We start from the raw sequence: 72,089 nt of genomic DNA on the forward strand, positions 1-72,089 counted from the left end.
TAAACCGGCCGGCTCTTCCAGGCTGCATATTCATCGGATGGTGTGGTGCCAACGGAGGAATTCTATAATAGGTGTCCTCAGGTCACTTGAAACGTGAAGCCTTGCATCCAGTCGACATGCGCCACCATCGCGTTTTCAATTGGGCTGAATGGCGACCGCGTTATTGAGCTCATGAGTTTGGCCAACTCATGGCGCTTTGGTTCTCCGTTCGGGAATCTTACGAATAAGCACTTCTCGGAAAGTAGCTTTGAGTTTTTCAAAGGCCTCGGTAGAGTTTAAGCCGCTACAGTTGATTTCAAAGGTCTTGGGAAAGTTCTTTGGCGGCCAATGAATCAGAATAGAGTCACCGACCGGCTCCACATGCGTCTTTTGTAATCCGGCTATAAGGGCCTCATACTGCCTCATTGTTGGTGGCCTTGTAGTCCAGCAGGACGGATAGGTGCATCTTTTCTTCTTGCGGTGAGATAAGCAATATCCCAATCCCTAGTCAGTGGAAGACCCATCCACATATATCCTCCACAGAGCTTCCGGCCCTCTGCACTCCGGTCACAAAATCAGCCAAGGATTGGGCTTTAATCCGAGCGGGGCTGGTCTTGGATGTCAAACTCACTTAATTCTGCCGTCCACTTGATAAGCCGTCCGGACGATTCTGGATTCAACATTCCGAGTGGACTGTTCGTCAGGACAATGATTGTGTGAGCCAAGAAATATGGTCGAAGGCGTCGAGCGGCTAGAACCAAGCAAAGGCCAACTTCTCGAGCCGGTGTAGCGAGATTCGACATCTTTCAAAATATGGCTCGGAAAATACACGGTTGCTCTTCACGTTCGCCCTCACAAGTCTTGAGCCTACAGCATGCTCAGTTGACGATAGATACATATAAAGTGACTCACCCCCGATCGGCTTGACAAGTATAGGCAGAGAATTCAGATATGTTTTCAACTCTTCAAATGCTCGGTCACACTCTTCGTTCCACTGGAACTTAGTAGCCTTGCGCAGGATCTTGAAGAATGGCAGGCTCCGGTCGGCAGTTTTGGAGATGAATCTGGACAAAGCAGTTATCCGACCGGTCAACCGTTGCACTTCCCTTGTGTTTCTGGGAGGAAGCATGTCTTGCAGAGCTTTCACCTTGCCGGGGTTGGCTTCGATTCCCCGCTCGGTCACTACGTATCCCAAGAAACGTCCTCCCTTTGCTCCGAACAGGCACTTCTGGGGATTCAGCTTGACTCCGTATTTGCGCAGCGTTCGGAATGTCTCTTCCATGTCTTTAAAGAGATCTGCCGCTAGGACGGATTTAATAAGAATGTCGTCCACATAAACTTCCAGATTCCGCCCTATCTGCTCCCTGAACACTTTGTTCATCAAGCGTTGATAGGTGGCCCCGGCATTCTTCAATCCGAACGGCATCACGTTGTAACAGTAAGTGCCGTTGGCAGTCACGAAGCTAACCTTTTCCTGATCTTCGCGGGCGAGCGGTACCTGGTGATAGCCCTGGTAGGCGTCGAGCATGCAAATTAATTCACAGCCGGCCGTAGAGTCCACCAGCTGATCTATCCGGGGCAGAGGATAAAAATCTTTGGGACATGCTTTGTTTAAGTCCCGAAAGTCAATGCAACTCTCCACTTTGCCCGGCTTGGAGACCAATACCACGTTAGCTAGCCAGCTGGAGCTGCACCTCGCGTATGTGGCGGCCTCGAGTTTCTCTACTTCCGCGGGATTATGGCATTACGCTCGGCTAAAATCTCTTTTTACGCTTCCTTTGGTAGGCGTCGGTCGGACATGCAACTCATGTTGCGCTAGGCTCGGCGAAATTCGGGCAACTCGTGTGTCGACCAAACAAAGACATCATGATTTTCTTTGGAGGCATTGGATCAGCTTCTTCTTCTGTTTTTCCTCTAGATCCGAGGCGATGAAAGTGGTGGCCTCCGATCGGGTCGGATGGATCTGCACTTCCTCCTTTTCATCATAAATTAAAGCAGGAGGTTTCTCGGTTATGGCGTGTACCTCGATTCGGGGGGCCTTCCGAGTGAAAGAAGCTTCTGCTCGGATCATCTCTATATAGCATCGCCGAGCTGCTAGTTGATCTCCACGCACTTCTCCTACTTTGTCTTCCACGGGGAACTTTATCTTCTGGTGGAAGGTTGAAACAACCGCTCGGAATTCGCCGAGCAATGACATTGTAGGACGATGGAGAGTCGACCACCACGAAGTTTATTGTCTGGTCCTCTGAGCGACTCTTCCCCGGTGAGGTGGCCAGTAGGATCTGTCAAGCCGGTGAACCGTTGCCGTAAACCCGTAGGCGGGGTAGTCATGGGCGGCGGCTCGGCTCGATCAATTTGCAGGTGATCAAACGCCTTCTTGAATATGATGTTGACCGAGCTCCCTGTGTCAACGAATATGCGATGAATAGTGTAATTTGCTATTACCGCTTTAATGAGCAGCGTCGTCATGGGGCACTTCTACTCCTTCCAAGTCTCCGGGCCGAAAGTGATTTCCGGTCCACTTGCCCGCTCTTGGCTACAGCCGACTGCGTGGCTGCCATGCCTGCCTTTCGGGCTCGGTTGGAATCTCCTCGGTCGGTCCACCAGCAATAACTGATCTCGCCCCGGGAAGTATTGCTCCTATTTTCCTCCTCCGGCGGACGGTGGGACCGTTCTCTGGACGTCCGGACTCTCTGTCTTGGGGATCTATCCGATCAGGCGTCGGTGATGTCGCCTCTCTATGCGGGTCCGGTCAGCTTCCAGGTTGCCCTCTGTCGAGGGAGGAGACCGTCGTTCGGCTCTCGAACAGGATTGGACACAAAGGGAAGGCTTGGCAATCCCTCGTGTTGTGCGTATCCGTTTGGTGGAATTTGCGACATAGGGGTCCACCTCTTCTTAGGCTTGGGCCGAGCGGCAGCTTCACGTGCGACATGGCATGGGGGGATCGAATTGCTTTGACCCTCGGTCCTCTGGGTGGGTGGCAGCGGTGTCTTGTTTCCGCTCGGCATGAACATGTGCGCGCTCGGCTGGTTTCCTTTTTTCGAGCGGCTTGCGCTTCTTCCACATTTATATATTCGTTGGCCGATGTAGCATGTGATCATAATCTCGGGCGGCTTTCGGATGAGCGACCGGAAGAAATCCCCATCCACAAGGCCTTGCGTGAAGGCATTCATCATCGTCTCCGATGTGGCCGTTGGGATGTCCATCGTCACTTGGTTGAATCGCTGGATGTAAGCTCGAGCGATTCTTTTGGTTCTTGCTTGATGGCGAACAAGCTAACACTTGTTTTCCGATAACTACTGGCGAAGTGGTGGAGGAAGGCCGTTCGAAGTCTTTGAAGCTTGTGATGGATCCGTCCGCAACCTCTGGAACCACCGTTGAGCCGATCCAGAGAGTGGTGGAAGACGCGGCACTTCACTCCATCGGTGTATTGATGGAGCGTGGTTGTATTATCAAACTTACCCAATGATCATCCGGTCCGTTGTTCCATCATTCGCTGATCGTCGGAGGCACGTAGTGCTGGCAGAGGGTCTCGTAAAATATCTTCGAGAATTGGCGATTGGTCCGCTCGGGAGATGAGTGCGCGGGGCTTTCCCTTTCATCATCGCCTTGGCATTTCATACGAAGAGCCTCTATCTCTTGAGTGGTGCGGCTTGAGTGCGAAACAAGGCTCGGTGGAATGCGACGGTGGCTCGGCTACCAGACGCAGATGTCGCTTGTTGCTCCCTCCGCTCGGCGGATGCTTTTTATTTTTGCTCCATGAGTTTGGCGGCCCTTATCTCGACCGGGCGTCGAGTTCCTCTGTTGAAAGCGTCACGTGTGTTGTCGTCCGGCCTCGTCCATTGTGCCGATCGGATGCGGGAGGCGTTCCCAGGCGGCGCCAATTTGATCTGTCAGAACAGTCAGCGAGGCGGGCGCGTGGCGCTCAAGGCTCGTGATGTAGATCTCAACTAGTGTCGAGATGCTCGGCTATCACGCAGTCGGTAGGGAAGGGATTCAGTGACGACCCTCAACGCTCAAGTCGGGTAAATCACGATGAACAAGGTGGCTCCGAAGTCTCGAGTACGTTGAATCCCCTGTCGATGAAACACGAGGTTCTTTATATAGAGCTGTGAAAGGTTTGGGCACGCGTGCCAAGGTGCATAAGTGTCCTCTGTCCTATCCTAGGTATGCGGCTGTCAGAAAGCTTACCTGTCCTTTCCTAGGTACGCGGCTGTCAGAAAGTTTACCTGACCCATATCGCTACAGTCAAAGCATGCCCTCGATGGGACAGCAGAATCCCCTGTCACAAGATTTGGAGCATGACACACACGTGAAACCTACAGGTTGTCAAAGAAAGAAATCCTCTGGCCTTTTCCTTTGCTCCAAACTTGTAGTCCGAGCGGACAGATACCTAAACATCCGACCGGACATCCGCAGTGGTTTACTTGTGCTTTGTGGAGACTAACAAACAGGGGTGCTTTATGACTGCGGTCGGTCAAAAGGTCAGCTCGGTCCATGACCTTTTTAACTGAACGTCGGAACCCCGATTTGACAGGGTGCCTCCCAACTATAAGTGCGAGCCGGCCGGACCCCTCAGGGTACTCGATTCCATCGACCGGCCGGCAGTCCAATCGGACCGGCCGTCTACGGCCGTCCGTCCGGGCGGACCACACTCTCCTCTGGGTGGGCGGCTGTTCCGGTGACTTCCCCTTGGCGTTGACTTTGCAAGAAAAGGGGGGGGGCCCACTCTTACTACCGGATCATATATATATATATATATATATATATATATATATAAACATAGAAAGAAAACAAAAACAAAAACTTTTATCTTACTTAAACACATATAAGCAAATACTTCTAAGGATTTCTCTATACTGCAATTAATAAGGAAATGCATAATAAAAAAAAAAGTACTTTCTTACTTGAAGACGGCAAGGCTGATGCTGATGTGTGTGTGATGCTGAAGAATGGGGACTGCTCTGATACCAACCTGTGGCTTCGGGCTGTACTAGTCAAAATTTCAGACTGAGAGCTATATGTTAATTTAGTAGTCCTTGCGATGCAGGATTTTGATGTTATTCTGGGTATGGATTTCCTCAGCAAGTACAGTGCTTCGGTGGACTGCCGCAGAAGGAAAGTGATCTTCAGCCCAGAAGGCGAACCACCCTTTGAATTCACGGGAGTCCCAAAGAGGAGGACTAAGAAGTTCCTATCTTCTTTAACAGCTCACCAAATGTTAGCTAAAGGGTGTGCTGGCTTTCTTGCATACATTGTGAATACAGAAGGACAAAAAGGACCCAAATAGGAAGATGTTCGGGTTATCTGTGAGTATCCAGAGGTATTTCCAGAAGAGCTACCTGGACTACCACCCAACGGAGAAGTGGAGTTTGAAATTGAGTTGGTTCTTGGCACCGGTCCAATTTCAAAAGCTCCGTACCAAATGTCTCCAGCAGAGCTAAAAGAGTTACAAGAACAACTTCAGGAGCTACTTGACAAGAGTTTCATCTGCCCTAGTCATTCACCCTGGGGAGCTCCAGTGTTGTTTGTTAAGAAGAAAGGCAGATCTATGCGGATGTGCATAGATTATAGAGCGCTGAACAAAGTAACAGTTAAGAACAAGTACCCTCTTCCCATAATAGATGCTCTATTTGATCAGTTAAAGGGGACAACAGTGTTCTCTAAGATAGACCTGCGCTCTAGATACCATCAGTTGAAAGTGAAAGAAAGTGATATACCCAGAACAGCTTTCAGGACCAGATATGGACACTACGAGTTTGTAGTCATGTCTTTTGGTGTGACTAATGCACCTACGGTCTTCATAGACTTAATGAACAGAGTATTCGGAGAATACCTCGACAAATTCGTCATTGTTTTCATCGACGACATTCTAATTTATTCAAGAACCCTAGAGGAGCATGACACGCACTTGAGAATCGTACTGCAGACCCTTCAGCAAAAATAACTTTATGCCAAATTCTCAAAGTGTGAGTTTTGATTTAAGCAGGTGGCGTTTCTAGGTCACATCATTTCTAAAGAAGGTATCCAGGTGGATCCTACCAAAATAAAGGCGGTCAACCACTGGTGTAGACCCAAGAACGCCAGGGAGATAAGAAGCTTCCTTGGTTTAGCTGGGTATTACAGGAAATTTGTGGAGGACTTTTCCAAGATAGCCTCTCCACTAACAGCCCTAACTAGGAAGAACAAGAAGTTTGAATGGTCAGACAAATGTGAGCAAAGTTTCTAAGCATTGAAGAAAAGACTGACCAGTGTTGGTGCGGGAAGCATCTGACAATCGAACTCGTGTTTTGATAATGGCAAAGAATTCAAAGTTAAGGTGTTTTGTATTCTAACAAGTCTACTTGAGGATTTCAGGAAAGTCCTAGCTGCGGTTAGGCAAAGGGATAAACCCTAGGGGGTGGTAACCCTAGGTCATAGGGGGCGGTAACCCTATGGGAAAGTCTTGGCAGGTTGATGGCTTCAGGCAAAAGTCCTAGGGGGTGGTAACCCTAGGTGGAAAGTCCTGGTGTCGCGAACCAGGTGAAAGACTGGACTGGCCGGGAAGCAGATGTCCAGCAGAAAGTCCGGAAGCGTCGAGTGCTGAGCAAAAGTCCAGTTGATCTGGAGGATCGCACTGGCAGCAGGTAAATCTCCTGAGTGGAGTAGGTGAGGACGCGTTCCCCGTAGAGGGAGCAGTAGGCGTCGGGTCGACCTAGGGTTTCCGGTCGAAAATCCGAAGTCAGATCCGGACAGTCCAGAGACTGTCTTAAACATTCTTTATTATCCATATTGTTATTTTGTGCTAACCTTGTGTTGCAGGATGTTGTTTGGGACTAACATATCTTGCAGGTACAAAATAACGAAGATTTACCTCGGATGAACAGTATCCGAGGCGCCTCCATGGGACTTGGAGGCGCCTCGGGTTCAAAATCCTGAGCTGGCGCGAAGAGCGGGCTTAAGGCGCCTTGGATGGGTTGAAGGCGCCTTAGACAGCTTGGAGGCGCCTTGAAAGGGTTTAAGGCGCCTTCAGGTCGCGGCAGTCAAAGGATTATCCCAGCGAGCAGATCGGGATAAAATTCTCATTTAAGGCGCCTTGGAGCTTGTTTAAGGCGTCTTGAACACTGTTTATAAAGAGGATTCGACCAGCAGCTCAAGATAACAAGATTCAAGTCTTCCCTCTGCATTTAGCTGCTAACGAACTCGTCCCGAAGTGTGGTGTTTACCATTTTCGTGTCACGTGACACATCAAATTAATAAGAGTTAAGGACTCAATTAACTTTAGTAATCTCGTGTAATATGGAGTCCCAAGTCGAATCTCACAAGGAAACTAATAGTAGAATGTTTGATCTTAGTCTAGAGTTATTCTTCTTTTTGAGGTTTTCTTCTGATAAAATGAAAATGTTTTGGTTTTGTTCATAACCTAAATTACGAATTGAATTGCAACTAAGCAAACTGATCTAATTACAATGATTAAAACCTAGCTAAAGACACTAACTTACCCTTTGCTTTATTAACCAAAATGAATACATGGAACTTAAGTTGCAGAATATAACATGTGCAAAGACTTGATACGAAGCTGGAATCTCAGCAAGGAAAAGAAAACTGAAAACAAAATGTAGAACTCTAGCTATTGGAACAAGAAGGAGAGAAAATGGAATTGAATTGCACAAAAGCACTCGAAGGTAACAAAAATAGAACTAAACAATTCAGAATTCGAGAACAAAGAAATTTAATAGCATGAGCTAAAGAAACAAGGATGCAGAAATTCATTCATTTGCAAAAAATTGATTCTAAACCATTTCTAATCAAAGAACAGATGCAACAGAATTTTATTGCAGAAATAAAACCTAGAGGAGCACAATTATAACTACTCGGTTCAAATTCAAAGAGCAGGAATCCAAAAACGAAAACAACATCTAAAGGAAACAAAATTGTAGAAACAATAGACTGTAAAATCAAAATCTAAATCATCTCTATCCAAATCTACTCTTCTAACAAGCCTTCTCTTGCTACGACACAAGCTAATTGAATGAAACTTCAATTCAATCCAATCTGTTCCAGCACCAAAGAAGACTTTCCTGGAAAAGCTGGAAAAGAATGGAACTGCCCAGCTCGAAATTCCGCAGATCTGGAATCAGAATTCTCTGTCCCGATGCTCTCTGACGGAGAACAAGCCAATATCACCGAAGAAATCCTCCGACGATGGCTGAAACAGAGGATTCGATCGCACAAATCTGAGCTCCGGAGGTGGAGATCGCCGACGCGTGCGGAAGATCCGAGCCTAGAAGCAAAAGAATGGAAGCTCCAACGCCAATTAGACTCGTTGAGAAGTAGATCTGAAGGAGGATGGGGCCGAAATCCTGAAGAAAACTCGCCGCGGGACGTGAAGCACAGTGCGGAGGAATCGACGAAGAAGAACACTGTAGCTTCTCAGATTTAAATCAGATCTGGATCTGAACGGACGGCTATGATTAATTCGGAGCTAAATCAACGGTGAAAGTTTGCCTAAAATATGATCTGAATGTGCTGATGTTGATCTAGGGTCTGGATCTACTCTCCTGTTGGTCGGATCGATCAGATCACCACTGGATGGCCCAGATCCGCCCAGTCTTAAATGAACGGTCCAAATTTATTCGGCTGGATCAATGGCTGGATGAACTCAGATCTGGATCAAAACTTCTGGATCTTCATAAATGGCTCAGATCTGCTTCCCATTAAGTTGGATCGGCCAGATCTTCAATGGATGGCTCAGATCTGCTCAATCTTGGATGAACGGCCCATAATGCTCCGAGGCTTGATCGACTTGATTTGTCTTTAATTTGAGCCCAAGTGTGGTCCAATCTGATCGGGTCCATACCCCTTTTGATGCCTACAAAATAAGAGTCAAATATTAGCACCAAATACCATGAAAACTAGCTAATTTGTAATTAAGTTCAAAATCAAATGCAATATTGAGATATGATGCTAATGAGAGATTAAGCTATGAATAAACTAATAAAAACATGCATTATGATTCACAATAATATAGCCAAAATCATGGCTATCATATCCCCCACACTTAATCTTGGACGTCCCGTTCAAGTCAAGAAAACTAAAAATCCTACTTAAATGGCACCCCCTAAACAAATTTCTAAACATGATTAGAAATAAAAGAAAGTAAACCATCTAAGATTATCACATTCCAAAAATCTCAAGCATTCATGGACTTCAAACTTTACTCTTGGTTAACCACATAATAATTTCCATCCATCATGAATAAATAGGAATTGATTTCACACTAAAACCCCACAAGATAGAATTTTTGTGACCCTCATCCTATCTCACATGTAATCACAAAAATGGAGGGCACTCATGCTACTTGTGCTTCTTGCACTACCATATGCTTGCTTATCTTCTACTCTCCACCATGATCATGGATATCAATCACATTATAAAGGTTAATCATGAACAAGAAAATGTAAGAATATGAATTAAGTGCAAATCAAACATTAATTGCAAGAAAAGATAAGTAAAGAAAGAATTAACAACAAAGAAAAGATAAGAAAGAAAGATTGAATTTTAGTTCTAGTGGAAGACATGGATACAAAAGAATGCTATCTAATGAATACTTGACCATACTCCCTTCTTTAACTTCTTCCTTAACTCTCTTCTAATCGCTTCACCATTAATCAAAACTTTCAATTCCTCATTCTTTAATTTTAATAAATGCATCTCTACAAATTAACCCTTGAAAACCATTTCATTCATTCAAAATTCCAGCAATCTTCATTTACTCAGCTTCAATTCTTAGCCTTTCACAATTCCGGCACAAACAAATACCAGCTCCACTAGCACTATTCAGTATCAATTTCTGAAAAGTTTCCTCTGTAAACTTGAAGACTTCCTGCACAGCATTCCAATTGATAGACTTCAACAGCTTCCATCAGTTCACCTTTGATATCCAGCTGTTCCCTCACTGTTTCAATTCAGTTACTAGATTTCCTTGCAATGTTTCAGCAATTCTATGCACATTCTTGCTTTGTTCCTAGTTCATTTCAGAAAGCAGTTCACAATCAAATTTCAGCTGCATTTCACTTACAATACACAGGACACAAAACTCAATCAATTTGTGAAAAGAAAATCCAAAACTTCCCCCACACTTAAGTCCTTGCTCGTCTCGAGCAATGAAACTCCATTCCTTTCCTGCTGTAGCTTCTGTTCTCTGTATCTGCTATTAACAACTTCTGTTTTATCTAGCTTAGGTTCAATTCATTTCTGATAATCAATTAGCTTGAACTTTTAAGCACGAACTTGCTCAATTCCTGAATATTTCCTCACTGCAGCAACTTACAGCATACTTCATGCACTTAAAGATTACTTGGATCAAATCGGCATCAGCTGTTAGCTTCTCCATTCCAACAGCAACTAAACCATAACTAAATGATCTCCCAAAGGTTTACTTGATAAAAGCATTATAATGCAGCTGGCACAGAATTTTCAAGTAGCTGTCTCTGCAACCCACTACAATCAGAATCTCCTCAAATCTGTTCCTCTCTGCCATTCTGCAATCCTCTAGCATTTCTACAACAATTCAGCATTCAGCAACTTCATTTCAGTTCAATGAAATAGTCAGATTTCCAATTTCAGTTCCCTGAACTTTTCAGTTTCAACAGCTCCCAACTCACATTTTCAAAATCGGCTTACAACTGCTCCTCATTTACAACAGCAAATACACAAAATCAGAAGCTTACATATATCACTGACCTTGATTCAATTTCCCGGATTGAGTATCAAGATTTGGAATTCCAAGTCATACAAGCATGATAATTGAATAATTGAACTTATCAATGTCCCACATTTAGCATTCACTCAATAAAAATTTGAATTCAATCCTCTAAATGATCATAACATCAATTAAAAAAAATTGGTACAGCTGTAAGTTTCCAATAGTTTGATCACAGAATTGTAGCTCAATTTCATAGTTCTGAAATTCCCATGTTTCACCTCCTTCATTTACAAAATTATGATAATATCTTGAAGTACTATATAAATAGAAATTGAAGGTTCTCCATGAGAGGAATGATGCTCAACAAAAGAATTCCGAACTTGGATCCATTTAATCAAATATCAGTAGCTATAAAAACTCCACAGTTTCAGCAACTTCTTAAGCTTAATTTCATATTGACAAGCTCCACACCACAATAGAATTACTAATAGCAACCAAGCTCATTACTGATTTCTTCACAATGATTAGTTACAATTCCGTAGCTAAGTTTAGCTATTGAATTCAGCAATTCAATCAACACTTCAGTTATCAAATTCTGCTAGCTGCAATTCCCTGAAACAGAAAACAATTCCAGAACAGATTCTTGCAGTTTCAGTTTGTATCACTGTTTTGTATCAAAGTCTCACTCTAAAATTCCTTCTTTTCAATTTAAATGAGATATCTTCTAGTGCTCCATAAATGAAATGTTGTCCACTAACTTAATTCCAAATTCTGCTCTCCAAAACAGATATCCATTAGAATCTGCAATTGTAAAATGCTCACTGCTTTTCCCTGCAATTTAGAAAACTGATGACACTAATTGGTACAAACTTAGTCTTCGGATCAAACTTCCTTTGAATGCTCATAACTCTCTCTGAAATTCACAGTTTTCCAACCTAAGCTTTGCAACTGCATATCTGTTTGCGGAGACTCCAGCTCTCAATTTCAATCAATAATATATTGATCCATTTCGTTACAAATCAAAACAGCACAAAGATTGTTCTCAAGGGATCACCATGGTACTAGTTTCCATAATTCAAAGCTAATTAAGCTTGCTCTATACATGAATAAACTCAAAGAATGATTCTATTTGGCAATGCAATATTAAAAGCTTGAATTTAAACCATGCTATCTAAAATCAGAAATATCAATTGGCACAAGAAATTTTTTTTCCAAAAAATAACCCTTTAACACTTGCTCTCCTAAATCATGCACCATTCCAATTACTTCATACATCCCATTATTCCAAAAACTCTTTCCCCCACACTTCAACTTAATCTACCTTAGCCAAAATATCCATCATATAGCATGCAATATATCCATATCCACAAATGAAAAGACATCAAATGATATGATGATTATCAAGAAAAATTAGCAAGATTTGTGTAGAAGAAAGAAGCAAATAGAATTACCTTCATAAACATGATTCAATCCATTGAATTGTGGTTTTGAAAGAATCAAAGCAAGTTTTAGAGTGCAATAACACAAGTGCATCATTCAAATAAGGCTTATCCTCACTAGGCATGAAAATGTATCAATCCAATTTACCAATCAAGTGTCCATCATTAAGTAGAAACCTTAAGAAAATTAAAAGTCCATTATTGACATTAAGCCCCAAAATAGATTCTCAAATCTAGCTCACATTCCTTACTTCTAACATGTTATAGAAAAATTGTCAAGGGGGTACCATTTTTTTATTCCAAATTCAAACTTTATTCTATAAGGGAATTGTAAACAGTAAAGAATTTATTCCCTTATACTAAACTTATTATTTGAAAACAAAGAATTTATTAAGCAACTAAGCAAGCTAAAAGAAACAAACTAAAAACTAAGTTGTGAAAGCAAAGACTTATTATTTGTGAAAACAAAAATAAAAGCTAAGTTGGAACGAACTCCCCTTTGATTTTGGTGAATTGCATCATTATTGTCCACATTGTCCACTCTACATCATTTCCTCCCCCGAAGGAATTTCTTAAGTTGGTTGCTATACACTTTGAAGGGTTGACCAGTAGACACCTCCTGCATCTCAATAACACCATTAGAAAAAATATTGGTAACACAAAAAGAGTTCAATGGGTTAGTCAGTTCCTTTGGTTGTCTCACTGGCTCCACAACTTCCTCTGCAATGTCCTTTGAAATTTCCTGTGATTCAATATCTAGTTCTGATGAAGGTACAATAATTGGTAGTGATTCTTGGGTGCTTGGCTCCATAGCACAAGTCCCTACACTATCTTCACTTATATCCAATTTAGGTGATTCTTGGGGTAATGCTTCCATGCAATCCCCTACACTTATAGATTCATCCACAGAAGTTTGACCACAATCAAATCTTACCTCAACTATTTCCCTGTTATCAATACAACCTCCAGAATGTTTAGATTCACAACCCAATTCATTAGAGTCTGAAACAATTTCATCATAATCCGCATCAATAAAATTCATAGTATCCAGCCATTCGGATTTATAAACACTGAAAATAGAATGGTTCTTCTTTTGTTGCATCGTATCAAAAATGCTAAATTGAACAACTACATCAGCAATCTCCATAGATAAAGTTTCAGCATGCACATCAATCTTAGTTCTGGCAGTCTTAAGGAACGGTCTTCCCAAAATAATTGGAGCTCTATTCATTAATACATCGCCTTCCATATCCAAAATGTAGAAATCAGCTGGAAATATAAGGTCACTCACTTTAGACTCGTTGAGAAGTAGATCTGAAGGAGGATGGGGCCGAAATCCTGAAGAAAACTCGCCGTTGGACGTGAAGCACAGTGCGGAGGAATCGACGAAGAAGAACACTGTAGCTTCTCAGATTTAAATCAGATCTGGATCTGAATGGACGGCTATGATTAATTCGGAGCTAAATCAACGGTGAAAGTTTGCCTAAAATATGATCCGAATGTGCTGATGTTGATCTAGGGTCTGGATCTACTCTCCTGCTGGTCGGATCGATCAGATCACTACTGGATGGCCCAGATCCGCCCAGTCTTAAATGAACGGTCCAAATTTATTCTGCTGGATCAATGGCTGGATGAACTCAGATCTGGATCAAAACTTCTGGATCTTCATAAATGGCTCAGATCTGCTCCCCATTAAGTTGGATCGGCCAGATCTTCAATGGATGGCTCAGATCTGCTCAATCTTGGATGAACGGCCCATAATGCTCCGAGGCTTGATCGACTTGATTTGTCTTTAATTTGAGCCCAAGTGTGGTCCAATCTGATCGGGTCCATACCCCTTTTGATGCCTACAAAATAAGAGTCAAATATTAGCACCAAATACCATGAAAACTAGCTAATTTGTAATTAAGTTCAAAATCAAATGCAATATTGAGATATGATGCTAATGAGAGATTAAGCTATGAATAAACTAATAAAAATATGCATTATGATTCACAATAATATAGCCAAAATCATGGCTATCAAAGTGCTGCAACTCGACACCGACAACCCGAAGCTTCAATTTAGTATTTTCCATTGTCGGTATAAGATTATTTACTGCATTACTTGTAAATCATCTTTTGTATACTTTCGAACTTATAGTTGTTGCCCACCGAAAGCGATCAAGGATCGCGGGCCTTCGAGTAGGAGTCGCCTTAGGCTCCGAACGAAGTAAAATTGACCTGTGTCTTTGTGTTGTTTGTTTTTATTCCGCTGCGTCTTTACTCAAGTGTTTTACGAATCGAACGAAATAGCCGCGAGCGCTATTCACCCCCCCTCTAGCGCGGTCTCGATCCAACAATTGGTATCAGAGCGGGGTTGTTTTGAATTGGTGCAACCACCATTCAAAATAGTTTTTTTATGGTATTTTGTTTCGGAGTCAATTAGAAATTAGCTAATTAGCTAAAGTTCTAATTTTTTCAGTGTTGCTCAAAGTTGGTCAATACCACTTGAGCTCGTTATTTTTCTACTTCCTCCCGCACTACTAATCCAAGACATAGTCTTGGAATAGATCTTTTTGCTTTTGCTTATTTAGGTCTAAAATGACTCAACAAGAAGGATATAACACTGTTCGTCCCCCACTATTTTCCGGAGAAGACTTCGGATATTGGAAGGGGCGAATGGAGATATATCTGAAGATTCAGTTCGACACCTGGATGATAGTCAAGACAGGACTTCAACTACCAACTGATACAGACGGTAAGCCTACATCCTGTGAGAACTGGGAGCCAGCCTTCATCAAAAAGGTGGAAGCCGACGCCAAAGCTACCTGCACCATCCAGTGCGGTCTTACCAAGGAGGAGTTCAACAGAGTCGGTCCCTTTTCAACCACGAAGGAACTCTGGGAAAAGCTGATCGAACTCCACGAGGGCACCATAGACACAAAAGTAAGTAAAAGAGATTTATTATTTAATAAATTGTATAATTTAAAAATACAGGAAGGTGAGACGGCGAGCCAGCTTCACGCACGCATCCAGGACATTCTTAACTCTCTTCATACAATTGGACAGAGAGTCGAAAATCGAGACGTCATAAGGTATGCATTAAATTCGTTTCCAAGGAGTACATTGTGGGCATCAATGGTAGATGCCTACAAGGTCTCCAAAGACTTATCTTCTTTAAAGTTAGACGAGTTATTTTCTGAATTTGAACTTCATGAACAAACTCATGCACAGCCATCCGAGAAGGGTATTGCTTTGGTTGCAGGTACGAGTCGAACACGGGAATCAAGAGTACGGTGAAAAATTGAATCAGAATCAGAAGACGAACCCGACTCAGAAGATTCAGAGGATGAACTGACCAGCGAACTCGTGAATCTTGTGAAGAAGCTCTACAAGAAGAAGAAGGGCTTCAACAAGAAAGATCTGAAGAAGGCAGTTCAGTCCAGGGAGGCCCAACCAAACTCAAAGGTAAAGTTCGAAGTCACTTGTTACGGGTGCAACCAGAATGGGCATATCAAAGCCAACTGTCCCAACCAAAAGGAGGCCAAAAAGCAAAGAAGAAAGAAGGCCCTGAAAGCAACCTGAGACGAATCTTCTTCAGAGGACGACGACGATGAACTTGATCAAACAAGTCTACTCGCACTGATGGCCCGGGACCAGATCATCGAGAGCGAGTCAGAAGCAGAGTCCGAGCAAAGCCACGGATCCACATCCGTTTCAGAAGGGCCAGACTCCACTGTAAGCATTCCAAGGCTTAATAATTTAGTTAATTACTTACTTCGCAAACTAGCTAAATCAAACCTTAGGATTAAATCACTTCTAAAGGAAGTAGCCGTCCTTAAATAAGTGACAAACACTAATTCTTTACCTGATCAAGTTCAAACTGGAAATTCTACTCAAGTTCAAAAACTTCAGGAAGAAAACTCTAGTTTGAAAAATCAGGTAAAAGATTTAAAAAATACTTTAGAACGGTTTTCTCTGGGATCCAAGAACTTGGACCTAATTCTTGGAACACAAAGAGCCGTCTACAACAAAACTGGGCTGGGATATAAAAGTAAAAAGAAATATAGATCTTATTTATCCTTAATAAACAAACAAGGTAGTAAATTAGTCCAAGCATGGGTCCCCAAGTCTAAATTGATCAATCAAGTTGGACTTGACCAATACTGGGTTCAGAAGGATGAAAACACTACCTCGATAGATCAAATCGAGGCTATGATCCAGGGAAAGTTAAAAGGAAAACGATCTTAAAAATTTAAAATTAAAAATTCGAAATTAAATTCTAAATTCTAAATTCAAAATTCAAAATAAAAATTAAAAATTTGAAATTAAATTCAAAATTCAAAATTCAAAATAAAAATTAAAAATTCGAAATTAAATTTTAAATTCTAAATTCAAAATCAAAATTAAAAATTCGAAATTAAATTTTAAATTCAAAAATCAAAATCAAAATTAAAAATTCAAAATTAAATTCAAAATTCAAAAATAGATGGTGGATCCAAACTAGCTGGCACCTCCAACTGAACTACCCGACAGGGTAACTGAACCTAATTTACCCGAAATGGGTAAAACAAGAGTAGATTACCCGGCAGGGTAATTAAGGCTAGTTTTAAAAGGGCTGAGTTTAACTTGAACCACAGTACCGATGAAGTTTTTGGATGATAGTACGTTAGGAAAACTTGGGCATCGCATGTCTAGGAAGATATGACTTCGACCTGGTGCATTTGGCCAAGTGGAACTGACCGAAGCTACCCTTAAATGAATCCTAACTAGTTAGACCAAGGATTAGTATTAAGTTCAATGGGTAGGACTATTTGGAAAACCTCGAAGGCATGGTTACTTTAATGAGCTCCGTGTGATTCACCATAGCCCAGAAGTTTATCCAAAGAATGCTTACTTGTTGAACTCAAAGCTAAACCTGAATCTAACACAAAGTTAAACCAGACCCTTAAATTCAACAATAATTCATCTCACAACAATTATAGGATTCCCTGATTGACAATCTAGATCGAGTGAGATGACTAAGAAATTAAAATTAAATTAATTAAATTATTTTAAACTAAATTTCAAAATTGTTTTAAGAACTTAAATTTCAAAATTGTTTTAAAAATTTAAATTTCAAAATTGTTTTAAAAACTTAAATCTCAAAATTGTTTTAAAAACTTAAATTTCAAAATTGTTTTAAGAACTTAAATTTCAAAATTGTTCTAAAAACTTAAATTTCAAAATTGTTTTAAAAACTTAAATTTCAAAATTGTTTTAAAAAATCTAAATTTCAAAATTATTTTAAAAACTTAAATTTCAAAATTGTTTTAAAAACTTAAAGTTCAAAATTATTTTAAAAATCTAAAGTTCAAAATTATTTTAAAAATCTAAATTTCAAAATTGTTTTAAAAACTTAAATTTCAAAATTATTTTAAAATCTAAATTTCAAAATTGTTTTAAAAACTTAAATTTCAAAATTGTTTTAAAAACTTAAATTTCAAAATTGTTTTAAAAATTTAAATGTCAGAATTGTTTTAAAAACTTAAAGTTCAAAATTATTTTAAAAATCTAAAGTTCAAAATTATTTTAAAAATCTAAATTTCAAAAATGTTTTAAAAACTTAAATTTCAAAATTATTTTAAAAACTTAAATTTCAAAATTGTTTTAAAAACTTAAATTTTAAAATTGTTCTAAATACTTAAATTTCAAAATTGTTTTAACAACTTAAATTTCAAAATTGTTTTAAAAATTTAAATTTCAAAATTGTTTTAAAAACTTAAATTTCAAAATTGTTTTAAAAAAACTTAAATTTCAAAATTATTTTAAAAACTTGAATTTCAAAAATATTTTTTTTTCAAAATTATTTTACAAAATCCATTAAACCTTAAAATTTTTTCTTAATCTAAAAACCTTATTAAATTATTTAATATATATATAAAATATATAAAGGGGAGGGCGCCTCATAGAGGCGCCTCCCACACTGGAAGGCGCCTCCAAGAGCGGCGGGAAAGTTCCCGCCGCATCACCTTAAGGCGCCTCGGATCGATCCGAGCGCCTTCTACTCAAGGCGCCTTAAACACTCTTAAGGCGCCTTCAATTCTCAGATTTAGAAAATGAACAGAGTCTTTCTGTTCGATCTTCTGCCGACGCCGAGCACATTCCTGCGTACGATTCCTAGCAACCAAGGCGCCTTCTACCCATTTAATCTTCCCTCAACACCTGGCAATGCCTCCTAGGTATAATCCCAATCCTTCCCAATCAAGTTGTACATAAAATTTCTGTTTATCTTTGTCAATTTTTGGTAAAATCGTTGAAAATAGGAAACGCCGACACGTTGATCCTAATCCAGATAGACTTCCATCAGCAGATATCAAATTCCCCACTATACATCTTAGGGATACCTTTGCCAATTACATTTTTGAACCTATCAAACCTAGATATGTAAATAGGACCTTTTATACCCAGTTCTGTCAGCCATGTATCCAAATGATAGAGCACTATCAAATGGACCAATTGGTTTACTGCAATGATACAGTAAATCAGGAGTTATGTGCACAGTTTTATCACAACCTTGAGAGGGTTGATGATAATAGGTACTCCACTAGAGTTGCTGGCGTTGACATAGAGCTGACTCCCACCTTGCTACGCACCACCCTAGGTCTTAGGGTTTCAGAGTCTACCTTCTTATGCTACCCCAGTAGGGACCTGCCATTTGGCGATCCTTACTTCCACATTACGTTAGATACTATCTACACGTATTTCTTCGGGGAAGAGAGACCTGCTGGCCTGACTGAGTTCAAGTCAGTCTCTCTTCGGGTTCAGGACTATTTGTGTTATCATCTACAAAAGTGATGAAGTATTTATTTCCACCACGCGTTGGCGTACCTTTTAGATCGCACACGTCAGTGTGGATTAGGTCAAGTGGTTCGTTACTTCTTTCAATATGTTGAAAGGATGACCTTGTCATTTTCGCTTCAACACAAATCTCACACTTGTGTTTTGGGTCAAGGTGGAATGTAGGTATGCTTTGCATGTTTATTAATCTACGCAATACATCGTAGTTAACATGTCCTAGTCTACCATGCCACAAACATGAAGACTCAAACATATAAGTGGAAGAGCTTTCAGTTTTATTTATCTTGGACCTAATGGCCATTACATTGAGCTTAAACAGCCCATCAGATACATAGTCTCTTCCTACAAACCTCCCATTATTGGACAATACAACTCTGTTCGACTCAAAAACAATGCGAAAGCCATGCTTGCTCAGAAGTGATCCGGACACTAAATTCTTCCGAATCTCTGGAACATACAACACATTGTTCAGAGTGAGGTCCTTGCCCGAGGTCATCTTCAGCACCACCTTTCCTTGGCCCGTGATGTCCGAGGTTGCTGAGTTTCCCATGAACAGTTTGTCTCCAGTGACTTCTTCGAAGTTGTGGAGCAGCTCCTTGTTGCAGCAGACATGTCGAGTGGCTCCAGTATCGATCCACCATTGTCGCGGGTTTGAACCGATCAGGTTCAGCGCAGAGGTCGTCCATTTCTGGTCCCTCGTTCAGGTTGGCCTCCTGCTTCTTCTTCGGCTTTCTGCACTCCGAAGATTTGTGACCCACTTTGTCACAGTTGAAGCACTTCCCAGAGAATTTCTTCTTGCTGATGCCTCCTTTGGGTCCTATCTTGGAAGACTTGGGGTTCTTCCGTTTCGAGCTTTGTCCGTGCTCGACCACGTTGGCTTTGACAGTAGCCGGAGAGAACAACTTTCTCTCTGAACTCTTGTTGTCTTCTTCGATGCGAAGTCGAACAATGAGTTCCTCCACATTCATCTCCTTCCGCTTGTGCTTCAGGTAGTTCTTGAAATCCTTCCAGCCGGGAGGCAGCTTCTCGATGATAGCAGCCACTTGGAAGGTTTCACTCAGAACCATTCCTTCTGAGTGGATCTCGTGCAAGATCACCTGAAGCTCCTGGACTTGACTGATCACCGTCTTGGAGTCAATCATCTTGTAGTCCAGGAATCTGCCCACGATGAACTTCTTTGCCCCTGCGTCATCCGTCTTGTATTTCTTGTCTAGGGACTCCCACAGTTCCTTAGCTGTACTCTTCATGCTATACACAGCATACAGCGAGTCGGCAAGGCAGTTAAGGATGTAGTTTCGGCAAAGGAACTCGGAATGAGTCCATGCCTCCACTGTACTGATGGTTTGCGCATCAACATCCTCAGTGCGTTTGGGAGGGTCCTCGGTCAAGAACTGAGCCAGATTGAGTGTGGTCAGGTAGAAGAGCATCTTCTGCTGCCACCTCTTGAAGTTCAGTCCACTGAACTTCTCTGGCCTTTCCCTATGACTGATTGGCACAGTTCCAATCAGGGCGGAGGGGGCCTGAACATGTTGAGTCTGTTGCACCTCAACATTTCGTTCCGTGGCCATCTCAACAGAATCGACTCTGTTTCAAGATTGTTGGACACCAAACAATCTGTAGCCGGAGATTTACAGGAAATTAGCTGAATCTAAATACTCGAATTAAATTCAACTCACAGTTAAAATGACCTGAGTAGATAATCTCAGGCTGCCAGCAGGGGCTGATTTTTCTGACCTCAGAGTCTGAGCAATCAGATCGTCCGAGCAGACTGAAAGATAGACAGGCAGAGCGGGAGACCAGTCGGGCAGATCAGAAGGGCGAGTGGCCGACCCAGCAAATGAAGAGTCCAACCGAGCGGACAAACAGAGCACCGGACCGAGGCCTGCGATCGACGCAGTTTCCTTGAAACAGATTCGTCCCACCTCCGGCTGTGCTTCGAGGTTTTCTCGGATCGTCTGTTTCCTAGGATACAACGGCAAGACCACGAACGCAACCAAGCACTGGTTGTTCGTGGCGAACTGAGAATGCACCTGAGTGCTATCACAAATAGTTTAGCCGAGCGGATGCACGACTGAGGGAAAAGAATCAGGGAACGAAGGTGGAGGAATTCTCTTGCTTTCGCTTTGCTTTCGTTCTTTTTTCCTTCGCTTTGCTCAAGATCCAGCCTCCTTATATAGGAGCTCTCATCTTGCCTGCAATAAATGATCAAATTATGATCATTTAATGCTGAGTTTAATTTCGTCATTAATGGGTTTAATGTCTTCATTAATGTCGAGACGTTACAGAATCATTATTAATGAGATTAATGTCGTCATTAATACTGAGACGTTACGAAATCACCATTAATGAGTTTGTTACGGAATTGAAATTAATGCTTCCATTACATCCTGAGCAAGATTCAAGTGGCTATATGTTGGTTCATTCTTTTGGATAAATTTTACCTCAACCGGTCCGGCATTCAACATGCACAAGTCGTGCTCGCGCACGAGTCAACCTTGAATCAGTACAATCCGGACCCTGGATTTGCACCCACCCTTGCGCACTCACGCATGAGAGAGCTCTCCCTATGCATATGTTTACAACGTCAATGCATGTGTCATAATATAAACCAACAATAAAGCCAAGAGACTTCTAATGTGGGACTAAACTCATGCACAATAGTCTCTTCATCCCCATCTTTTTATTCCATTCACATTTCCAACAATAACCATCTTTCCACTCTTGAAGTTATAATGTCTAATTCTCTTATGACATTCTTTTCTCTGAATTGCACTTCTGCAAATTCCACTATGACATGCTTTTTACTATAAATTGCTATTCTGCTGGGTTCTTGCCTTTGTCCGACATGGCAAATGAAATTGTTATTAGTCATGCTTAGGTACTGGGATTGTCAAACTAAATGCCTAGGTTTTTGATGGGATTTTTCTGCCCTCTTAAATTTTTACATTTCAAACCTGAATATTCCGAGTTCCATCAGGATGTGCCTTTGCTATTCTGATTTTGTCCAAGCAATTGGATGCCAATCAGCAACCTATTGCTATTGGTAGCTTCTTAGGCATGACCATAAATTATGGGAATAAAAGTAAAACACCAAGAATCAGTCAGAACCTGTTAATAAACTGGCAGGCTAGTCTTTTATGCTCTGTTTATTCGGTTGGACGGATGAATGAAAGAAAGAAAAGTTTTCCGTAAGAAAAGTTTTTACTGTTTACTTTACAGAAGAAGATGGATTATTGATCCTTTCTCTTGTTTACCTCTTCTAAAATAATGGGCGGACGATTGACGAAACCATCCGTGGATCCATTTTAAGGCATTTTTTTCATCCCCTCAAAATCGGACGGAAAGAAGCCATCCGTCCTTAGCTGCAACTCTGCCTCAACTCCATTAGCTACCTCTGTCCGCCAACAGACCACCATCCCCATTTCTTCCCTTCAACCTCGCGAGCACGAGCAGCACGAGCTCGGCAGATTGCGAGGTGGCTCCAGGAGATTTCTTCAGCTTCTTCCGCCTTGGTTTTTCCGCCGCTTTGAGGTTTCTGGAGACGAGAAAAGTTGAGTCTGATTCACTCCAAATCTTGCTAAAAGAATAAGATCACAGATCAAAAATTGCACACAGAAAGCGAGTGCCCTTTTTGTGGGTTCTCGACTCGCTATGCTGCCCACATCTCTTTACTTTCTAAATTCATTATTATGTCGATATTTGTTGGGGATGCTTTATGATTTCTTTTTCTTTCTTTCACAATTAAATGAAGTGAAGTGTGCATTTGATTTCCGAAGCTCTCACAGATCGAGCTCCAGGACAATATCCTTACCGGCAGGTTCTTGGACACCTGCGGCGCTGCCATCTCGCCAAACCTAGGGCAGATTAACCTCTCCAACAACCAGCTTTCAGGGAGATTCCACCAGAGATTCCGGAATGCGAATCTTCAATGCTAATAGATCTGCCGAAACCAATAGCTGGAACGGCAATCAAAGAGGAAGAATCACGGAGCTCAACGCCGCCAGATCTCTTGAGCATTTGAAGTGCTGCCTGAGGATTCTTTCCTTTCTCTCCCCTTTCTCTTCCCTAGGGATTACATTATTTTCCCTTCTCTTGCTGCGAAGATATTGCTCCGTAATTGATTCCTTTCTCTCACTCATCTGTCCATCCGAGTAAACAGAGCATTAGAGTCAACTGATCCAGACATTTTTCCAGTCAACCCTTGCCTAAAAAAACAAGTCTGAAGGAATATAAATAATATGAAAAACAAGTCAGGCACCTGGGAACAGTTGGCTTCTGCTAAAAATTGTTGGAAAGCATCTGAAAAAGAGATGGAAGCACAGGTTCTGTTCAGGGTATTCCCTAGAAAGAGGCGTAATGTTACTCCTCTTAACCATGATGAGTTGATGATTAATACTCAATAGGCATGGAAATATATATAAATGCATTTAACAAGTAAAACCTATTGCTTAATGCTTATAGGCGAGATTGATATACGTGTCAACAGTTAAGAAATTAGAAACATTTGGCAAGATAAAATGTCACAATAAGTAAAACGTAGCAAGACATAACATATAATAAATAGCTATATAATATATTATTTCGAAACAATTTGTGGATTTTAAATACAATAGAGAATAAGTTCATATAATCATTGGCTTATCATTTGAATATTAGTATCAGATTAGCAAATTAAATCTTAAAGTGCATTTCATCTTCATATACATCAAAATATTATTTTCCTCCTTGTTTTCAATTTTTTTTAGTTTTCCTGATACAACCAATTCTGCTAATCCAATACAAATGATACTTAGATTTTGAATTAACCAATCCCAAAACAGACTCTGGCTTTTGCTTTGTGCTCTTTCACTGTTGTATTATCAGATAATTGTATCTGGAAGTTAACATGTAGGCTTATGATATCTTGTTCTTCTTTTTAGTTACTCTCTCTTAATAGCTTTTTATGTTGTCTTGTACAGGATCCTGAAACAAAAAAGCCTCGTGTAAAAATCTACACTGATAAAGAAACAGGCATAATAAAGGGTGATGCACTTGTTTCATACTTGAAGGTAACACTTGTTGTATTCGACATCACACCCAAATAGAAATTTGTAGTTTTCATTTAACTTTTGAAATGTAGGAGCCATCTGTTGCTTTATCAATCCAACTTTTGGATGGAACACCTCTTCGTTCTGGTGGAAAGACTCTTATGTCTGTAAGCCAAGCTAGGTTTGAGCAAAAAGGTTTGATGAAAATTCACTTTGAGCTAAGTCTTTTCAAAAGTTATGTTACTAGTTTATTCACGCATCAAAATATTGTTTAAATACATAAATTCTTGTTCAGGGGAAGTATTTATAGCAAAGCAGACTGACAAGAGAAAGAAAAAGAAATTGAAAAGAGTTGAAGATAAGATTCTTGGATGGGGTAATGTTTTAACTTTCTACTACGGTTTCATATTGTGTGAATCATTTTAATGGAAGGGGAGCTTTGGCGCAATGATAAAGTTGTTGCTTTGTGACCAAAAGGTCACGGGTTCGAATCCTTGAAAACAACCTCTTGCGAAAAGTAGGATAAGGCTGTGTATAATGGATCCTTCCCCATGACCCCGCATAGCGGGTGCTTCCTGCACCGGGCTGTCTTTTTTTTTTTTTCCAAAATAGTTGTTTGCATTTCTGTCATTAGCTATATTATTTTACTGTCAAGGGTCCACCATTTATCTTTTTGCTTTGGCCAATGTACACTCATTCTACTTTTGATTAGCAATATATTTTCTTTGACTAAACAACTTTTAGTTCTTTTGGATCTCCACAATAATCTTTTCCGTGCAAGTGCAGAAGACAGGAAAAGAGGAGAACAATTTAGTATGGCGTCGAGAGTCATGCTTTGCTTCTAAGAATTATATTTTGTGAGTTAGGATGTAAAAAAGAAGCTAAATAGTTAAATTTCCCAAGCATTCCACCTAAGTGAGATCAGTATTTTTCCCAAGAAATTATTCTTGATCAAGCCCTTTTGCTAGTTTTACCCCAAGAAATATTTCAATGTAATCGTTAAGATAACTTATTTGCCATCTTCAAAACCTAGAGTTTATTGAAACATAAGATTTAAAACCTTGAACCAACATCTATATTTTACTGTGTTTTTTGGTTTCTTCTCTTTATTCTCTTAATGAAGATCAAGCTTATGTGCGGTTTTGTTTTTCTGTGTTTTTGTAGTTTTTAACTATCACTTTTCATAAAACTTGTGAGTTTGTACTGTTTTTTGTTTAACTTGTTATATTGTTATTTGTTAAGCATTCTGATTTCTTATTCTAGGTGGACATGATGATTCAAAGGTGCAAATTCCAGCTACTGTCATTTTGCGCAATATGTTCACCCCTGCTGAGTTAAGGGTATGCTAGTGGTACCTTCAAATGATAAATCATGCTAGTTAGTTATTTTAATCTGTGAATTAAGTCTGATAAAGCTATGTGTAAAAATTTGGTTGTCACTCTAAGCAGGATGATGAGACTCTTCAGCCAGAACTTGAACAAGATGTTAGGGAAGAGTGCTCAAAGTTGGGGGCTGTTGATTCAGTCAAGGTATTTTGTTTCAATGCACCTTGTAGTTGGTGTTAATTTTATGCTGTACATAGGAAATGTGATGTATAGGAACATTATAATTTCCCCTGAAGTTGTAATCTGCCCCCTCTCACTTTCAGACAATTATAGGTAGTTGGAGTGCCAAATGTTCTACTGGTTGACTTTGCTACAATCCAATCAATTTTGTCTTGTGCAACCACCTCTTTGTTTTTTTCCTCATTGCAATCATCGTTTGCTGCTGCTCTCAGCATGTTGCTGCAAAATTATTACCTTTAACATGTTGCCTTCACAGAACCACCACATTCCAGCAACTTTTCTGTGTTGCAGCACTCGCAGTGCATTCTCTGCGTTGTGCCACTATCTCCCTACCTCACTGCAACTTTTTCTTTTCATTAGCTTCCGGCCTTTGTTAAATCCCTGACATCAATGCCATGGAATCCCTGCAGTTGTGTTGAACTTGCTTTGCACCCCTCTGCCTTATCTTCTTTCATAGCTAATGACTCAAAAACTGATATGTAAATCCATGCTTGTCACATTAATTTGACTGTTTTGTATCCGTTACATATTTTTATAGCTATGATATTGATAATTCTGTTTTGGCATAGGTGTGTGAGAATCACCCACAGGGTGTAATTTTAGTGAAATACAAGAACCAGAAAGATGCTGAAAAGTGCATTGAGCTAATGAATGGAAGATGGTTTGCTTTCTCAACACTTGAGTCCCTAATATATACGTCTGATTTAATGCTTACTATCGATATGCATTTCTATCTGTGCAATTTGATACTTTCAAGATGAAATATTGTCTGGTGATGATCCCACATGGATTGCAAGACTTGCTCGGGGATACCACAAATAACACTTGTTCATTCCCGAGCCATATTTTAGCCTTGGCTTTTGATCCCTTAATAGATTAACCTGAGAGCAGGATAAACAATTTTGCTCATAGCATTCAAGCAATCACTTCCTCATTTCAATCATGATGTTGATTTTCTCCATCTAACTTGCCTAACCGAATGAGTTTATAGGTTTGGTGGAAAACAAATACATGCAAGCATAGACAATGGCTCTATCAACCATGCTCTTATCCGTGATATAGATGCCGAGGTGTCAAGGCTTGAACAGTTTGGCGCGGAGCTGGATGCAGATTGAGTTCACTTGACAAAATGCATTTGTTGTGAGTTGGATGGAAATGAATATTTATGTAGCTTGCAAGTAGTTGAATCCATCTTTAAGATTGTAGCTACTGATGAGCTTTGAATCTTGGTACTTTCTTCTATCCTCTATCCTCTATCCTCTATCCTCTATCCTCCGTTATCGAGTAGGGTACCAACACTTAGTATCTCTATTGATAACATTGAAGGTTTTTGTAAACAATAGAAACTATGGATTGCCATTTATGCGGATGCCAGATACACACTTGTGATCCACTGCTGAGGTGGAATCGACTTTGCTTCAAAGGTATGCCATTGCTATCGTGAAAATAGTTGCTCGAAAACTCATCATTATACTTGAAAACTTTGGCATGTTAGTTAACAACACCAACGTATGGTGTTAATAGTTGAGTTTGAAATGAGTCCAACATTGGAATGAGTCTCTCGATTATTTTTCATCGCTAACCAATCTTAATCCTCATTTATTTACTCGGTAGCTTGGTAAAGTTAAAGTAGCCGTTTAATTAGCTTTGATGTACTCCTCTGTCTAAAAAAAGGTCTCTTCTAGTGTAAGCTAAAGAAATAGTAGAGATTAAGTGATGCTTATCATATAATTTTGATTATTTCATCAAAAAAATTGTTGGGGAGACATGCCATGATAATAATGAATACAAATGACATTTAAACACCCATAGTAAATAAAAGATTGTCTATTTAATCAGGAGTTTAATTATAAAGATTTTTCAAAAGCCACTTATCATTAAGTAAAAGGGTAAGAAGTCGATTTATGAGATATACTGTAGTGCAAATAATTTTATCTCAAAATTTATACAGAATTGATGCATGATGAAAAAGAATTAAGACAGTTTTAACTATATGTCTATATTTTATTTCAGCATAACTATTTTGTTATGGAGTGTGAGGACAAGAAACTCAACAAACAATTCTACAAGAGATAAGATCACGATAGAGAGCTTGATATTGTCTCCCCAATCAGAATGAAAAGAAAGTATTTTATAATTAAAATATTGTTCAACTTGATTTTGAAAATTACAGAATATATCTAATAAATTAAATTTCCTTTTAATATGATAGAGTCAGATATATTTACTAAAATGATCAATTTAGTTAATATTAGAAACCTTGATTAGACAAAATATGTGCAGGATCTCAAATATCCGTTGGACTTTTGATCATCAAGTGTTCGGCCTTTCTTAACCTATTAGGACTTTTTTTCTTGTCAACTTTCTATTAGAATTTTGATCACCAAGTGTCCGATCCTCCTTGACCTATTTGAATTTTTCTTTTGCCAACTTTCTATTGGACTTCTCAAGTAAGTATTCGATTCTCTTTGATCTACTTGATTTCTCTTATATATTATTAAACATCGAAATCTAAGTTCGAGCCAACCCGAGCTTTGTCAATATTAATCTGAGGTCGATTTCATCCGAAATATTATTTATGAATATCTAATACTAATCAAATAATTTTTTTTATAAAATTAATTTATAATCAGTAATTTATAAATATAGTAAATATATTTTTAATTTTTTAAATATATAAATATAAAAAATAATATGATATAATAGTTTTTATTTAATAGGTTAAATGCCAATATACAAGGATAGAAACACAATATAACAATTATATTTTGAAAGGGAACTTTTAAAAAATAAATTTACTCTCCTCCATTGCTACAATAGATTTTATTTTTATCACAAAGATTTATAGATATTAATTGCTATCCCTCACGCAAGACCTCCGGTATACTTTGTAATGTACGCGACCGTAGCAAACAATGTCCTCCAAAATTTTATGATAGGTTAGATCTCAATACTAAATCATTTGAGGTTATTAAAATGAATGTTTAATAAATTTATCAACCAAATGACTTGGATTATTGATGCAAGTTGAATAATTTAAATAGTTTAAATAAACTAAATAATTTAAATTAATAGAAAAAATAGATAAATCAAATAAATATTTTCATTAAGGATATCATTTTATTACTATAACTAAATAAACATAATTTTTTTAAAAATTATTTAATGTTTGATCAGATTTAAAATCTCAAATCAAATGGAGATAATCAAAATTAATTATATATTTTCTTAGTTTAGCAATAGTTTGATTTTATAAATATAATATTTATTTAAAAAATCATTCTGGAGATAATTAATTTTAATACTCATTACCTTAAACAAAATAAATATATCATAATTTATCCGCTTAATATCTAATTATCAAATGTATCCTAAAAAATAGTTTTCATAAAAATCTTAAAATAAATGACTTTTTTCTAAAATCATGATTTTTTTATTAGAGCATCCTTAGTCGTAGGGATATTTAGAGAGAATATTTCTCTAAATATTCCTAATATCAAATATCCCCAAGATATTAAAGAAGATATTTAAAATCACCACTTATACTCGATTATTTCTCTTTCTCCTTGTTTTTATTAAAAAGAAATATTTTTAAGAGTAAAATTTAGACCATAAACAGTTAATTTTTATGATATTGGAAATCATCAAACATTGGGATGCTTTTAGTTGCACAAATTAATTTACCATCCCATTAAACAATGAAATATTCATTGCGGTTTGCATATCGCCATAATTACTATTCCACCCTCATGATATGAATGATACTTATCTTCTCATTTCCTCTCCTCGGCGTATAATAATCTGACCACTTATCCATCATCAAAGGTCTTCAGATGACCTTCAGTTGTTCGCTCCGAATAAAAATTATAACTCGATAGGACAATAAATTCAAAAAAGGATTATTATTATTTGCGATCAGATCGTGTCCTAGGAATGTCACAGCTCTTAAATCATTAAAAAAAAAATGATCTAGCAGATGTGTCCTCCTCATGATATATCCTCATGAGTGTGGAATGGTACTTTTCTTCTCCTGCCCTTTAACATTTAACGAGCAAGATCCACTGCAATATTACAATTAGACCTCCCGATCACGAAACCCTAAACCCTAAGCTCTCCTTCCTCCTCCGCTCCTCATTCCACTAATCCAAAACATCTTCTTCCTCCTCTTCTGATTTGGAGTAATCCACAGCAGTGGTCGCCTCTCGCGAGTTCGTCCATCTTCTTCCTTCCCTGCCGTCTGTCGCAGACCTAGGGCTTGGAGCAGGGGACCTTGTCGCGCCAACTTATTGAAACGACGGTCAGCATCTTGTTTCTAACTCTCCTTCAGCTTCAAATTATTTGGATTCCTCAATCTCTTCGTTGTTGCAATTTTGTGTTTGAGGGAAGTGATGTGTCGAAGGAGATGTTTGTCCGAGATCAGATCTGATCTGAATCAAGTATACTTTCTTTTTATTTATATTTTTGGTAGTGTTTGATGTGTGGTATTGCCTGATTTAGGGTCTGGAAGTTGTTCGGGGATTGCTTGACATATAGTAGTCGAGATCTGACTTGTAGGCACGAAGACCAAGAATTTTGAGGTAATTTTGGCCTAGATTGTGTTTGAGGAAGGCTTTTATCCACTTGTTTCTATGAATCATGGTATATATGCCCATACATTTCTATTCGGGCTGAAATTTGGTTGCGTTTCATCCTGTTTTTATAACCGGTGTTTCAAGTCAATAAATCTTATAATTGCTGAGATTCTATATTTGATACGATTGTTTGGTTGCTTGTGGTTCTACATCTGTCAAACTTAATTGGTCAGTGTTGGTGTATAGATACATGAGTTGTTAGAATTGTTGCTGGTTGCAAGGTAGGTTCTTATTGTTATGTTTCAAATCATGATATTTTTGTGTGTTGTAATCTATTGCCGACTTGCACAATAATGTTAGATTTTTTGGTGCTGCTTCGTCTACTGGTTATTATAATCATTTAGATGATTTTGAAAAGTGTTTATGTTATCATCATTATCAAACCATGTTTGCCCAACAATTCAACACTTTATACAAGGTTATAAGTATCACTAGAATTTTAGAAAATCTTTACATCCTCCATAAATTAAAAGTGCTTAATAGGTTAAAATTTGTTTTTCATTTTATTAGAGAGAAGTGCAATATAATGAGACCATACCTCTTTTGTTAGTTCTAATAGTTAGTCATAACATTTGCTGTCAAAATTGTTAAGAGGACTTAGAGTTTTTATAATATATTCAAATCAATTTGAGGCCAAGTCCTAATTTTACTCACTTGTAAATATGTGCAAGGAGATTACCTAGGGCTTCAAGTGGAAAATAATTCTCTTATAATTTTGACAATTTTATAACAAAATTAGGTGCCAAGAAAACTTAGTATACTTTTTTTTTTCATTTTATCTAACCACCTTTTCTCCTGCTAATATTTCATCAAAAAAAACATTTGTTTATTTGTCATCACCATGCCTCTTAGCTACTCTTTATTATTAGGATTTTCAAAAAATGAATTCATTTATCCATTAATTTTTTAGATGTCCTAATCAGGAACATGTTTCTCTTGTTTAAGTTTGAAGAATCTAAGATTAGTTATGTAAAATATTCAAGAGATCATGATGTTTTAAATTTGATTGTATATAGTACATAGGTATAGGAGACTTTTATAGGTAGAGGATTCTCTTTTCATGTGACCTATATATTAGTATAGGAGCCAGGAAAAAAAAATATATTGAGCATATTATTAATTATGGCACATTATTAATTATCTCGTGCTATCACATTCATCAATGTCTATCCAATTTCTTTGTTCTATCGCTTAGTCATCGTATTGTGCATCTGACAAAAGGCACAAATATGCATTTGAAAACAACGATGTATAATAGAGAAGCAGATCAATTTATTGATACCGTCACGGACAAATTTTTTAATAATATTTATCTATCACTATCCTGTGGCCGGTAAACGGGATTAATATTAACAAAATAAATTATTTTCGATAAATAGTCACACCAACAAATCAACAGATCGCGATTTAATGGTAATTTGTCAGTTTTTCTTTATAAATACCGATGAACGACCATTGTGTTTCAATTTGAGTTTCTTGGTATCTTTTCATTCTGATATCTCTCTTGACAAGCAGCGACGTTGCATTTTGCTTTTTGCTAACGAAGGTTTTATTCATTCCTTACTAATTCTTTTGAATAATTTGTATCTATATTATTTGATTTTGAATACAATGTATTTAAATATCTTCCTGTTCTACGCATATATTTCTTGTCCTCCAGGTTTTTGTTCATTTGTTTTATTTTCATTTTATGACTTCATTGATTTTTTTCACATATCCAATGGTAAACTAACGTAGTGACTTCAACAAAATCTATTCTCATAAACTTTTGCTATTAGTCTTTTTGTATAATCTTTAGATTTGCTATTAGTGTGTTTGTACTTTGAACATTGTTACTAAACATTAAATATTTAGCTTTGGTATTTAAACATAGCCTTCACTTTAGTTGATTTTTTACATGGATCTTAACTGAACAAAATATTCTAGGTTAACATAGTCGGCCAATTTATAAATATTTTTCCTTGCTATTTACTTTGAATCAGGACTTTTGAACTTAACTCAGTCTCTGAACTTGTTCTAACCGAACTTTGTACCTATTGACAGGCGATTTGCAGGGGTGCGATGGATACAACTGAGACCATTCAACACTGACACCCCCTCTTGTTCTCTTTTATGGTCCCTACTCCTCTCTATCTTGACTGTATTTTGTGTAACATCAGTTTTCGTTAATTAAAGTTTTTAATTACTGAAATTCCAGAATGGTATGCTGTTAAGAATGTCTATAGATGTACTGCTTGTTACATTTGTGTTTTCAAATTTCCTATTTAAGTCCTTTAAATGAATATTATTAGTGTCATGAACTTATTGCACAATTTAGCCTTACAAATTTAGATTTTGATTGTTATACTTAACGGTGACTTAGAACCTGAACTTTTGATTTCAATCTTTAGTATGAGGGTTCTGTCTCACTGTGAGCTGGACTTATTTTTCAAGTGTACTTAATTTTGAACTAGAGTTGGTTTTAAACAACGGAACATAATTTTAAATTGGACATTTTTTGAAATGGATCTAGTTTCTCAACTTAATTTAATTTGTCAATCTATACTCTGAACTGATCTTAATACATTGATCTTAATCTCTGTAGCCAATTGAACTTATACTCTGAATTTAATGTATTTTCTCTTTTGAAGTAACTTCAGTCTCTCGAGTTAGTCTCTAAACTCAATAATGTTTTGGAACTCTGTAGATTTAGTATGTAAACTTTACATAGGGTCTGAACAGATCTTGCTATATAAATTGATCTTTGTTTCTGTTGTATTCATTATCTGAATCTGATTTACATATGAACTTGACGTATCTGCGAACTGAGCATAGTTTTGAACTGGTTTTAGAGTTAAATTGTACTTAGTTTCATTCTTAAGATATTCTCTCAATTTATTCATGTCTTAGTCTCTTAATTCAAGTAAATCTCAGTATGTTGAACTAATTGATATATGATCTTAAATGCTTAACGTAGCTTTTGAAATCTCTTTAGGAGGCTTAATTTCTTGGTTATGTGAACTTGGAATGTCGAATGGAACTCTGAACTTGGTTATAATGTAGAACAAATTGTAGGACCGATGCGGCCGGGTAGAAGGGGGGGTTGAATAGCCCTGAAAAATCAAACACAACCCTTTCTCGTACGATTAAGCTAACACATAAAAAATAGATTAAACAGAAAATAAAGCATAAAAACGAGGCACCGAATTTGACTTGGTTACAACCGGGGAGGTTGTTAATCCAAGGATGAAGATCGCACTAAGAGCTCCTTCAGGCGGAGAAGCCTCGTTTACATCAGAAGAAGCTAATCTAAGCGGTGGAAGCACACAAGTGTTGTTTACAATTTACGAATCGATGAAGAGCTTATGGACCAAGGCTATATTTATAGCCTTGGTTGGCGCCTGGAAGGTTCCTGGGAGGGGATAAAGTTTTATCCCCAACGTTCGGATCACGTAAATCGCGATCTTGGTCAAAATCGGGTTCCGGGCCCCGGAGCAAAAAGTCAACTGCGGTTGACTTTTGTCGGGACCACTTCTCCGTTAAGTCCCCGTCTCGGTCCGGGTCTCTGCCTCGATCCGCTGATTGGGTGATCTCGACATCCGAATAGGGTTCACCCGAACACATCTTCCGGTCTTCTCGAGCGTGCTTCCTCCCGGCTTCTCAGCACTGCGCGTGTCCTTCTCGTCCACCAGACTCATCCGCAAACTTGTCCTCGATCGCACCCGTCAGCCTTCGGCTAGCGTCTCTTGCTCCCGAGCGATCTTCCGCTCGACTTGGAACCATCGCGCACTTTCTTCTCGTCCACCGGTTCCGCAGCGCCTCGTCCCTCGGACGCACCGCGTGCCGTCCTTCTCGCTAGCTGCGTCTTCCGCTCGAGTACCTGTGCTCCTAAGCTCCTGCACACTTAGACACAAGGTTAGAAAACAACAGAACCTAACTTAACTTGTTGATCACACCAAAACCAACCTTGGGGTTCCAACAATCTCCCCCTTTTTGGTGTGATCAACCCAAGTTAAGCTAGGGTTAACTAGACAAAAAATAAATTAACTAAATTTACAATTTAGTGCACAAAGATAAAAAAAAAAAAAAAAAAATAGTTTTAGGCTACCTCCCCCTAGACTTATACTTATCCTTCTCCCCCTTTGATAAAAAAAAAAATGGGGTTCCAAAAAAAATCTAAGGGTTAAAGACTTAGAAAATTTGAAAAGCTACCTTAAAAAAAATTTCTAAGTCAAAAGATTCTAAGTTAGAAAAAGAATTTTGCAATCAATAAAACTTAATTAAATATTTTGAAAAATATTTTTGAATCAATAAAAGCAGAAAAAACTCTAAGTAAAATTTTAACTTAGGAAAAAATAATTTTTGAAAATTTTTCTAAACACTCTAAGTAAAAATTATTTTTGAAGATAGAATTTTAAAAAAAATTAATTATTTAAAAAAATTTATGTCAAAATTTTGAAACATGTTTGAATAACTTTTTAAAGCATTAAATAATTCTAGTATTAATGCTTTATTAATTAAACATTTATTTCAATATTTGGCTTCCAGGCAGTGACGAGGCACTAGGCCTTCTTGGTTATTGGAGCAACAACCACTTTCTAGTCAAAGCCCATAAAGAAATTTTTGTTTAATTTTCTCACTTAAAGCGCTAACTTTGATTTTAAAATTTACACTAAGCAAGATTTAGGAACCCAATAAAGGTTCAACCTACTAGATTAACTAAAAATTTCTTAGGGACATATTTTCTAGAGATATTTTTAATTTGTCCCTGGTGATATCTATAATACCAATTCAAATTATTGAACCGTCTAAAATTGGTTTTAGATGAGCAAGCAGAGTTTTTCAAGTTTTCTACTTGAATTTTTAAATTTTGAATTTCTAATTTTAATTTTTCATTTTCTAAATTTGATTTATCTAGCATTTCTAACGGACAAGATGTAGCTAATATTGCTTTTAAATCTTTATTTTCATTTTCTAATTTGCAGCAATCTTTTGTTAAAATTTTAATGAATTTAAACATTTTATCAGGAGGAAGAGATCGTACCTCACTTATGTTGGTGCAATATCCCTCAGGTCAAGGTTGACCTGGGTAACCAAGCTGAGTCTTGGTTTGGGTTTAGATGTTTGACAATAAGATATTGATTGAAGAAGAGTCAAGTAGGTCAAGGTTGACTGGATACTTGACTGGGAAGTCCTAACTGGGATGTTAGGCAAAATGAAAGACCTAGTGAGTGAAGCTAGGCAGTATGAAAGTCCTGGTGAGTGAAGCCAGGCAGAAGAGAAGTCCTGGTGAGTGAAGCCAGGCAGAAGGAAGTCCTAGTGAGTGAAGCTAGGCAGATGGAAATCCTGGTGAGTGAAGCCAGGTGAAAGTCCTAGTGAGTGAAGCTAGGCAGATGGAAAACCCTAGTGAGTGAAGCTAGGTGAAAGCCCTGGTGAGTGAACCAGGCAAGGAAAATCCGGATGGATCAAGGATGATCGGACATCTGGTGGGAAGTCCAAGTAGGTCAAAGGATTGATGGATACTTGACATGAAGAAAAGTCCAAGTAGGTCGAAAGGACTCGACACTACTTGAGAAAAGTCAGTGGGTCAAAGAGACGGGACACTTGGTAAGGGAGTCCTAGCAGTCAGGAGTGACTAGATGCTAGGCGACATACCAACAGTCGAGGTTGACCGGATGTTGGTTTGGGAGGTTCGGGACTTGGTTTTCGACAAAATCAAACGTTCGGATCGATCGATGGATCGATCCGATAGTTAACAGAGAGCCTCCGGATCGATCCGTGGATCGATCAGAGGTCCCAATCGATCGATGGATCGATTGGGGGCCCTCAGCGATAGCGGGATCGATCCGTGGATCGATCCAGCGCTTTCGAATCAGAAGCTCGGATCGATCCGTGGATCGATCCAAAGCCTCCCGATCGATTGGGAACATTCGAATCGATCGGGATCCGACCGCTGACATCGTTTATAGCTGCGGTAGAGCTTCACCGATTCACTCCAGAATACTCGCCAGCTCCTCCACAGCGCTCTCAAAGATCAGGTCGCCAGTTCTTGAAGGATCTTGGAAGCTTTCCAAGTCAAGAGGCGGATCAAAGGCAAGAAGAGAAGCTAGGGTTAGGGTTTTCTGTACTCATTGTAAGCTTTGCGCTTGTATTTTGTTTCCCTTTCCTTTCTTCTCGTACTGAGAGTCTTGTAGGGCTTCTCCGCCCTCGGTAGTTACCGAAAAGGAGTGTTTTCATAGTGGAGGGTGCGTGCGTGGTGTGGATCCTTGGACTAGTCACCTCTTGTGAGGTGGATACCAAGTAAACCAACCGTGTTAGCGTTGTTGTATTTGTTTCTGTATTTTCCGCTGCATATTCTTGAAGAAACAAGCAACACCGAGCAACGAGCGAACGCGACGAGCTATTCACCCCTCTAGCTACTTTTGGTCCTAACAACTTACCTTGTCGATCTCGTTGTCGGTTTCTCCCCCTGAACTGCTGCTCTCTTCGGATGTGGCTCCCCCTTCATCGATGCTTTCGATGCTCATTTCGGAAGAGCTTGACTCGCAGTCGTCGTCTTGATGACTCGCCATTAACGCGAGCCCGGAGAACTCCTCGACTTCCGATTCCGACGACGTATCGTCCCACGTCGCTTTTAGGGCCTTGCGCTTTTGGATAGGCTTCTTACCCTTGTCCTTCCCTTTGTTCTTCAGTTTAGGGCAATTGTCCTTGACGTGCCCTTCTTCATCGCAATGGTAGCAGCGGATGGTTCTTTTCTTTCTTCCCTGCGGATGGTTAGATTTCCTAGATTTACAAATATTTTTAAATCGTCTTACCATCATTACCATTTCCTCGTCGTCGAGAGAAGATTCTGACTCAGGTTCGTCTCTCGAAGCTTTAAGAGCGACATTATTCTTGGGCTCCTTCGGACCTGCACATCTTGACTCATGCACTTCAAAAGTTGAAAAGAATTCGTCTAATGAAATTTTTCTAGATCTTTTGAAATGTAAAAGGCATCTACTAGTGATGCCCATTTGAGTTTCTAGGAAAGGAATTTAGGCATACCTTAGCGAATCTCTTGCTTACCTCTTCTCCGAGATTCGTAAGTCTAGTGATGAGTTCCGAATCCTCGAGTGTAGATGTGCAATAATCGGAGGTTTGTAAGCTGGTTACGAAGTAAATCCCGTCTTGCAAGTTTGGCTTCGGATGTTCCTTCGTGTAACTCCGTGAATTTCTCCCAAAGCTCCTTTCACGAGTTGTAGGTACCGACTCGATTGACTTCTTGTGTTGGAATTACACTTAGCAGATGGAATTCTGCTTTCTTGTTTGCCACGTGGTCAGCCTGCTCCTTCTTTGACCATTGATTTCTTGCTTTGCCCTCTGGTGCTTCATAGCCAAATTCCATTGTTAGTAATAAATCATAATCTGTTTCAAGAAATACCTCCATTCGATTTTTCCAGCTAGCGAAGTCCCCTTCGAATTTTGGTGCGTGGATGTTGGATCCGGCCATCTTGTTGCTTCGTTCGGCGGTTAGTCCTCCTGAAGCGCCTCGGCTCTGATACCACTTGTAGGACCGATGCGGCCGGCTAGAAGAGGGGTTGAATAGACCTGAAAAATAAAACGCAACCCTTTCTCGTACGATTAAGCTAACACATAAAAAGTAGATTAAATAGAAAATAAAGCATAAAACCGAGGCACCGAATTTGACTTGGTTACAACCGGGGAGGTTGTTAATCCAAGGATGAAGATCGCACTAAGAGCTCCTTCAGGCGGAGAAGCCTCGTTTACAGCAGTGTAAGCACAGAAAGACAGAAGCTAATCTAAACAGTGGAAGCACACAAGTGTTGTTTACAATTTCTGAACTGATGAAGAGCTTCTGGACCAAGGCTATATTTATAGCCTTGGTCGGGGCGCCTGGAAGGGTTCCGGGCGCCCTGGGGGGGATAAAGTTTTATCCCCCAACGTTCAGATCACGTAAATCGTGATCTTGGTCAAAATCAGGGTCCGGGCGCCCCGGAGCAAAAAGTCAACTGCGGTTGACTTTTTGTCCGGGACCACTTCTCCGTTAAGTCCCCGTCTCGGTCTGGGTCTTCTGCTCCGGATCCGCTTGATTGGGTGATCTCTGACATCCGGAATAGGGTTCACCCGAACCCATCTTCCGGTCTTCTCGAGCGTGCTTCCCTCCGGCTTCTCGTCCCTCGGAATTGCCGCGTGTCCCTTCTCGTCCACCAGCGTACTCATCCGCAAACTTCGTCCCTCGATCGCACCCCGTGCCGACCTTCGCGCTAGCTGCGTCTCTTGCTCCCTGAGCAATCTTCCGCTCCGGCTTTCGTACCTCGGAACCATCGCGCGCACATCCTTCTCGTCCGCCGATGTACTCTTCCGCAGCGCCTCGTCCCTCGGACGCACCGCGTGCCGTCCTTCTCGCTAGCTGCGTCTTCCGCTCGAGTACCTGTGCTCCTAAGCTCCTGCACACTTAGACACAAGGTTAGAAAACAACAAAACCTAACTTAACTTGTTGATCACACCAAAACCAACCTTAGGGTTCCAACACAAATAACATAATTTCTGAATGCAATCTTAAAACAAAGGACTCAATATTTGAACTTAGTGTCTCAACTTAGTTTAGGAGTCTTGATTTCTTAACTTAGAGCTTGCTCTATGAACTCAAAACATATATCCTGGAATTGAATTTGGTTAATGATATGAATCTAGAACGTATAATTCAGTCTTATAACTCTTAGAATTTATGATTATAATTCAGAGATTAAGGGGTTTCAGGGGCAAACTTAGAATCTAATTTCTTAACTTTAAATTTTGTGTAGTATTTATGACATAATCTATGGACCTACAACTCTGAACATAAAACTTAAAATATATGACCTTTTTTTATTGTGTGAATTAACTTTACGGGATGTTTAAATCAAAAACTTAAACTCCAATCCTAAACTCAGCTTAATTTTAAGATTTAGGAATTAAACTTGGACATGATGATATTCCGATAGAGGTATGGAAGTGCTTAGGAAAATAAGGTATTATTGAATGACTTACAAAATTATTTAACATGATATTGAAAATGAAAAAAATACCAAATCAATAGAGGATAAGTACTCTAGTTCCCTTATATAAGAACAAGGGAGACATACAAAATTGTGCAAACTATAGGGGTATTAAACTAATGAGTCATACTATGAAACTTTGGGAAAAAGTAATAGAAAAAAGATTAAGGAAGGAGACCACAATGATAGAAAATCAATTTAGGTTCATGTTTGGAAGGTCAACAATAGAAGTTATACATCTCCTTAGACAATTAATTGAAAAATATCGGGAGCAAAAACAAGATCTGCACATGGTATTACTTAGAAAAAGCTTATGATAGAGTTCCAAGACAAATTATATGGAGAATTTTAGAAAAGAGAGGTGTTAGCGTAACATATATTTAACTAATTAAGGATATGTATAAAGATGTAACGACCAGAGTAAAGACTTCAGGCGGAGTAACTGAAGCATTTTTAATAAAGATAGGGTTACATCAAGGATCAGCTCTAAGTTCCTATCTTTTTACATTAATTATGGACGAACTCACTGCACACAGATGATATTATTTTGGTAGATGAAACATATGAAGGAGTAAATACTAAACTAGAATCTTGGAGGGAAACACTGGAAGGGAAAGATTTTAAGCTTAGTAGATTAAAGACAGAATATATGGAATTTAAGTTTAGCAATATTAGAAGTAATGAAACAATTGTTAAGATAGGAGAGGACGAGTTGCCCGGAACCGAGAGATTTAAATATTTAGAATTATTTTTGCAAAATGATGGAGGGATTGAGAGAGATGTCTTACATAGAATACAAATGGATGAAGTGGAGGGGAGCATCGAGTGTTTTATGTGACCGTAAAGTACCTCTTAAACTTAAAGGTAAGTTCTATAAAACCGCAGTTAGACTTGCAATGTTATATGGAGTTGAATGTTGGGCTATGACTCGAGCACATGAGCAGAAGATGAGAGTTGCAGAGATGAGGATGTTAAGGTGGATGTGTGGACATACGAGGATAGACAAAATAAGAAATGAGAGCATTAGAGAGAAAGTCGGAGTTGCATCTATTGAGGAAAAACTCCGAGAGACACGTTTAAGATGGTACGGACATGTACTTAGACGACCAGTAAATGTTCCAGTTAGACAATGTGAAACTATGATAAACATACATATCAAACGAGGAAGAGGAAGACCAAAAAGACTTGGATAGCAATAATAAAATAAGATAAAATTTATTTAAAGATAGATGATGATATAATAGGAGATAGAGTTCAATGGCGTAAAAGGATTCATACAGCCGACTCCACCTAGTGGGAAAAGACTTGGTTGTTGTTGTTGTTGTAGGAATTAAACTTGGAATTTTGAACCTAAAATATTGATTTTAGTGTGAATTAACTTTATGATATAATCTATAGACTTCAAACTCTAAACATTATACATAAAATTTAATACGTTAAGTAAGTACTTAATATTTTAATTTTGTACTTAATCAGCTTAAGGATATAAAGGTTCAATCATAACTTGTCTCTGAACTCAGTTCTAAATTTAGAATATATAACTTAGTTTTTGAACTGAGTCTAAGAATTTGGTTAAGAAACTAGGTTCGGAGACAAAGTCTAAGTAAAGAGATTAAATTAAATTCTGATGAATATGTTCAAAACTTTAATTTTGTTCAAGTCAATAAAATCCCTTCAAAAACTAAGGGGGTGTTTGGTTGATGGGTTTGGGAATGAGGGAATGAAATGATAGTAAAAGATAGTGTTTGGATTGTGGGTTTGGGAATGACATTTTGGGAATGATTACTAGATTTATGGGAATCAACCAAACCCATATAACTTGATGGGTTTCATTTCCATTCCTATTCTCATTCCACCCTACTATCAAACCCATACCCATAGTCATTCCCATCATTTAACCAAACGCCCCCTAAGTTTACTCAGTTCAGAGAAAAAGCTAGCAATGTTAGGGAAAACAAGACACTCCTGTAATAGTAGCTTATGTGAGATAAAAAAAAAACAAAGAGAAAAAGAATCAACTCATTAAAAACAAATATGAATGATTATTATGAATAAAAAAAAAGAGAAAAAAGAATCAACTCATCGAAGGCAAAAATATAAATTATTCATTCAAAATACAACTTTAAATCGAGTTTTCTATTGGTCTCTAGATGTTTAAGAAATAGTTAATAAAAAATCTGCCACTTCTCTTATCCTTTCACTTAAGGGTAGGGATGAAGTTTCGTAGATATTTGAGAAATAATCGATAGAAAATTGTCATTGTTCTCTTATCTTTTCACTTAAGGGCAGAGATGAAGTTGCATCAGATTAGTAATATTTAAATATTTGAGAAATATCGTAGAGTATAGGGTAGATACTTCTGTTGAACATGCTGAACAGGTCGAGAGGGGGCTGCTTGGGATGATGTTCTGAAGTTTCAACCGGCCAAGATCCTCTTTGTTCTTGTCGAGCTCGTAAAGCCTCCTCCATATTGATATACTCCTCAGTCCTTGCAAGAAGCATTTCATAATCCGTTGGAGGTTCCTTTAATAGAGAATGGAAAAAAATCCCCTTCTCTGAGTCCTTGGATGAAGGCGCCCATCAGAATTTTCGATACTACCGAAGGTATTTCCAATGCAGCACGGGTGAACCGTTAGATGTACTTACGCAGAGTTTCTTGAGACTTCTATTTTAGATTGAATAAGCTGAGCGGGGTGGGTGTGTACCTCTTGAAACTAAAAAAGTAGCGGAGAAATAGTATTGTGAATTCATCAAAAGAAGACACAGATCCAGGTCGCAGCGTATTGAACCATCGCAGAGCCGGCCCTACTAAGGTGGTGAGAAAGTGACGACACTTGATTCCTTCTGTATACTAATATAAAGGGCTATATTCTTAAACCGACACAAATGATCTTCAAGATCAGAAGATCCATTATATTCATGAATATGTGGCAGTTCAAACTGTTTAAGTAATTCTTCCTTTAAAATATCTTCAGAAAAAGGGATCTGCCGAGCAGCCATCCGGACGAAGGTCTAGCCAGTTCATCAATCAGTGGTGGAATCCTCCAATTGTTGCTCCATCACTATCTTCCTTTTTGGAGATAAATAGAGTACTGGTCTAGCCAGTTCACCCGCATCGTGCCACGTCACTAAACAATTAGTTTCAACCAGTGGACTATAAATAGAGTCCTGGTCTTCTCCATTTAATACAACACTTTCTGTACTTCGAATTATATTTCTGTTTTCAAGTTCTGTGCTTCCAACGCTTGTAAGAGACTTCTTCGCCTATGATGAAAGGAGAATTTAATTAGTACTTTCAACATCTTGGATTAACAACTTTCCTGGTTGTAACCAAGTAAAAATCGGTAGCCTCTTTTAATTTATGCATTTTAGTTTATTTTAGTAAAGCTTTTGTCTTAATCAAGTTGTAAGTTTCGAGAAAGGTATTTGTTATTTTATTGTGCAGGGTAATTCACCCTCCCCCCCTCTTATCAACCGCAAGGGACCTACAGATATCATATTAAAAATATAATAATATTTATATAAACAAATAGTGTATTAAAATTATATATAGATAATTAAAAAAGATTAATTTATATATTTAAGGATATTATTGTCTTTTAACTAAAAATTAAGTTGTGAAGCAATTATTCATCAAACATTCCAACTTTATTTTGTGTTAGCTTTTGACTTCTATTTCTAAACACTCATACTTTAACTTCTCACTAACTTCAAAATAATTTTTATAAGAATCGCTTTTAAATAAACAAAGCTCTCCCAATTACTCTCTTACACTCTGTTTGGATGGGGTGAGCGAAGGTTCATTAACGGAAGGGGAAGAGAGGAGAAGGGAGGAAAAGGGAGGGGAAGTAAAGTATTTATATTCTTTTTATTTTGGAGGGAGGGAATGATCATTAAAGTAACATGTGTTACCATGTTTGGGAGGAATGAGAAGGTAATGAAGGTTAAATATATAAAGTTATAAAATTACCCTCACTTTTGTTAAAGACTTATACGTTCAAGAGCCTAGTGCATCGTGCATACATTTATTAGTTAAGACTTGCGCGTTCAAGCAATTATAGCTTATTTGTTAAAGTTGAGTGTTTTTAGTCACGACACAAATAATACCTAAAACAATATTTTTTGAAATTAATATAATAAACAGAGATAAAATTAGAGTATAAATTTTTTTAGTTCCCTTTACCCTTCCTTACATCTCAAATCAGGATGTAAGAAATTCTTTTATAGGTAAAGAAGATAAAGTTTACTCTTTTTTACATTTCTTTTCCGTAGCTCACTTCCTATCGAATAGAGTTTCAAATTTTCTTTCTTTTTTAATCTTTCTCTCACATCCTCCTAAATAATGTGTTAGAATCATTGGATTGGCTCATTCCATGGGCTTGAACGAACCAACCCGAGCGGATTACAGATCTGTCAGTGGTGGGCTCAGATTGGCCTTGGATTGAAAAAGAATTCAATAAAAAATTTAAAATTAATCCATTAATCAAATAATCAAACAGAAGAGAAATTGTAAAGTCTCCTCTACTCTCTCGACCGGGTGAGATGGTTTCGAAATCCGAACCGATCAAATGAAACAAAAGCCCTTCTCTTCTTAGGTCTCTCTCGTAAAACCCTATCCCTACCCCATTCGTTGCCTCGCCGACGCCGTCGCCGCCTCCCTCAGACACTCACCTTCCTAGCTCTATCTGATAATCTAAATCGCCTGCAGAGAAACACTTCTGATAGATCGGCAGTTCGGCAGTGACAGTCCGGCAATCGCTGATATCCAAGCTCGAATCCCCACCAGTCCGGCATCGGCAATCCCTGGTCTCCATTCTCAAAGCTCCTGTTTGAGGTGAGCTTTTTTTTTTTGCTTCCTTTCCTTCTTTTTCCCTTCCTCTTTCTACGTTTGTGGTTTGCGCTACCTTTTGCCTTGTTTACTTGTTGAGTTTGACCAATTGACGTTTTTTGGTTGAGATCCAGAGTTCTGTTGGTTGCATTTTTTGTATTTTGATTCTAAAACAGAAACTGTGAGTTCTGTTGTAATGTTGTTGCCATTTTTTACATTTAATTTTGAAGCTGAAATTGTAATGTTCTAGTTCACGGAGCTAATTTCTGTTTCTGCTTTGTTATGTACTCTTTTTTTTTGTCTTTTCAATCTGTAATTGAAAGCGAGTGTTGGAAATTTTCTTATCTTTTTCTTCTTATATGTGAATTATATGTTTTAATGATTCAGCATTTTTGAAGCTAGCAATCGTAGTTATACTTTCCATAGGTAACCTTAATGAGATTATTCTGATCTAATTTAGTTTTCTTTTCTAGTTCAAGTGGCATATCTCCTAATAATTTGTTTAGATGCCATTCATGATCTCCTAAAATCCTACAAAAAGAAAGACAGTGATGGAGCAGCGATCGGAGGATTCCACCGCTGGTTGACGAACTGGCTAGACCTTCGGAGGATGGCTGCTCGGCAGATCCCTTTTTCTGAAGATATTTTAAAGGAAGAATTACCTAAATAGTTTGAACTGCCACATATTCCTGAATATAATGGATCTTCTGATCTTGAAGATCATTTGTGTCGGTTTAAGAATGTAGCCCTGTTATAACAGTATACAGAAGGGATCAAGTGCCGTCTCTTTCTCACCACCTTAGTGGGGCCAGCTCTGCGATGGTTCAATACGCTGCGACCCGGATCTGTGTCTTCTTTTGATGAATTCACAACACTATTTCTCCGCTACTTTTTTAGTTCCAAGAGGTACACACCCACCCCGCTCAGCTTATTCAATCTAAAACAGAAGTCTCAAGAAACTCTGCACAAGTACATCCAACGGTTCACCTGTGCTGCATTGGAAATAACTTCGGGAGTACCGGAAATTTTGATGGGCGCCTTCGTCCAAGGACTCAGAGAAGGGGATTTTTTCCATTCTCTATTAGAGGAACCTCCAACGGATTATGAAATGCTTCTTGCAAGGGCTGAGGAGTATATCAATCTGGAGGAGGCTTTACGAGCTTGACAAGAACAAAGAGGATCTTGGCCGGTTGATGCTTCAGAACATCATCTCGAGTAGCCCCCTCCTCGACCTGTTCAGCATGTTCAACAGATGTAACCGCCTTATACTCTACGATATTCTAAAGAAAGGGCTATGCAAATTTGTGATGAGCATCAATTCTTGAGAAGACCTAGAGGCTTTGAACAGGGGCTTCAAAGATGACCCTCCCCCGCTTTATGTGATTTTCATCAGTAATATGGGCATACCACACATAACTGTCGAGGATTAGAACGGGAGAGTGGGTCATTGAGACCTATCCTCATATGAGAAATATATTGACCGACCCTGCTGCTTATCAACACACACCACCTCCACGCTATCCTCCCAGACAAGGTTATCCAAGTCCTCCCCATCCGGCCCCGCCTCCTCAGAATCATCCAGTAGCACCTCAGCAAGAAAGGGCGCTAATACCGAATCGTAACTTTTTGAGCTTTAAGTGGCCTTTATTTGACTTCATTTATTATGATTTATGATTTTATTTAGGATTTTGTGTCTCGATGTGTTGTCCCTTACTCTATCGCTATTGCTGTAGCTTTATTAATGCTTTTATCAATAGTTGTTAAAATGATAAATATCATATGTATGAATCGGAATGTAAAAGAATCATTACGGGGTACATATCATACGTAAGAACCAGGATGTAAAAGAACATGACAATTTGATTTGATTGAATATCATTCATTATGAATCTTATTTTATATCCTTTTGGAAGAAAGAAATAAAGAAAGAGAACCATTTTATATGGTTTTGAAAAGAAAGAAAGAAACCTCATCCAAACTTGAATCAGTGCATGAGTGTGAAGGTGGAATTAATGGCCCATACTGATCAAGAAGTAGTGTCGGCGTGTCGCATTAAAATGCAAAGATATTATTAGTACTTAAGAGAACAGATATTATTATCACTGAAGCTTAGGAAAATAGTACACCTTATGCATTCTCAGCTCAAAGTAAGTATACAGAATATGAACACACTAATCCGTGTTGTTTTTTGTTTTTAAATTTCACTTGCTAACGGATAAGCTATAAAACTTGATTGTTTCGTTGTTCCTTTTTCTTATGAAATTTTATTTCAAACTGAAAAAAATGTGTTACGTGATTCTCACTGCATCATAGGTGACTCCAATCTTGTCAGAAGTAGTCAAAATGAAGCAGTTGGTGGTGATTGCCGCAGTTTGATGTTTTCTAAGTATAAGAAAAGAAGAATGTTATACAATGGGGATGTAGGCTCCTTGCTACCTACTTTGTACTCCTCAGACTATTTTACCAAGCCCTCAATTGACGAGTTGGCAGCACTAGAGACGATTGACTCAGGTTATTGTAGCCGAGTTCCTGATTTCACTATTGGAAGAGTGGGTTATGGTCAAATTAAATTCATAGGAAGCACTGATGTCAGATGGTTACATTTGGACCAGATTGTAAAATTTGACAGGAATTCAGTGGTGGTATATACTGATGAGGCTGACAAACCCCCAGTGGGTCAAGGCCTTAACAAAGCTGCTGAAGTAACTTTGACCCTGAAACTGAGATCATTAGATGCTCATTCTCCGGAATTAGATAGATTCGGTGATATACTAAGGAAACGTGCTGATAGACAAGGAGCCGTCTTTGTCTCATTTGATTTGTCAAGTGGCAATTGGACATTCCTAGTGCATCATTTCAGTAGATTTGGATTGGATGATGAAGAAGAAGAGGATATTGTCATGATTGACAACGATAGTGATTCAACCGCAGAGGTAAACGAATTTCCTGCACATTCTGCTGGGGCTGTGTTATCTCATTCACTTCCAGCTCATCTGGGTCTTGATCCTGTAAGAATGCAAGAATTGAGGGCATTGATGTTTTCTTCTGAGGAGTATGAAGATCTTAATGGATCATTCCAAAAGATTAATAGTTACAACAAGGAACAGTTAAAGGAGGATTCCCCAGTAATCAATGGCAAAATATTGGCTAATACAACAATATTACATGGTTCTTCCAGGAAGGGAAGGATTCAAATTAGTTCTTCACCCATTCGAAGACCCTCTCAAGCCCTACTGGAGTACAATCTAAATAACACTGACTTGAGCCCATCAAGGGACATTTTTCTGAGTGGTCATAGGAAGGGGTTGTCACTAACTAGGCTGACAAAGGTAGAGGGGTTTAGACTGGAGGAGAAGCACCAAACTCCTTTATCTGGAGGATACTCTAAGAATATAGTAGATGCTGCTTTGTTCATGGGTAGATCTTTTCGAGTTGGATGGGGACCGAATGGCATACTTGTTCATAGTGGTACTCCAGTAGACAGTCCAAGCTGTGGATTATCTTCTCAAGTAAATATACAAAAGGTTGCTATGGACAAAACTGTGAGAGATAAGAACAATAAAATCAATGAGGAGCTTGTTGATTTGCATTTTTCTTCTTTGATGAATCTCCACAAGTCGGTAGAACATGAAACTTCCCAATTGGTGCATGATTCTTTCAAATTAAAGCTTCTGCGAGTTGAATGCAGTCGTTTGACTCTTCCTGAAATTTGCCAGGCTTATATTGAGACTATTGAGAAGGCACATGAGATTTCTGAGTTATCTACATCTAACCGTGTGTTCTTGATGCACCAAGTATCTATTTGGGCATTGGTAAGAGTTCTATTTTCAGAGAGGGAAACAAATGAACAGTCAAATGATGATGATAGGGAAGGAATGATGCTTGATACGAAGGATGATTCTCTTGACATGGACGTTGAGGCAAAACCTTTCGCTCGGAGAGCAGAATTTTCTTTTTGGCTGCAAGAGAGTGTTTGCCATCGAATTCAGGATGATATAACCTACTTAAATGATTCTAGTGATTTGGAGCAGATACTTGTACTTTTAACTGGACGGCAGCTGGATGCAGCAGTTGAGCTTGCTGCTGCAAGAGGAGATGTCCGACTAGCTATTTTACTAAGTCAGGCTGGTGGGTCAATGGTCAGTCGTTCTGACATGGCACAACAGTTGGATATCTGGAGAATGAATGGCATGGATTTTAAGTTTATTGAGAATGATAGGTTAAAGTTGTATGAGTTGCTTGCAGGTAATATACAAGATGCATTCCAGGTTTCATCCATTGACTGGAAAAGGTTTCTAGGGTTGATAATGTGGTATCAACTTCCTCCTGATACCCCATTGTCTGTGGTATTTCATACTTATCAGCAGCTTCTCTGTGAAAAAAGAGCTCCTCATCCTGTCCCAGTTTACATTGATGAAGGACCTCTTGAAGAAGAAGAAGTGGACTGGAACATTGGTGATAATCATGACCTTGCATATTATGTTATGCTTCTTCATGCTAATGAAGACAAGAACTTCAACCAACTGAAAACCATGTTTAGTGCATTCTCTTCCACATATGATCCACTTGACTACCACATGATCTGGCACCAGCGTGCCATATTGGAAGCTATTGGTGCATTTAGTTCAAAAGATCTTAGTATACTTGACATGAGTTTTGTTGACCAGTTGCTATGTCTTGGGTTGTGCCATTGGGCAATTTATGTTGTTCTGCACATGCCTTACTGCGATGATGCACCATATATCCAGGCTAAGCTTATTAAACAGATTCTGTGTCAAAATTGTGAAATTTGGAGCTCTCAAGAGAATCAATATCAGTTTATTGAAGAACTTGGTATACCATCAGAATGGATGCATGAGGCTCTGGTATGGACTATCGTATTATTTGTGTCAATTTATTCATAGGTGTCTAAAGATTTTCCATCAACTGATTTGTCCCATTTTTTAGCCCGAACATCTTTGAATATCGCAGTAGTTTCCTAATGAGATTTCCCCTCTCATGTTCCTTGAAATTCTAGGCAATATACTTCGAGTATCAGGGAGATTTGCCAGAGGCCCTGGAACATTTTCTTAGATGCTCTAATTGGAAAAAAGCTCACTCAATCTTCATTACATCAGTGGCTCATCACTTATTCCTATCATGTAAGTATGAAAATGGCTGCATTCCTATCATACAGCAATGCTGCATTGTTATAACTATGATCCTGAAGTTTTTATGGGTTGCAGTATTACACAATCACAAGAAAACCATTTAAAAATGGGTTATAACTATGAAAATTTCACACAAATGTGCAACTGAGTCATGGAAAAGTAACTGAAAAACCTTGTAGATAGTTCACAAGTTGTTATCAAAGCTAAGAGAGTTGAGATTTCTTTGCTAAACGGCGCACAAGGATTGGCTTATGCTTGAAGACATAATTCTATTCCCCCCCCCCCCCTTTTCATGAATCTATTGTAGGCTAGATGTTGGACGAATCTGGCATACTTTATAGTTTATATTCCTTATGATGGTAAATATTTTGTAGTATTCTGAATACTGAATTCAAGTTACTGCTATGACATCCTGATAAATTTTTCACCAGAGTTCCTTGGAAATTGATGTTACAAATGTTGTGTTGATCCTATTATCATTCTGTTTACAAATGATTTTTTGAGGACATGTAGATCATATGCATAAGTTTGTTGGATGCTCCTCCATCTGACTTATCATTTCTGTTCATTTTCTTATTTACTAGTTATTTGCAATCATTCGATGTGTAAGTTTATTGTTGAATGTCCTGATGACCCCATGTTATTCACTTGAAAGAAAAAAAAAATTATAGCACATGCTTATTAGACATGCATATGTAGTTGAATTTTACCTTATTTTCAATAGACGTCTAATATTAAACTAGTTTTATTAGGTCTTCCCAGTTAAGGAACATTGTATGGTTAGACTAGATGACTAGATGATTTCTCTAGCTTACATTTAGGTCAATAAGTATACAAAGAATCAACAAAAAAAAAAGAGGAAAAATTCTTCCAGTAAAAGGCAGTGTAATGGATGAAATATAATATTTATATCATAGAGCTAAAGCTTTTTAGTTGGATAGTAATGTTTTTCCAAATTGACATGTACTTGGACATTAGTATTGTGGTAAGTGAAAAATAAATTTTTATATTTTTTTTATTACTCTCTTAGGGTTAAATTATATTCTATGCATGCAACTCATGTTAAATGCCTTCTTAATACTGACTGCACATGGATCTCACATATGCATTGGCATAGTGATGCCCTTTGGGTAAATGTACTAATAAACTGAAAATTTGTAAATATTTGGGCTAAACAATGAGAAAATCATACTTGTGCCAAGTATTTTGAGAACTCAAGCTTGTGCCATTTCATACCTATGCTCGATGAGTTTAGATATTTAACATGCAAATCACACTTATGATTTGAAGCAAGTGAAATATAATCAAACTCTGCATTTTTCAATGCTAGCTCTCAGTAGTATTTCTTGTTTTATGGTTCATTTTTTATCCTATTAAGACCAACTATTTTTTTTACCTTGTTAAATGTTCATGACAAATTAGATAACTTTCTGAAGATCAAATTTTGGCGGCGTTGATTTTTCTTAGATCATGACTATATAGCTTCAATTATCTAGAATTGGAATAATATGCCAACCATTGTAAATACATGCATCACAATCTAGAATAGGAGACATGCAAATATGCATCATGCTAAAGTTTACTTTCATATTGCAAGATGGTTACTAATGTTATGAAAAATGAATATTCTCAGCTCAAGATGAAGAGATTTGGAGAATCACAAGTTTCATGGAAGAACATAAGTCTGAAATTTCTGACTGGGACCTGGGTGCTGGAATTTTTTTTGACTTCTACATTCTAAGGAGTTCATTGAAAGAGGGGGACATCATGAGTGAAACGGTAAGGTTACCTGTGTTAAAATTTAGAATTCATTGATTATAGAAAATGAAAACCAACCACCATTATCTAAACTTCTGTACGCTGAAAAAAACACAACATTTGCTGCTTTCTTGTTGACAGTTTTTCTTCTGTAATATGCTTCCTTGAACTTCAATGCCCGGATACTCTATCTTCTTATGTAGTTATAGTTTCCATGCATTGTCTGCTCTTGTGGAGTCAGTGTTTATAATACCTGATTGGTGGACGAATTAATGGCCGCTTGGGTTCCTGGTTTTTCCAGTTGAACTGACCCTCTGACCATCTATTGACTGGACTGGTTTTGCTTCTGATTCCCTGGTTAACTAGTTGAACTTGCCAGTCTGGTCCTGTTTTGAAAGCACTACATGGAGTCTGTTGGACGTTTTCCTTTCCTTCTATATGCAACACAGTCCAGTATCCGATGATTGTTAATAGATGTAAGACACTCACAATTAAAATGGTAATTCGTGCACTATATGATTGGGCCACTACACTGCGATGTGTTGCTTGAAGACATACAGGTTCACATTCAGTCTATTTGTAAAAAGTCACTTAAAATTAATTCTAAAAGTATGTATATGCAAAATATTTAAGTTCTACAGTATAATATACCAAAGTGATTAGTATATGCAATCCTTGTAGAAGAAATTTTACATGAACCACAATATATTAAATCATGCAAATTTACCAAAGGTTTTGCCTACATTACATAACATATCAAATTAATAAATATAGTGATATGTGAACACGTGTATTGGTTCACATTCAGTGTGTTAGAAAGAGACTCTCCTTGACTCTTAGGCATACCTATGGATACCATCCCATGAGTCATAATTCCAAATTGACAATTACATAAGGTCATTAGAACTCTAAATTTGGAAGTGTGCACTAATATACTAGAAACATATTCATTTTCTGATTTCTAGTGATAACACTTTTTCTTCTATACAATATGAACATTTATGAAGGCGAGCTTTGGTGCAACGGTAAAGTTTTTGTCATATAACCTACAAGTCATGGGTTTGAGTCTCGGAAATAGCCTTTTGTAAAGCAGGGTAAGACTGCATACAATAGACTGTGTACAATAGATCGTTCCCCGGGACCCGTATTGGTAGGAACTTCGTGCATCGGACTGTCTATATTACGATATGAGAATTTATGAGAAGAAAAAGAGATACGAAATGAAAAGTTGTTGTCCTTCAATTAATTTTCTCCTTTGCCCATTTCTTTGTTTTTTTGCCCGTATCTAGTAAGAATCTCACCAATATAGTCCATCCATGCATCACAGTTTTTTTTTTTTTTCAATTATACCATTGAATATTCTAGCTTTGGTATAATAGTAAAGTTGCTGTGTGACCTACAGGTCACGGGTTTGAGTCTCGGAAATAGTTTCTTGTAAAGCAGGTAGTGTACAATAGACTTTTTCTTGGGACCTATATTGGCGGGAGCTTCGTGCACTGGGATGTCCCTATCATGATATGACAATTTATGAGAACAAAAAGAGATACAAAATGAAAAGTTGTTGTCCTTCTACAATGTTGCTGTGTAGTGTGGATGATATGAAGTTTACATTCTTGCATTTACTTGGTGGTTGTAGTCAATATTGATTATGTTTACATCTTTCTTGTCTTTTTCTAGGACCCTCTTGGAAAGAAAAATGATGAATGCAGAAGCTTTTTTACTCGTTTAAGTGAATCTCTATTGATTTGGGGAATCAGATTGCCTGCTGATGCAAGGTGAGTAATATGTCCTGCAAATTCCATCAATTTACAAAGCATTACAAAATCTCCAATATGCAAGACTGGTTGTTAGTCAGATGCCCCTGCCACTAGTCAGATAATGTTTGATAGATTCAAAAAGCATATGCTAGCAGTACTTGTCAACTCACGACATTAGACATAATATAGGAAAGTTCAAAAAATACCATAAAAAATGACTAACTAGTATTTATATTATAAAGCATATTAATCGACATCTAATTCTTCTTCCACATACAAAATTTTACGTAAAGCATTCAATTCAAAACACATGAAATATCGCAGCCAATATAGTATAAGTATATTTAATATCTAAAATGTTTATCTCGTAGTCATAATTGTGCAAATGTGCAAAATGAGCTCAACATGCATTTCCGTGGATTGATTCACAGGTTAACCTACGCAAAGATGTCAGAAGAACTGTGTAATCTACTGATGTCCGTTCCTGGTTTGAGCTCCACAGCGATGGTTCAGATGAGCTGCTTTGACACGATGCTCATTGCTCCTACTCCGGAAGATATGCGATCCAGTCATCTGCAGAGCGCGGTTTCAGTCTTCACTTATTTTCTATCAGAGATCTCAACATGAATTCTGTATCAGTGTCATCTTTTGCCTTTAAACGTCGTTGTCAGAAGATCCAGTTGTAACCGTGATGTGAGATGTCTGCTCGTGTAAATTCCTGAGTCTTTCTAGTATGCGATCTAGCTTGTAGTGAAAAGAATGGTGAATCGGTGAAACAGATTTGAGATCTATTGGGTCGAATCAGTTGGTCCAGCTGGATTTCAAAAATATTGTTTTGATTGACAATGTCGGTAAAAAAAAATACAACACTTTCATTCTTAATTTAATAAAAAATGAAATGGCGAGATAAATATTCACACTCAACCTATGTCAACGTGGGTTAGGATCTTCGTTGCCGTAAATATTACGTATAATTAGTCAAAAGGCATGCAAATGGCGATTCTGACGTGGACTAATTGGCGTCCGATGTTTCTTGCTAATTACGAATGAGGCGAAGGAATGTGGGCGCTTTTTGAAATCTAAAAAATTTAGGGGGCAAAGACATTTTGGTAACTGACATTTAAACCTTTAAGGGTAGGTTGATAATATTAAACAGGGGGAATCAAATGAAATAATTCCAAACTGAAAAGGCAAACTTAGTTAACCCTAACGAGAGAGAGAGATCGGCACCGCTTTGGATTCACCTCGTCCTTCGCCTTCCTCTTTCTTCGCTCTGTCTCCTCATCGCGGTCAGCGTCTCCGTCGCCTCTTCCTCCTCCGACTAACTCCAGATCCGAGACAGCTAGCATCACAATGAACTGGATCGCACGGAAGATCCATCTCTACAACGTCACCATAGGACTCTACATGCTCGATTGGTGGGAGCGATACCTCTTCAGTATCCTTCTCTTATTTTTTTCGATTACATTTTTGGTTTGTTCGGATGATTGCTCAAAAAGAAGCTCTTTGATTCATTAGCTTTGTGCAACCTTAAGGGGATTAGACATATTGATCCTTGTGTTGCTCTGGTTCGTCTTCTACAACGGTTCCAGATCTGCCACTGAATTCTACAACGGGTAAAATTTCTCCCTTTTCCTCATTTATTTGAAACATTGACTGGTAAGACGGAAAATGGGTGAATGTTTTATTTTACTTTTTCCTTTTTTCTGTCTTTGGAAACCGCTCGTTTTTACCATCTAAACGATATCACTGGGGATTTGTAATTGACATAGTTGAATGATAGATTAAATTTTATAGTTTTGGGTTAAGTTGTTTCCTTAGTTCTTGAAGGAATGGAATACAAGGATGGAATTCATACGGAGCAATTATTTATACATTTGGTTCGGTTCTTAGGAATGTGAAATATTTTGTCCAGTTCGTCTGACTTGCACAATCGAACATTCAAGTTGCATATTTTAGTGTTCCTTTGACGCTTTTACAGAAAAATAGTTTGACGGAGCAATATATTTTAGTTTATACAACAGAATACTAAATTCTACTTTCAGTCTTCCTGTTCTTTAAGGTTAAACGTAGCCAAAATTTAATAAATGGAGTCAGTCTGTAGTGATGCATTGTTCTGAGCACTTTAGACCGGCTACTATTAGGGAAGAGCATCAGTGTGAATTCCTTGGAGAGCAATGGCCTAGATCCATCTATTCCTCTCTCGATTTTGATTCTTAATTTGGTACGTGACAACATCTAGACCAGCTCTGATCACCACAAAGGTTGGCTAGTATAGCCCGCTCTTCCTGGCTCAGCCATTAAGGAGGCGGCCTGCCGATAGGTTAGCTGTTATCATACATCGAAGGATCCACTGAATTGTCAATTTTCTGTATCTTTACATCTATTGCTGATTTATACACTAGTACAAACAATTTCTGATCCATTTTTCTTGAGTGTTCCAGATACATTAAACCCAAAATGTTGGCCGGCCAAAGTTTTGCAGTGGAAGAGAACATCATTATGTAGAGGAGTTGGAATTATATGAGTTAAGATCATCATGTATGTTAAATTCCTTTAAAATGTCGTTATCGTTATGTTTGACAAAATTATCTTCTCAAGCGAAGGAACATTATTTACTGTCTTTTTCACGTCCACCATATTACTCCCTCTATTTTCCTCTCCTAATTCTTGCCAGATGTTAGAAAAATGACACAAGTGAAGTCGAAGGCATAGGCCAATAAAGCCTATGCCTAGGACCTCAGTTTAATTGGGGCCCATTAATATTAGATTTTTTAAAAATATATTTAATAATTATAATTTAATTTTAATTAAAAGTGGGCGTTCCATTTCAAACTGCTTCGGCGCTTCGATTTCTGTGCAGGCGTGCACAGTAATATTTAATGTACCGCCGCTGCATCTATTTTTTGCTGTGAACATTGCAAAGCCGCTTCTATTTCCATGCAGTCTGCACTGTACAACCTGCAGCCACCTATTCAAATTTCAAACTTCAATTAATTATCTAAACTTTTCAGCCTGCAGCCACCTAACTTTGGCTTTCTCATATAATTCTATAATCTATATAAAACCACTGGTCCACTACAGAACGTTTTTAAAACTCGTACTCTCAAGTCTCATCCTGCTCATATTTTCATCCTTTAAATTTCATCCTCTGTAATCTGTATTTTCTATCTTTTATCATCTCGACAACAAAACACCCTTCGTATTCCTTAATCGTCAGGTAATATTTTTTTAATTTTTTCTTCATTCTTGAAATGTTTTTTATTGTTCTGTATGAATAATAAATTATTGATGTCTTGATGAAATAGATCCAAATATGAAATATGGTTGGAAAAATAGATTATTAGTAGTTGTATGAAAATTTTTCTTCTCTCGCAAACAAATTACTATTTATGCACTTATCTCATTTATTATATATTTGTTAAGTATAATTTATTATAAAATATAAACCGCTTAAATTAACCAATTCAAATCAAATTTAATATTTTATATTTTTTATTATATTTGTGCAGGTATTAAAACTACACGGCGTAAATAAGATTTTATTGTTCATTTAATTCTAAGTAATTTTATTTTGATAAAATAATAGAGATTTATATTTTCTTTTCTAATATTATTTTAATATAAATATGTCTATGAAAAAAATATGATTCTGGATATATGAAACGTATGAAAAAAAAGAAAAATAGAAGAATTTATTCAATCTCAAAAAGGCGCACTCGATAGATTTATTATTAATAATCAAAATCAAAACTCAGAAAATAATATAATTGAAAATTTAAATGAAAAACTAATTGAATTTTTACCGGAAGATAATACTTTAGGACAAAAAGAAATCTATCAAGAACTTTCTAATGATCACACAACAAATTCATCAAATATTAATATTAATATTAATATTAATATTAATATTAATGAAGAAAATAATTATAATTTAGAAGAAGAAAAAGACGACTTAATAAATCATGAAAATAATTTTTTTAATAATATTGATGAAACTATTATTCAAAATATATATGATCCAGCACAATGGAAAAATATAAATACAAATTTAATAGATTTATTAGTTGAAAAGGGTCAATTATCACTACAAAAAATACTATTATTATCGACTGAATATTCCGTCGGTATATGAGATTACCGACGGAATACCGACGGAATTTCTGATATCGGAAGTATTTTGGTCGGCAATTACTTTACCGACGGAAAAATATATCCGTCGGTAAGTACCGACTGAATATATAATTTCGTCGGTAAATTACCGACTGAGATTCTTACCCGTCGGTAAAAAACCAAACGGCGATGAACGGAAACTTCCGACGGAAACAGTGATTCCGTCGGTGTTTACCGATGGAAACAGTGATTCCATCGGTATTATGCCGATGGAAACAGTGATTCCGTCGGTGTTTACTGACGGAAACATTGATTCCGTCGGAAATATATCGAAGAAAACCCTGTACTTTCGATAATTTACCGACGGAAATTATAATTCCGTCGGTAAAAATCTAGAAAAAATTTGAAATCCAGTCCCTGTTTTGCTAGTTTCCCATATACAAATTTAATACAAATACAAACCATCACAAGCGGTGGTATCACAAACACAATCCACACAATATATTAACAACATACAACAACAATATCACAATGTAAATCAATCCACAATCTCCAAAATACAACATACAACAAATATATAAACTTAACTGAACGACAAATAGAAAATCTCCAAACTATAATAAAATCTAAGTATCAAGTTCTCACAATCAAAAGTATCTAAAATTATACAAGTGAACGACAAATACAAAATATCCAAAATACATACTATGATACATCACTTATACATATATCCGAATATAATCCTGTAAAAGTCAAATACAATAGATTATGATTAGAATAAATCGATGTAAATGTAATATAGCTCAAACATTGTTATATATAACTAATTTTACTTGTAAAAAAAAATACCTGGATTATATTTTGGATAACCAATAATAGTGGTGATGGTGAATGTATCAGTATGAACTCCTGAAAAATGTAAAACACTTTAAGATAAGCATCTAATAATATACAATAAATATATTTGACTTAATGAATATCTAAAAAAATATAAAAAAAATCAAGTTATAGTTAAACATACCTCAACAAAATCTAATTATCGGGTCTCCTCTGACTGGGGCTGCTGTGATGGGTCCCATCGTGCAATGATTGCTTGCATCTGGGCCAATGCCTGCTCCTGTGCAACCCACTTCTGATCCATGGTAGTCATCTGAGTCTTCAAGTCTTGGTTTTCTTTTCTTAATGACTCCACCTCAGAAGAAGAATAAGAGGAACTCGCACGACCCCTAGGAGTCCTCAAGCGATCAAATACCACCTTGGCCTGGGAACCAAGGCCGTAGAGGGAGGAGTTCTTTGTCCTTCCACCCACAACATCATAATAAATTTCATTTATTTCCTGAGTGGATAGATCCTGTGACTCTCCTCCCTCTACTGGTGGCTGAGATGCCTGAGCAACCCTGCTTGTCATTTCCTCCTGTGTAGAAAAAATATACAATTTATATATTATACACAATTATTAAAGCTAATTAATCATTATTAAAGATTAAATATAAATTGCAAGTTAATAATTCAAACCCCAATGTTCTTTGATCGATCATCAATATATGTGCCATCCTTTCTCTTGTGCGTTTTGAGAAAGATCTCCAAGCAAGTGGGTTGTCTTTCTAAAGAACGCTCCTGCATGCACAAACAAATTTGACTAAAATTATACAAGTTCATTAATAAATAATTTTTTTTATATAACTTTAAATTAAAATCACCAGATCCATAGCGTGCTCAACAATGGAACGAGATCCTGATGTATGTCGAGCAGATCCAGTACTCGGGCCACCTGGCTCTGTATTCCTATTCGCTCGAGCTTTTAGAGCCTTTGTCTGCCATCTTTCTGCAGACCAAGTGGTCGTCCATGCACTCCAAATCTCCTCGGATACATAAGCAGGTCGTGTGCCATCCTTTCTCACATAGTATAATAGGTCTTTGTACAACTTGGCACAATAAATATTCCAAGTTTTTGCAAATTCTACCTCGTGTCCCTCCTCCCATGTATATTTTTCTGCAATTTAAAAATAAAATTTTAGAATATTAAAGGATAAATATAATGTACATATTCAATTTACTTACCACAAATTTTTGATAATAGAAATCCTTAGTTTCAGCATCTACATGTCTCCATGTAGTCCCAGATATGCAGACTCTTTCCTTAAATTTCCGTGTGATATATGTGGATACTCGATGGCCGTCGGGAGTAAACCTACATATAAGCAATATTAAGACATAAGATATATGTTATAAATAAAGAACTTGAATTACTAATAATAAAAAAAATACTTACGACTCTCCAACAACCCTAAGTACGGTGGATCCACGGAGTGGTGCTGGAAGATCTGCCATGATACCTTATATCTACAAAAACATATTAGCACACATCATAATAAATCTTTAATAACATGATAAATAAGCAACAAAACATGATTAAAGCATAACTTACTAGATGAATAATAATGCTAAAATTTAATCAATGCTAGACTCTGGAAGCATTTCTACTCAACATTAACAGTTTGTAAGTCGTCGTCGCTAGACTCTGTTAGTTCAACAAAATCTTCACTGCTGGATTTCTCTCCATCATCTATCTCCTCGTCAGTGGCATTACCATCTACAAGTAATTGTGATGTAGATTGGATTTGTGAATCAACCGAATGTCTCTCTACTTCGTCATTCTGAAATGCATCATGGTTTTGAGCAATAATAGTGTTCGGCATTTCTATGGTTGAACTAGACTTCAATCGACAAACAGACAACCACTCACTAGCTCTTCTTCTCTTCGTAGGATATTCAAGATAAACCACCTGACCCGCTTGTATTGCAAAAATGAAAGGTTCAAACTTATTGAACCTTCTGTTTGCATTAACCTCTACTAAATTATAATTTGGATGTATTCTGGTACCTGTTCTTGGGGTTGGATCATACCATGAACATTTGAACAACACACATCTATATTCGAATAATCAACTGCATTCATCGCATCTTGAACCATTGATTGCATTGAAATATCATAATTATTTGATGCTTCAGGAGCTGTAACAGTAGTCCCAGAATACGAACCACCAGATGACCCAATTGGTTCATATATATAAGGCTCTGCGTGGCAATACCAATTGTAGTAATTTGGCACAAATTCATTTCTACATATGTGCATTTTTACGGTATCTTCATCACGAAATGCTCTATTTTGACATTTTTTTATGATTGCACGGACACCGTAACTCAGAACCATTCATACATTCTGGATGACTTTTAGCAAAAATCACAAACTGTTCAACTTCAGCAATAAAATCATCTCTGATAAAACCATTGTCTAATAGATTGTACATCCAAGCTTTGTTCATACACATTGATATAACCTAAAGAGAATATAAATTGAAACATTATTAAACTTGTTGTATCACTTGAAATAAGTTTAAATAAAGAATTATGTGCACAATTTCATCTCACGATCATCATATCATATTACCATAAATCACCTCTACACTAGAACAATTAAATGAAACTATTATAAACATGTTGTTCCTTATAGCATTATCAAATGAAATAATCATACATATATGAGAAGCATCAATCAAACTACATTTTATGCAAGTACAATAGCGAAATTGATCAAAATATGTCACGACACTTAAATTTTCTAGGGTTAACATTGTGCTCAGCTACGAACAGTAACAAAACACCGCTACAATTGCGAGCAGGCTGCTGGCCGCGAGCGGCGAGTCGTGAGCAGGCCGCCAGCCGCGAGCATTGAGGCGCGAGCAGCCCGCTGGCCGCCGGCGGCGAGCAGGCCGCTGGCCGCCGGCGGCGAGCAGGCCGCCGGCCTCGAGCAGGCCGCCGGCCGCAAGCACTTTGCCGGCCGTGAACAGGCCGCCGGCAGCGATCCACGAGCAGGGCGCGGCTGCCGGCCGTGTGAAACGCAAACGAGAGAGGAGAATAGAAGAGCATACCTGAGAGATCGCCGGAATGGTGTGAACGGGAGGAAATGGCGCCGAGATCGCTGGAGAGAGCCGCCGGAATATCGCCGCCGCTGAGGAAAGAAAGAGGTCGCGCGAAGAGGAAAGGGACAATCTGTGCCCTAAAACGTGATTTACCGATGGAAATATATTTCCGTCGGTAATTACCGACGGAACATTAATTCCGTCGGTAATCACCGACGGAATGGTTAATTCCGTCGGTGATTTCGGCTAGTTATCGGGTAAGGTTTAGCGAATGCAAAGAAAACGGGTACGGGCGGTAACTTACCGACGGAATACTCTTTCCGTCGGTATAATAAAACCCTAAACCCGTTAATTACCGACTGAATATCATTCCGCCGGTCATGTTTACGCCCACACCAGCCTATTTACCGACGGAATAAGAAGTCCGTTGGAAATACACAAAATTCTAACGACGATATTATGGGACTCCCCGACGGAATAGTGATTCCGTCGGTAATTACCGACGGAAATAATAATTTCGTCGGCAATCACCGACGGAACTATTATTTCCGTCGATAATTACCGACGGAATCACTATTCCGTCGGTAATTACCGACCGATCTAAATCCCGTCGGTACTTCCCGACAGAGGTATATTCAGTCGGTATACGCCGACGGAGTTGAGATTCCGTCGGTACTCCCGTCGTTAAACTCATGCATTTTTGTAGAATTAGAGAAATTAATATTTCTTTTCCAAATGATGAAAATTCTAGATATTTTTCTATGATTCATTACATTCGAAAATTACCCAATGGAGAAAAACATGATGGAAAATGGTTAATATATTCAAAAGAATTAGATAAAGTATTTTGTTTTTGTTGTAAATTATTTAGTCAAAAATCAATTACAATTCAATTAGCAAACGAAGGGTGTTGTGATTGGAAAAATCTTAGGTGGTGTTTGGTAATGCAGCTTATCGCTTAAATTAATATAATAAGGACTTTTTTTAAAAAAAGTTCATTTGATAACCTATTTTAAAACAGCTTATTAGCTAAAAAACTTAACACGCTCAGACCAAAAAAATAAGCTAAAATATTTAGCTTATTTTTTTCTATCTTAACACGGTAAGTTAAAATTAAACTTATAAAGACTTATATACCCTTGTATAATTAATAAAATTACATTCATATATATATATTAGAATTTAGGTTTTTCTTCACCATTTAGCCGCCGCTTCTTCAACTCTCTCTCTCTCTCAGCTTTACCTAGCTATTTCGCCGCTTCTTCTTCAACTCTCTCTCTCAGCTTTACCTAGCTGTTCATCTTCTCATGTCTTCATCTCAGGTATCTTCTTTCTTTTCTTGTTTCTTATGATTTCTTATTTCATATTTCATTTCTTGTTTGATTAGTTTAATGTATTTTCAACCTAGTATATAAAAAGTTTTTAACCCCTAATATTATGCATATTATCACGATTTAATATTATTTAGGAAGTTTTCAACCCAAATACATAATATAACCACGATTTAGGAAGTTTTCAAACCTAATCCATATATATATTATTGAATAAAAAGTTTTCAAACCCTAATATTATGCATAATATAAAAGCAAGTAGGAAGTTTTCAAAATATAGAAACTTTTTTGAACTCTAGTTTATAGGTAGAATAAGTACGATTATATATATATATATTACATCTACATTTATATAATAATAATAATAATAATAATAATAATAATAATAATAATAAACATATATATAAACTTATCGATTTTATTTACTTACGTTGTTAAATGTTATTATTTTTTAGGCAAGTAATACAAATAAAATGGTTGATAAAAGAGCTAATTGGAAAGATCCAGAAATTCTGAAAACATTTTTAGATGCGTGTATTGAAGAAAGCACTAGTGGAAATAGGAGTGGAAGTAGTTTTAAGAAACGTTCATGGGATCTAATTGGTAATCTTATGAAAGAAAAAAAGGGACTTGATCTTACTCAAAAACAGTTGAAAAATCAACTGGATTACCTGAAAAGAAAGTACAACATCTGGGAAAGAATAGTTAATAAAACTGGGAATGGATACGATCCCATTAGCAATACTGTTAGCTGGACTTCTGAAGAGTGGGATGACTATACTAAGGTAAGTTATAAGATTTTTAATTAATTTAATAGTGCTATATATATATATATATATATATATATATATATATATATATATATATATATATATATTATATTCACTCACTTTTGTATATTTTTTATAGATCTATCCAGACGCAAAACAAATTCGATATGTCGGCCTACAATTTGCAGATGAAATGAAGTCACTATTTGATGGTATTACAACTACGGGGAAAGATGCATGGGGTCCCTCAATGGAAGAAATGCCACCAACTATTCCAAATAGTAACATTACTATTGATGTTGATGTTGAGGTTGAGGTCGATGTTGATTTGGAAAGAGAGATATCTCATAGTCCTAGCATAGAACATTCAAAGTCTAAACGCCGAAAGTCAAACAAATCTGAATATATTGACGAACAGATTTTAGAAACTCTTAAGAATTTAAATGATTCAGATGAGGCAAGCGTAGAAGAATGTTCCAAAGTTCTTGATGATATGTTGGATGAGAGCGATCCTTTATATTTTGTTGCTGGGACAATATTTTGTGAAAGTAAGACATATAGAGAATTTTGGATGCATCTTAGGAAGAAAAGTGATGAAGCTAAAAAACAATGGCTTATAATGGTAGGAAAGAAGATGGGCTTGATATAGAATTATGGTAGGAAAGGACTTGACTTTATTATGATTATGTTATGAATGTTATTTTGTTTAAACTTTTAATTTTGAAACATCATTTTGTTTGGTTCGTAATTGGTTTTTATATATTTGTGATTTAAGTATATTGTGTTATACCCTTTATAATTCTTTTAAAATTTGGTTTTACAGGCTATTTTGTGATTCAAAGTTATTTAATATGTTGACTGGTAATAAAAGGAAAAAGGTCATCACTATCCTTCGTCTAATTTTACTTATGAGAAGAAGACGAAGGGGTCAAAGGCCTGATGCTATTTCTTTACTTGATGGAGCCAGTTATGTTAAAGAAATTATTGAAGGAAATCCAGCTCATTGCCAAGAAATGTTGAGGATGAAGAAAGAAGCTTTTATAAAGATTTGCTCTATTTTTAGAGAAAATGAATGGTTAAAAGATAGTCGTTATATATCGGTGGAAGAGAAGATGTCCAGTGCCGGCTTAAGGCATAGGCCTTAAAAGGCCTATGCCTAGGGCCCCAATAAAATTGGGGCCCATTAGTATTAAATTTTCTTATATATATTTAATAATTAAAATTTAATTTTGTCAATGATAAAACCGTTACTTTTGAAATGTAACCCTTCGATTTCCACAAGTCAAAATCAGTTATCAATTCCAATGGAAACTTTAATTAATTCCAATGAAACTTTAATTAATGATATCTTAATTATAATTATTATATTCATATACAATTCTATTAAAGCTATCAACCTTCCACTGTTCCACATCCGAATTTCATTTTCTTTTCTTCACATAATCACATTCTTCTTATATTCTCACTACTGATTCTCTCAAATTTCATTCTTTGAATTTTTTCTCCCTCGTCACCGCATCAGTGCTCTCAACTCTTAATTTCAGAAGACGTCCTTCGTCTTCCTCGATCATCTGGTAATTCTTTTTCCGATTTTTTCTTCTTTATCGAAATATTCTTTATTGTTTTGTATAAATAATAAATTGTAGATAGAATGAATCCAAATATCGTTAGAAAAATAGATCATTAGCAATTGACCAATTGTATGAAATTTTTTTCTCCATACTTTATTTTTCGATGCAAGCAAATTACTAGCATTACTATTTACTAACCTGATTTATGCAATTAAAAAATCATAAAATATGAATCATAAATTTTTAATACTTTTTAACTGCAATAATCTGATTTATTATATACTTGTTAGACTGTTAATTGTTAAGTACAGTTTATTATATACTATTTAAATTGATTCATGCAAATTAAATTTAATATTTTTATTTTCTTATTATATTTGTGCAGGTAATAGTCGAAGTTTGAAATATCATTAAATTAAAACTACATTGCGGAAATCAGGTTTTATTTTTAATTTAATTTATGTAATTTTATTTTGATAAAATAGTAGAGACTAATATTTTCTTTGTTATTATTATTTTAATATAAATATGTCTGTAAAAAAATATGATTCTGGATATATGAAACGTATGAAAAAAAGAAAAATAGAAGAATTTATCCAATCTCAAAAAGGTGCACTTGATAGATTTATTATTAATAATCAAAATCAAAATTCAGAAAATAATACAATTGAAAATTTAAATGAAAAATTAATTGAATTTTCACCGGAGGATAATACTTTAGGACAAACAGAAATCTATCAAGAGCTTTCTAATGATCATAAATCGAATTCATCAAAAATTAATATTAATGAAGAAAATAATTATAATTCAGGAGAAGAAAAAGATGACTTAATAGACCATAAAGATAATTTTTTAAATAATATTGATGAAACTATTATTCAAAATATATATGATCCAGCACAATGGAAAAATATTAATACCAATTTAATAGATTTATTAGTTGAAAAAGGTCCAATTAGAGAAATCAATATTTCTTTTCCAAATGATGAAAATTCTAGACATTTTTCTATAATTCATTACATTCGAAAATTGCCAAATGGAGAAAAACATGATAGGAAATGGTTAATATATTCAAAAGAATTAGATAAAGTATTTTGTTTTTGTTGTAAATTATTTAGTCAAAAATCAATTACAATTCAATTAGCAAATGAAGGATGTCGAGATTGGAAAAATCTTAGTGCCAAACTTAAAAGTCACGAAACAAGCAGTGAACATATTATAAATATGAATATTTGGTTTGATATTGAAATGAAATTGGTTAAAAATAAAACAATTGATCAAAATTTACAAGAAAAAATAAATAAGGAAAAAGAACATTGGAATAATGTATTAATAAGAATTATAGCTACAGTGCCGGCTTAAGGCATAAGCCTTTAAGGCCTATGCCTAGGGCCCCAATAAAATTGGGGCCCATTAGTATTAAATTTTCTTATATATATTTAATAATTAAAATTTAATTTTGTCAATGATAAAACCGTTACTTTTGAAATGTAACCCTTCGATTTCCACAAGTCAAAATCAGTTATCAATTCCAATGGAAACTTTAATTAATTCCAATGAAACTTTAATTAATGATATCTTAATTATAATTATTATATTCATATACAATTCTATTAAAGCTATCAACCTTCCACTGTTCCACATCCGAATTTCATTTTCTTTTCTTCACATAATCACATTCTTCTTATGTTCTCACTACTGATTCTCTCAAATTTCATTCTTTGAATTTTTTCTCCCTCGTCACTGCATCAGTGCTCTCAACTCTTAATTTAAGAAGACGTCCTTTGTCTTCCTCGATCATCTGGTAATTCTTTTTCTGATTTTTTCTTCTTTATCGAAATATTCTTTATTGTTTTGTATAAATAATAAATTGTAGATAGAATGAATCCAAATATCGTTAGAAAAATAGATCATTAGCAATTGACCAATTGTATGAAATTTTTTTCTCCATATTTTATTTTTCGATGCAAGCAAATTACTAGCATTACTATTTACTAACCTGATTTATGCAATTAAAAAATCATAAAATATGAATCATAAATTTTTAATACTTTTTAACTGCAATAATCTGATTTATTATATACTTGTTAGACTGTTAATTGTTAAGTACAGTTTATTATATACTATTTAAATTGATTCATGCAAATTAAATTTAATATTTTTATTTTCTTATTATATTTGTGCAGGTAATAGTCGAAGTTTGAAATATCATTAAATTAAAACTACACTGCGGAAATCAGGTTTTATTTTTAATTTAATTTATGTAATTTTATTTTGATAAAATAGTAGAGACTAATATTTTCTTTGTTATTATTATTTTAATATAAATATGTCTGTAAAAAAATATGATTCTGGATATATGAAACGTATGAAAAAAAGAAAAATAGAAGAATTTATCCAATCTCAAAAAGGTGCACTTGATAGATTTATTATTAATAATCAAAATCAAAATTCAGAAAATAATACAATTGAAAATTTAAATGAAAAATTAATTGAATTTTCACCGGAGGATAATACTTTAGGACAAACAGAAATCTATCAAGAGCTTTCTAATGATCATAAATCGAATTCATCAAAAATTAATATTAATGAAGAAAATAATTGTAATTCAGGAGAAGAAAAAGATGACTTAATAGACCATAAAGATAATTTTTTAAATAATATTGATGAAACTATTATTCAAAATATATATGATCCAGCACAATGGAAAAATATTAATACCAATTTAATAGATTTATTAGTTGAAAAAGGTCCAATTAGAGAAATCAATATTTCTTTTCCAAATGATGAAAATTCTAGACATTTTTCTATAATTCATTACATTCGAAAATTGCCAAATGGAGAAAAACATGATAGGAAATGGTTAATATATTCAAAAGAATTAGATAAAGTATTTTGTTTTTGTTGTAAATTATTTAGTCAAAAATCAATTACAATTCAATTAGCAAATGAAGGATGTCGAGATTGGAAAAATCTTAGTGCCAAACTTAAAAGTTACGAAACAAGCAGTGAACATATTATAAATATGAATATTTGGTTTGATATTGAAATGAGATTGGTTAAAAATAAAACAATTGATCAAAATTTACAAGAAAAAATAAATAAGGAAAAAGAACATTGGAATAATGTATTAATAAGAATTATAGCTATAGTTAAAAATCTTGCAAAAAATAATTTGGCTGGTACAAATGAGAAAATTTATCAAGATAACAATGGAAATTTTTTAGGTTTAATTGAAATGATTGCAGAATTTGATCCTATAATGCAAGAACACCTTAAACGTATTCAAAATGGAAAAATTCATAATCATTATCTGGGGCATAATATACAAAATGAGTTAATAAATATATTAGGAAAAGAAGTAAACAATATTATAATTAAAAAAATAAAAGAAGCAAAATATTTTTCAGTTATACTTGATTGTACTCCTGATGTAAGTCATCAAGAACAAATGTCTCTTATATTAAGATGTGTAGATATTTCAACAAGTCCAATTAAAATAGAAGAATATTTTATAGAATTTTTAAAAGTAGATGATACATCAGGAAAAGGTCTTTTTGATACTCTTATTAATATAATAAAGAAAATTGAACTAGATGTAAATGACATAAGAGGACAAGGATATGATAATGGAGCTAATATGAAAGGTAAACAACAAGGCGTACAAAAGAGATTGTTAGATATAAATTCTAGAGCTTTTTATACACCATGTGGTTGTCATAGTCTTAATTTAGTACTATGTGATATGGCTAATTCATGTCCTAGTGCTATAACATTTTTTGGTGTGATACAACGTATTTACTCATTATTTTCTTCTTCTACAAAAAGATGGAAAATTTTACAAGACCATGTTTCTAATTTAACTCTTAAACCATTATCACAAACACATTGGGAAAGTCATCTTGAAAGTGTTAAAGCAATAAAATATCAAGCTCCACAGATAAGAGAAGCTTTATATAAACTTGCAGAAACTAGTGATGATCCTAAAACAAAAAGTGAAGCAAATTCTTTAGCAACATATGAGTTTGAAAATTTTGAATTTTTATTAGGTATGGTTATTTGGTATGATATATTATTTGCAGTTAATACTGTCAGTAAATCTTTACAGTATAAAGATATGAATATTACTATTGCATTAGATCAATTAAAAGGTCTTGTTTCTTTTTTTAATGATTATAGAGAAAATGGATTCATATCTGCTATGATTTCTGCTAAAGAGATTGCAAATGAAATGAATATAGAACCAAAATTTCATGAAAAACGTGTAATTAGAAGAAATAAACGATTTGATGAGAATAAAATTAATGAGGTGAAACTTTCACCTGAAGAATCTTTTAAAATTAATTATTTTAATTATATTATTGACCATGCTATTTCTTCACTTCAAAGTAGATTTGAACAATTTAAAATATATGAAGATAATTTTAATTTTTTATATGACATAGAAAATTTAAAATTGCTTGATGATAATTTTTTAAAAATAAAATGTTTAAATCTTGAAAATTTTTTAACACATGACATGTTATCTGATATTGATGGTTTAGATTTATTTTCAAAATTAAAAGTTTTAAAAGAAATAATAAATCCAGAATTAAAAAACGCACTTGAGGTTTTAAACCTTATAAAAAAATTAAATTCTTTTCCTAATGCATGGATAGCTTATAGAATATTATTAACTATACCAGTTAGTGTAGCTTCGGCAGAAAGAAGTTTTTCAAAATTAAAATTAATAAAATCTTATTTACGTTCAACTATGTCTCAAGAAAGATTAAATAATCTAGCAATTTTATCAATTGAAAAAAATTTATTATCAAAACTTGAATATAAAAATTTAATTAATAATTTTGCATCTCAAAAAGTTAGAAAACTAAATTTTATATAAAAATTTACTTTTAAATTAATATTTATTTTTTTAAAAAAAAATTTTTAAACCCGCCATTGTCGGTCCCAAGTCCGAATGAAAAAGGGTGAGGGGAAATTTTTTTTTTTAAAAAAATTATTAAAGACCTAATTTTTTTGGCCTAGGGCCTCATGAAACCTTGAGACGGCCCTGAAGATGTCTATGTTTTTAATTACTTTAAGCCATAATTTGCGAGTACGATTTGTCAAACGAAGATTTTGCCATTCAACGCAAACAATCAACTTCTACTTTCATGAAGTTCTAAAAGCTATGCTGAAATTCTCTAAGGAAATTATTGTTCCTACTCAAGGTAATCAAATATCTCATGATATAAGGCATAAACGTCTTCGAGAAGTGTTTAAGGTAAATATTTAATATTCAATTAAACATATTGTAACTATTTCTTTCTCATTTCATGATATAAATAATTTATTATAACATTTATTTAGGGTGCTATAGGTGCCTTAGATGGAACTCTAGTACATGCCATTGTTCCAATAAATGAACAAGTTCGATATAGAGGAAGGGGAAAAGGAAAATGTTATCAGAATGTACTGGCTATATGCAATTTTGATATGTTATTTACATTCATTTGGGCGGGATGGGAAGGAGTGGCACATGATTCTAAAGTCTTAACCGAAACAATGCGTAATCCAAGGTCAAACTTTCCCTTTCCGGGTCCAGGTACATTATTATTGTTGTTGTTATTATTATTAATTATTTTAAACTTCTATGTTTACAATTTATTTGAAATTGTAGATTAATATAATTTATGTGATGCTGCATATTGTCATATTCGAGGATTTATGTCGCCCCATCGAAATGTACGTTATTGGCTTGGAGATTTCCAACGAGGTGGTAGAGCTCGAACTAAAGAGGAATTATTCAATCATGCACATGCAAAATTAAGAAATGTTATCGAGCGTACATTTGGCGTATTGAAAGCTCGCTTTCCTATATTGGATAAGATGGCTCCATATCACTTTCGAACTCAAAGGGATATTGTTATTGCTTGTGCAGCAATACATAATTTTATTAGAACAAATTGCACAACAGACTCGTTTTTTGAACAATTTGAAGATGAAATTACGACTGCAGATAATCAACAACGATGGACATCAATGATGGAGTCCTCGAGACAAGCTGATCAAGCATATATGATTAATTTGCGTGAAGAAATAGGAAATCAATTATTTAATATGTGATTTTAAATATTATTATGTTTTGTGAACACTATCTAAATATTATTATGTTTTGTGAACATTTCTGAATTCAATAACACTATGGGTTGCGAACTATTTATTTATAAGCACGATTTATCAATATAAGCACGATTTATGAAGTTTTCAAACCTGTATAAGCAAGTAGGAAGTTTTCAAACCAAATCAATAATACATATATATAATGTTACGGATATATAGAAGCTTTTTGACCCTAGTTTATAGTTTATAGGTAGTATAAACGCGATTATATATATATATATATATATATATATATATATATATATATATATATATATATATATATATATATTACATCTACATTTATAATAATAATAATAATAATAATATAATAAAATATATAAACTTACCGATTTTATGTAATATTTAATTTATACGATTATATTTATGCTATATTAGTATATAATTAAATAAATTAAATTTATTATAGAGATAGTAATATATAAGGGTATAATAGTCTTTTAAACATTTTTAAGATATTAATTTAAGTTATTTATCAAATAGGTTTCAAATTAGTTACAAATTTCAGAGCCTCTTATTTGATTTATTTAACTTTTTATTTTCAGGTCTATAAGTGTTCCACCACTTAAAATTTAGTATTCAGATTTCAGACATAAGTTTTCAGATTTACCAAGCAGTGAACATATTATAAATATGAATATTTGGTTTGATATTGAAATGAGATTGCTTAAAAATAAAACCATTGATCAAAATTTACAAGAAAAAATAAATAAGGAAAAAGAACATTGGAAAAATGTATTAATAAGAATTATTGCTATAGTTAAAAATCTTGCAAAAAATAATTTGGCATTCCGTGGCACAAATGAGAAAATTTATCAAGATAACAATGGAAATTTTTTAGGTTTAATTGAAATGATAGCAGAATTTGATCCTATAATACAAGAACACCTTAAACGTATTCAAAATGGTAAAATTCATAATCATTATCTTGGTCATAATATACAAAATGAGTTAATAAATATATTAGGAAAAGAAATAAATAATATTATAATTAAAAAAATAAAAGAGGCAAAATACTTTTCAGTTATACTTGATTGTACTCCTGATGTAAGTCATCAAGAACAAATGTCTCTTATATTAAGATGTGTAGATATTTCAACAAGTCCAATCAAAATAGAAGAATATTTTATAGAATTTTTAAAAGTAGATGATACATCAGGAAAAGGTCTTTTTAATACGCTTATTAATATAATAAAGAAAATTGAACTGGATGTGAATGACATAAGAGGACAAGGATATGATAATGGAGCTAATATGAAAGGTAAACAACAAGGTGTACAAAAGAGATTGTTAGATATAAATTCTAGGGCTTTTTATACACCATGTGCTTGTCATAGTCTTAATTTAGTACTATGTGATATGGCTAATTCTTGTCCTAGTGCTATAACATTTTTTGGTGTGATACAACGAATTTACTCATTATTTTCTTCTTCTACAAAAAGATGAAAAATTTTACAAGACCATGTTTCTAATTTAACTCTTAAACCATTATCACAAACACGTTGGGAAAGTCATCTTGAAAGCGTTAAAGCAATAAAATATCAAGCTCCGCAGATAAAA

The 72,089-nt window shown here is 36.3% G+C and overlaps 4 protein-coding genes across 10 annotated transcripts; all 4 read left to right on the top strand.

Annotated features, from left to right (window-relative positions):
- The first annotated feature begins 21,983 nt into the window (after positions 1-21,983).
- LOC121995515 (HIV Tat-specific factor 1-like) lies at positions 21,984-26,879 on the top strand. Its single transcript, XM_042549239.1, has 9 exons — positions 21,984-22,052; positions 22,315-22,476; positions 23,885-23,974; positions 24,046-24,148; positions 24,249-24,329; positions 25,217-25,293; positions 25,402-25,482; positions 26,088-26,179; positions 26,510-26,879. Exons 1-9 carry the CDS (start codon positions 21,984-21,986, stop codon positions 26,631-26,633), a joined length of 879 nt encoding a protein of 292 aa, XP_042405173.1. The 3' UTR covers positions 26,634-26,879.
- Positions 26,880-29,543: 2,664 nt separating this feature from the next.
- On the top strand, positions 29,544-53,583 carry LOC121998806 (nuclear pore complex protein NUP96-like). Of its 7 annotated transcripts, none has more exons than XM_042553870.1 (10): positions 29,544-29,815; positions 30,016-30,095; positions 32,193-32,264; positions 42,142-44,000; positions 44,468-45,612; positions 46,308-48,859; positions 49,012-49,135; positions 50,778-50,923; positions 52,580-52,677; positions 53,091-53,583. In XM_042553870.1, exons 5-10 carry the CDS (start codon positions 45,459-45,461, stop codon positions 53,284-53,286), a joined length of 3,270 nt encoding a protein of 1,089 aa, XP_042409804.1. In that variant the 5' UTR covers positions 29,544-29,815; positions 30,016-30,095; positions 32,193-32,264; positions 42,142-44,000; positions 44,468-45,458; the 3' UTR covers positions 53,287-53,583. The 7 variants fall into 7 exon arrangements, with proteins under 7 accessions (XP_042409804.1, XP_042409807.1, XP_042409806.1 ...); XM_042553873.1 differs by having other exon boundaries at positions 43,875-44,000; XM_042553872.1 differs by lacking the exon at positions 42,142-44,000.
- Positions 53,584-53,815: 232 nt separating this feature from the next.
- LOC121994573 lies at positions 53,816-55,289 on the top strand. Its single transcript, XM_042548563.1, has 3 exons — positions 53,816-54,097; positions 54,203-54,275; positions 55,104-55,289. The coding sequence occupies exons 1-3, from the start codon at positions 54,013-54,015 to the stop codon at positions 55,165-55,167; spliced, it is 222 nt and encodes a 73-aa protein (XP_042404497.1). The 5' UTR covers positions 53,816-54,012; the 3' UTR covers positions 55,168-55,289.
- Positions 55,290-62,499: 7,210 nt separating this feature from the next.
- On the top strand, positions 62,500-63,445 carry LOC121995516. The gene is made up of 2 exons (XM_042549240.1): positions 62,500-62,811; positions 62,936-63,445. Exons 1-2 carry the CDS (start codon positions 62,500-62,502, stop codon positions 63,443-63,445), a joined length of 822 nt encoding a protein of 273 aa, XP_042405174.1.
- Positions 63,446-72,089: the final 8,644 nt, after the last annotated feature.

Source organism: Zingiber officinale, chromosome 6A (genome assembly GCF_018446385.1).
Source record: "Zingiber officinale cultivar Zhangliang chromosome 6A, Zo_v1.1, whole genome shotgun sequence".
Lineage (NCBI taxonomy): Eukaryota > Viridiplantae > Streptophyta > Magnoliopsida > Zingiberales > Zingiberaceae > Zingiber > Zingiber officinale.

Bases quoted from the DNA above. Each gene is read 5' to 3' on its own strand.
- LOC121995515 (XM_042549239.1), top strand. From the start codon at position 21,984: ATGACCATAAATTATGGGAATAAAAGTAAAACACCAAGAATCAGTCAG. The intron at 22,477-23,884 runs GTTGAGTCTGAT...TGTCTTGTACAG, and splicing joins GGTTTCTGGAGACGAGAAAA to GATCCTGAAACAAAAAAGCC. The intron at 24,330-25,216 runs GTAATGTTTTAA...TTCTTATTCTAG, and splicing joins AGATAAGATTCTTGGATGGG to GTGGACATGATGATTCAAAG.
- LOC121998806 (XM_042553870.1), top strand. From the start codon at position 45,459: ATGAGAAATATATTGACCGACCCTGCTGCTTATCAACACACACCACCT. The intron at 48,860-49,011 runs GTATGGACTATC...TTGAAATTCTAG, and splicing joins AATGGATGCATGAGGCTCTG to GCAATATACTTCGAGTATCA. The intron at 49,136-50,777 runs GTAAGTATGAAA...GAATATTCTCAG, and splicing joins TCATCACTTATTCCTATCAT to CTCAAGATGAAGAGATTTGG.
- LOC121994573 (XM_042548563.1), top strand. From the start codon at position 54,013: ATGAACTGGATCGCACGGAAGATCCATCTCTACAACGTCACCATAGGA. The intron at 54,098-54,202 runs GTATCCTTCTCT...TAAGGGGATTAG, and splicing joins GTGGGAGCGATACCTCTTCA to ACATATTGATCCTTGTGTTG. The intron at 54,276-55,103 runs GTAAAATTTCTC...TGAGTGTTCCAG, and splicing joins GCCACTGAATTCTACAACGG to ATACATTAAACCCAAAATGT.
- LOC121995516 (XM_042549240.1), top strand. From the start codon at position 62,500: ATGGTTGATAAAAGAGCTAATTGGAAAGATCCAGAAATTCTGAAAACA. The intron at 62,812-62,935 runs GTAAGTTATAAG...TATTTTTTATAG, and splicing joins AGTGGGATGACTATACTAAG to ATCTATCCAGACGCAAAACA.